The following is a 72,089-nucleotide window of genomic DNA, read 5'->3' on the forward strand; positions in this document are numbered from 1 at the left end:
GTACGGATAACCTTGTGATAATTAATGAACAGATTCATAAAAATGCCCAAACTACTACTGTCTTGCTAGCTTCACTTTGCAGGGATGAATATAATAAGGTGAGCGGCTTGGACAACGTCAAGCAAATCTGGGACACCATTAAGATATCTCATGAGGGAAACGACGCCACCATGATCACCAAAATGGAGCTAGTGGAAGGCGAGCTAGGGAGATTCGCGATGATCAGGGGAGAGGAGCCAACTCAGACTTACAACAGGCTCAAGACCCTGGTCAACAAGATCGGAAGCTATGGAAGCACAAGATGGACGGACCATGATGTCGTCCGACTCATGCTAAGGTCATTTACTGTAATTGACCCCCATCTTGTCAATCTTATTCGTGAGAATCCCAGGTACACCAAGATGACGCCCGAGGAGATTCTTGGAAAATTTGTGAGCGGGCGCATGATGGTGAAGGAGGCTCGATACGTGGACGATGCTCTAAACGGTCCGCTACCCGTCTACAAGCCTCAACTTGTTGCTCTTAAGGCAACCAATAGCAGGGAGGCGCTTCCAAGCAAGGTGGCACAAGTGGAGGCTGATGGCCTCAACGAGGACGAGATGGCGCTTATCATCAAGCGCTTCAAGACCGCGCTTAAAGGACACAAGGAGTACCCCAACAAGAACAAAACAAGCGGAAAGCGCTCCTGCTTTAAATACGGTAAGATGGTCACTTTATTGCAAATTGTCCCGATAATGATAGTGACCAGGGACAAGAAAAGAGCGGAAAGAAGGAGAAAAAGAAGAACTACAGGAAGGCAAAGGGCGAGGCGCACCTTGGAAAGGAATGGGACTCAGACTGCTCCTCTTCCGACTCTGACGATGAAGGACTTGCTGCCTCAGCCTTCAACAAATCCTCACTCTTCCCCAATGAACCGCATACATGTCTTATGGCCAAGGAGAAAAAGGTACGTGTACGGGACACACCCAAGTACACTTCATCTAGTGAAGAAGAATCCTCCGATGATGAAGTAGATTACTCTAGTTTATTTAAAGGTTTAGATAGAGCCAAAGTAGAGAAAATTAATGAATTAATTGTGCTCTAAATGAAAAGGATAGATTGCTAGATAAGCAAGAAGATATTTTGTATGAAGAGCATGACAAATTTATTAGTGTGCAAAAATCCCTTGCTTTAGAAACTAAGAGAAATGAAATGCTTTCTTTTGAGTTATCTGCTTGCCATGAATCTATCTCTAGTTTAAAGAGTTTAAATGATGAATTAAATGCTAAGCTAGAGAAAGCGAATGAAACTAGTTCATGTGTAGAGCATGTTGTTATTTGTAATAGATGCAAGGATTTTGATGTTGATGTCTGTGATGAACATCTTATTGCTATTACTAAATTGAATGATGAGGTGGCAAGTCTTAATGCCCAACTTAAGACTTGCAAAAGTAATTTTGATAAATTAAAGTTTGCTAGGGATGCCTACACTATTGGTAGACATCCCTCAATTAAGGATGGACTTGGTTTTCGAAAGGAAACCAAGAACTTAACAAGCCAAAAGGCTCCCGTTCTCAACAAGGAGAAAGGGAAGGCCCCTATGGCTAGTAGTCCTCAAACGAATCATGCTTTTATTTATGATAGGAAAATTGCTAATCATAATAAGAGTTATGTTCATACTGCCTACAATGATGCACATGCTATGTTTGCCTCTAGCTCTACTTTTGTGCATGGTAGAAGTAGGCCTAGGAAAAATCATGTTGTGCATCATGTGCCTAGGAAAATGTGTAATATACCTACTACTGTTTTCCATGCTTGCAACACTTCGTTTGTACTTTCATGTAAGAATGAAAAAGTGGTTGCTAGGAAGTTGGGATTCAAATGCAAGGGAGACAAGACTTGTATTTGGGTTCCAAAAATTATTGTGACTAACCTTGTAGGACCCAACAAGAGTTGGGTACCTAAAACCCAAGCTTAAATTCCTTGCAGGTTTATGCATTCGGGGGCTCAAGCTGGATTATCGACAGCGGATGCACAAACCACATGACGGGGGAGAAGAAGATGTTCACCTCCTACGTCAAGAACAAGGATTCCCAGGATACGATCATCTTTGGAGATGGGAACCAAGGCAAGGTCAAAGGCTTGGGCAAGATAGCCATCACCAACGAGCACTCCATATCGAATGTATTTCTAGTAGAGTCGCTTGGTTACAACCTTCTGTCTGTAAGTCAATTGTGTCACATGGGTTACAATTGTCTTTTTACAAACGTTGATGTATCTGTCTTTAGAAGGAGTGATGGTTCATTAGCTTTTAAGGGTGTATTAGACGACAAACTCTACTTAGTTGATTTTTCGAAAGAAGAGGCCAATCTAGATGCATGCTTAATAGCTAAGACTAGTATGGGCTGGTTGTGGCATCACCGTCTAGCACATGTTGGGATGAAGAACCTTCACAAACTTCTAAAGGGAGAACATGTGTTAGGACTAACCAATGTATGTTTCGAGAAAGATAGGCCTTGTGCAGCATGTCTGGCAGGGAAACAGGTGGGAAGCACTCATCATAGCAAGAATGTGATGACAACATCAAGACCACTGGAGCTTCTTCACATGGACCTCTTCGGACCCGTTGCCTACCTTAGCATCGGGGGAAGTAAGTATGGTCTTGTAATTGTTGATGATGTTCCCCGCTTCACTTGGGTGTTCTTTTTGCAGGATAAATCAGAAACCCAAGGAACCCTAAAGCGCTTTCTAAGGAGGGCTCAAAATGAATTTGAGCTAAAGGTGAAAAAGATAAGGAGCGACAACGAGCCCGAGTTCAAGAAATCTGCAAGTTGAGGAGTATCTTGAGGAGGAAGGCGTCAAGCACGAGTTCTCCGCTCCTTACACACCATAACAAAACGGTGTGGTAGAGAGGAAGAATAGGATGCTTATCGACATGGCGAGAACGATGCTTGGAGAGTTCAAGACGCCCGAGCGGTTTTGGTCGGAAGCAGTGAACACAGCTTGCCACGCCATAAACCGACTCTATCTGCATCGCCTTTCTCAAGAAGACCTCCTACGAACTCCTTACCGATAACAAACCCAACGTCTCCTACTTTCGTGTATTTGGGAGCAAATGTTACATTCTGGTGAAGAAAAGGTAGACACTCTAAATTTGCTCCCAAGGCAGTAGAAGGGTTTTTACTAGGGTATGACTCAAATACAAAGGCGTATAGAGTCTTCAACAAATCATCGGGTTTGGTTGAAGTCTCTAGCGATGTTGTATTTGATGAGACTAATGGCTCTCCAAGAGAGCAAGTTGATCTTGATGACATAGATGAAGATGATGTTCCAACGGCCGCAATGCACACGATGGCGATTGGTGATGTGCGACCACAGGAACAATAGGAGCAAGATCAGCCATCTTCCTCCACAATGGTGCATCCTTCAACTCAAGACGGTGAACAGGTACCTCAAGAAGAGGGACAGGATCAAGGGGGAGCACATGAAGAACAAGTGATGGAGGAAGAAGCACCACGTGCCTCTTCAACTCAAGTCCGAGCAACGATCCAACGACATCACCCCGTTGACCAGATTCTGGGTGACATAAGCAAGGGAGTAACTACTCGCTCAAGATTAGCTAACTTCTGTGAGCATTACTCGTTTGTCTCTTCTATTGAGCCTTTCAGGGTAGAAGAGGCCTTGCAGGATCCAGATTGGGTGTTGGCCATGCAGGAAGAGCTCAACACTTCAAGAGAAATGAAGTTTGGAGCCTGGTGCCACATCCAAAGCAAAATGTTGTGGGAACCAAGTGGGTGTTCCGCAACAAGCAAGACGAACACGGGGTGCTGACAAGAAACAAGGCTCGACTTGTGGCAAAAGGTTATGCCCAAGTCGCAGGTTTGGATTTCGAGGAGACTTTTGCTCCTGTGGCTAGGCTAGAGTCTATTCAAATTTTATTAGCCTATGCCGCTCACCACTCTTTCAGGTTATTTCAAATGGATGTGAAGAGCGCTTTCCTCAATGGGCCAATAAAGGAGGAGGTATACGTGGAACAACCTTCTGGCTTTGAGGATGACAGGTACCCCGACCATGTGTTCAAGCTCTCTAAGGCGCTCTATGGACTTAAGCAAGCCCCAAGAGCATGGTATGAATGCCTTAGAGATTTCTTAATTGCTAATGCCTTCAAGGTTGAGAAAGCCGATCCCACTCTTTTTACAAAGACTTGTGATGGTGATCTTTTTGTGTGCCAAATTTATGTCGATGACATAATATTTGGTTCTACTAATCAAAAGTCTTGTGAGGAGTTTAGCAGGGTGATGACACAAAAGTTCGAGATGTCAATGATGGGCGAGTTGACCTACTTCCTTGGGTTCCAAGTGAAGCAACTCAAGGACGACACCTTCCTCTCCCAAACGAAGTACACACAAGATCTTCTCAAGAGGTTTGGGATGAAGGACGCCAAGCCCGCGAAGACACCGATGGGAACCGATGGGCATGTCGACCTCAACAAAGGAGGTAAGTCCATTGATCAAAAGGCATACCAGTCTATGATAGGTTCCTTCCTTTATTTATGTGCTAGTAGACCGGACATTATGCTAAGTGTATGCATGTGTGCTAGATATCAATCCGACCCAAGGAATGTCACCTTGTGGCCGTTAAGCGAATTCTTAGATATTTAGTTTCTATGCCTTGCTTCGGAATCTAGTATCCAAAGGGGTCTACCTTTGACTTGATTGGATACTCAAACTCCGATTATGCTGGGTGCAAAGTTGATAGGAAGAGCACATCAGGGACATGCCAATTTCTAGGAAGGTCCCTGGTGTCATAGAGTTCAAAGAAACAAACATCCGTTGCCCTATCCACCGCTGAGGTCGAGTATGTTGCCGCAGGACAGTGTTGCACGCCACTACTTTGGATGAGGCAAACCCTCCGGGACTTTGGCTACAATCTGAGCAAAGTCCCACTCCTATGTGACAATGAGAGTGCTATCTGCATGGCGGATAATCCTATTGAACACAGCCGCTGTTGGGGACTTGTCCTTAAATGCTATGAGTTAAGAACAAGGCAACACAAAAATCGTTAAACCTTAAAGTCCTTCGTCCTTCGAAGCATTATTTCCCTTAGGATATAATGAGTTTCGGACGAAGGTTATGAAGGACATACCTTCATCAATATAACAAATAATGAAAAAGGGATCCACATAAAGCATAAGAAATAACATAAATACTTAAATATTATTATTAGCTCATTTCTATTTTTATTATTATAAAAATGATAACAAATTACAAATGTACCTTCGGCTTGAAGGAAAGCAAAAGTACAAGCGTGACGCAAAAGCGAATGCCAAGTCAGCGTGAACAGTACGGGAGTACTGTTCACCTATTTATAGGCACGGGTCGCAGCCCATGTAAAATTACATCTAGACCCTTTACATTTGATAATAACTCTATAGTAATTTGTCGGGGTCTAGATAGTCTTTTCCTCTTTAAGTCAGTTTCCTCTTTTCTGCCAACATGTCGAAGCTTCCTCGCACACAGCTTCGGCTCTGTTTCATCCTTTGTTCTCCTTGAGTTTCTTCATACAGTGATTTTGACATGTCCGAAGGGTCCATGTCCGAAGGTACCTGTTCATATATTACACTCCAGAAACATTGTCAAATCACGTTTTTGAGGACCTTCGGAAGCCGAAGGCCCCCAACAGTAGCCCCTCGCAATATTAATTTGTTAGGATAATAAATTCAGATTGCGATATGGATGAAGGCCCTAAGCCGAAGGTCCGAAAAAACACCTTCCCTTTGCTAGAATAGCAACAGTCAATGACAAGCGGGACCCTCCCATTTGTATCGCCCTGGGCGTATAAATATGATCCGACCGTGAACTCATTTGGTACGCTTTCTTGCCATCTGCTTTGCCTGCTCAAATAGCTCTTTGCCTACAAACACTTGTCCAGCTTCCTAGATTTTTTAGCTTCGGCCGCGCGAGCACATTTTCGGCATTTTCGAAGAGATGTCTCAGGAAAAGAAAGCTGTTGCCGAAATGAAGCTGAGCCTCTCTGAGGAGAAGAATCTTAGCTTTATTGAATCAATATCAAAGACAAATACAGAGAAGATTACAAGGGAGATTTTGGAAGGTTTATCTGAAGATACCGGTGATAGTGATAGTTATGATGTGGAAAGCGGAGGTGAAGACTCCGAAGACCGATCATGGCGACCAAGCCACTCAGTCTTCGGAAAATCAGCTATTAAACAGAGTCATCTCGATAATATGAGGGGAAGAAATTTTCGGGACATGTCTATTGTAAGGGCTGATGACGGAGAGAGGACTGTGCCTACTCCCGAAGAGAATGAAGTTGTGATCTTCCAAAGCTTTTTTAAAGCTGGGCTTCGGTTTCCTTTAAGCAAATTTGTGGTTGAGGTTTTAAAGATTTATCAAGTGTACCTTCATCAAATTACGCCCGAAGCGATCATAAGAATGGGAATCTTCGTATGGGCCGTGAAGAGCCAGGGTTTGGAACCGAATGCAAAAAGTTTCTGCAATATACACGAGCTAGTGTATGAGACAAAACCGTGGGGGTAAAGAGCAATATCACAACAATTTTGGCTGTTATAGCTTCGGTGCTCGCTCTGGTTCAAGCTGTCCCGTGCCGACTTTTCGGAAGAGATGGCCCGAAGACTGGATGAAGGAATGGTTCTATGTGAAAAACGACTTGAAGGCGCGAGAAGATATTAAAGATATCATTATGCGCCCTATCTGGCAGCGCTTCGGCCTTCGAAAACCGAAGGTGGAAGTTGACGAAGCAGTCGAAGAATGCCAGAGGGCCTTCGGCGTAGTTTGCTCTTTCATTGGGACAAGGGATTTAGTCTAGGAGCACATAGCCTTCAGAGTATGGCCGCTAGTAGAAAAGTGGGAAATGCCAAAAGAGACTATCGCCAAGCCTGACGAAGGTGGGCTAGTTAGGATGAAGTTCACCTTCAGATACGAGGGTAAATTTGTCGAGCCAGATGATGATTGGCTGAAATGTATTGAAGCTACAAGCGATGAATTGCCCGGGCCATACTCAAAGGCAGAAGATACTGCACTATCAGTGGCCTTCGGAGGCTGGAAAAAGAAGAGGCTGAACAGAGTTTTCGATGCTATCGGATTCGTCTATCCTGACTACCGTTACCCGTTGAGGGGTCAGAAAAGAAAAGGTACAGTTTCTGTGAAGGAAGTTGCTTCGGCCGCTCCTAGTGAACCAGCGCCGAAGAGAAAAAAGGTGAAGGTTCTTACCCACCGGCCATGCTACATTGAGCCGACATAGTGCCCGAGTTTGTCGGCAAAGCTTCTTCGGCTACCGAAGCCAAAAAACCTATACTTGCGCAGAAAGCTAAAGAGCTGACTGCAACATCGAAGGCTGCAATTATTGAAGAGCCGAAAGCTGAAGGGACAAAAATATCAGAAATTTTAAGCCCTTCGGTAGAAGTTGGATTGCCACAAGCTCAGAAAGGTCCAGCGGTGACCCCCAAAAGAAAAAGAATGGTCAACGTTTTGGATGTACTAGAGACAATAAAGTCTTCAAGCTCTACTCCAAAAAAAGTTGCCGAAGCTCAAAAAGCACAAATTGAAACAACAGCCTCTAGAACTGAAACTACGAAGCACCAGGCCAAAATTGAAACTGGGCCTTCAGAGTCTGCCAAGGAGAAATCTTTGGAAACCGAAGGAGAGAATACAAAGGAAATTTTAAAGCAAATTCTGACTGAAAAAACTCTTTCTTCAACTCCCGAAGCATCTTCAAAATTGCCCGATTATATTGTACGACATGCTTCGGGTAAAATGCTATCTGAAGAGGAAAAGAGAGAAGCTCATCGTTATGCCCAGAAATTAAAATATCCAAAAGGGGCGTTGATATTCAATGGCAGCGGAGAAGAAGACTTCTTGTATTGTCTCCCAGACAGCAAGGAGATCTCTGTCTGCCGGGAGATGGCAAGAAGCTTCGGATTCCCAACTCTAGAAGATGGGCTCTCGGTCTTGTCAAAAGATGAATTGGCCGACAGCTTAGCGTACAATAGCTTAAAGGTTAGAAAATAAACTTTTTGCGTGGTTAAAAATTCGTGTGTTTATTTCTTAATACCACATTCCTATTGCAGGGCCTTATTCTTAGCAATGCCCTCAGAGCGCAGAAAAGCGCTGAAGACGAAGGATGTACCATGGCATTGAATAACCTTCGTTCCGAAGTGATTGAGCTAAGGAACGAAGGTCTTGATAAAGATAAAATATTAAATTCATTGCTTAACAAAATAAAAGAAGACGAAGCTACTTCCAAGGCCCAAGCTGAAGCCCAGAAGTGCGAAATTGAAAATCTTCAGAAACAGCTGGCTGAAGCGAAATTGAAGTGTGCAACTGCCGTAGCTGACCGAGACGCTAGCGATTACTGGAAGAATCATTGGGAGAAAACAACTGCAGAACTTCGGACTTCAAAATAAAGATGTTATGAAAAATCCATGAAATGTGTGGAAACAATTAAGACTAGTTTCGCCAGTGTCGACGCATATTCGAAGAAAGCAACTTCGTACTTGGAGATCTCGAAGGTCCAATTGACTGGATCAATGGCGAGGCCAAAGCTTTTGAAGAAATTTTAAGTGGTCGTGGGGACATATGTGCCTTCTCGGGTGCTAGGGGGATAGCCGCTATCTTGGAAAGGGGAGGCTGCGAACATGTGAAATCCTTGGCACAAACTGAAGCTGTCTTATGTATTGAAGATATAAAAGACCCCTCAGCCGAAGCAAGCTTGGTTGGTGGAAAATTTTTCACCGACATCTGGGAGAATGACGGTCGGGAGATGGCTCGAGAAAATATAAGGAAAAGTGAAAAAGGTATTCACGATGCTAGAGAAGTAGCAAAGGCCGCTGAGAAAAGTGCGGATCTTGAGAGGCGAATAGGTATTAATTAATAGCTTTTGACTTTATGTTCTAATTTTATAACTTCGAACTTATTTACGGTTTGCATCACAGCTGCACTATCTCCTCCCCCAGAGCCCACCGAGCCATTGGCGGACCCCAGAGCAAAGGAAGATGATGAAATTAGAAAAATGACCGAAGCTATTATGGATAAAGTTGTTGATCAACTACTAAACGAAGCTGCAGAAGTAGTTTTGAGAGAAGACTAGCTGTTATTGTAAAGACATTTGGAATGTAATATTTGCTGGATGATATGTGTAATATTTTGTAATTTTGAATGTAATATATAAGCTGTTTATGATTCAACTCTTTACGATGCATGAAACTTTACGTACATACCGTTTTTGAGCCTTCGGCGAAAAAACACCTTCCCTTCTTTTCATGCTTCGTGAAGAATATCCATATTCCGTAAAAATATTACAGTTTCCGAAAAACAACATTTATGCTTTGTGAACAATGGATCTCCTTTTCATATCAAAGTGACGAAGCTGTATTTCTCGAAAACCTATTTTGTGCCTTGGCACTTCTTCGAAACGATCTCTGAAGCTCAATATTGTAGGTCAACATTGTCTATCTTTCCGAAGGTCCATATTGCATCCCCTTCTTGTGCCATTGATGCAATATGATGTATGATGCTATGCTGTGCACATGATGTAATGATGTAATGATATGCAAAATGATATTTGCGCCGAAGGCCCTCACACATTCCCCAGTGGAGCACACAATCTTTTTGCCATTTTTCAGTATATCAGCGTTGACTTTTCACTGTAAGCCTCCCTTAGGAGCTTCTTCGCCTTCTATTTCGGCGGTATCTACGTTTATTTTTCGTTGTAAGCTCTGCATTCCCTTTGGAACGACTTTTGAGCAGAAAACTTACGCTGCGTTCCCTTAAGAACGACTTTTGTTGCTTCGACAATATCTTGCAATGCATTCCTTCTTCAAGACCTTTAGAACTTCATCGATGTTGGAAATTGAGTATATTCATTATGATAATGATGAAGCTATTACAAGAAATTGAAAACAACAAAAGAACTAGGTTTTCAATGATTGCTCTTTATTGAAAAGGCAAATGATAACAAATGTAAAAGCTGTTTCAAAGGTAGGATATATCTTAGTAGATGTGCTTTGATTCTGGCACAATATTGTTGACTGTGCGAGCTTCGGACTGCTCCCTAAAGTCTCTCTGCTGGTGATTGTGCTGACTCCCTTCTTGCTGCTGGCCTTGGGGATAAGCGGGTTACATTGGTGGTGGAGGTGGGGGCTGTTGCCAAGATGCCTGAGGTTGACTTGTCGAAGCAACAGAAATTGCAGGATGGTTACCCACATACTCTGGAATGTATGGTGATGGTACGAAGCAGTATGCATAACCTGCTTCGGCTGGCTCTGTTGGGCTGCAGCTTCTGCTATCTCTTTCTGTTTTTGAATGATGACATGGCACATCCTGGTAGTATGGCCCTTGTCCTCACCGCAAAATAGGCAGTAAATTTTCCTGGGCTGATCCCCAAACCTTCCTCCGAAGCCCCTGGCGCCTCTGCCCCTTGGAGCTGGGGGCCGAGGATAGTTCTGTTGCTGCCCCGAAGCTTGAGAGGAATACTGTGGCCTTTGTTGCTGACTTCCCCTATCGTCAGTTTGAGCAGAATGGATAGATCTGACGTGCCTAGGGTGGATTCTCCTTCCGAAGCCCCTGGTCATTTCGGAGAACCTGTAAGCTTCTTCCCTCCTCTGCTGAAAGTCATTATCTGCTCGGATATATTCATCCATCTTCTGAAGCAGTTTTTCCAGGGTCTGAGGGGGTTTCCTAGCGAAGTATTGGGCTGTAGGTCCTGGCCGAAGCCCCTTAATCATGGCTTCAATAATAATTTCATTAGGCACTGTTGGCGCCTGCGCCCTCAGTCGTAAGAACCTTCGGACATACGCTTGAAGGTATTCTTCATGATCCTGAGTGCACTGGAACAAAGCTTGAGCAGTGACCGGCTTCGTTTGAAACCCTTGAAAGCTGGTGATGAGCATGTCCTTCAGCTTTTGCCATGATGTGATTGTTCCTGGCCGAAGAGAAGAGTACCAGGTCTGTGCAACATTTTTGACTGCCATGACGAAGGACTTCGCCATGACTGCTGTGACACCCCAGTGTCACCTAGGGTTTCTCGCAAAGTGCCAAACCAAGAACCATCATTTTATGTGAACCAAAGTAAGCATGAGCATCAAATTGACTTAAGAATGAAGAATCCACCAAGACTATACTTAAAAGTATCATGATCAAAACAAATGGGTCTTTCAAAAAGGTAATAATGTTGCAACCCTAATAAAAACCCTAAGTGAGCCCTATGAGCAAAATTCAAGAAAATGGGGAATTGGGTATGAAAAAATTAAAATCATGGCTTGAGCCAATTATAAACATTGAAGTATATTCATTAAGCAACAAGAAAGGTTGAGAAAGCTTGGCCAAAATAACTCAAATAAAACCCCAAATCAAGCTTCTCATGTGGGGACTCAATGGGGAATTCTGAATTTTAGAATTCTGAATTTCAGACCTTGAGCCAAAGATCAAGCGTGTTCACCTTGATCCCTAACTCAAATCCTAATGGCCCCATTAACAAAAATGTGCCTAACTAACCCCTCTGTCGTGTGCCAGAAGATGGCATTGGGACGCGAGCCCTAGACACGACAAAACCCTGGATTTGCCTCGGGTTTGAGCAGGGAGACAGACCGGATTTCCGGGCTCCATATCTCTGCAACCAGTAGGCAAAATCCTATGACCCCCACACAAGATCGGTAGCTTGTAGGGAGGAGAAGAGGTTTTGTGCACTGACTAAGGCGAGAGCAGGCTCGGATGGGCGACCACACGCGCCAGAACTTGGGCAGAACGCACGGGCACACGTGTTCGACCCTGGTCGGCTCGCCGGCGCTCGCCCAACCCGCGCGCGCTCGTTTCGGCGTTCGGTCAAGTCCGCGGCGCGCCCTTGCCCTCGGTCGTGCCTGCCCGCGCCTATAAAGCCTCCCCGGGCGTGCCTCACTTCACCCCGCGCTCACCATCACCGGCCAGCCACCCCTCCTTAGCTCCGGCGAGCTCTTTTCCGCCCGCCACTACCGCCAGAGCTTCGGCCACCGTGGCCAGCCCGCTCCAGCCACCCCTAAGTCGAGCCAGTGCTTCGGCTAGCTCCGCCAGTGGCCCGTGAAGCTTTCCAAGCTCTCGGACCCGGCAGGACTTCACCGGAAGCCCGGGATCGACTTCACCGGACTTCGGTCGCCCGCCTGCGCGCGTGGACCAAGCTCTCCGGTGAGCCATTCTTGAATTCCTCGCACACACACCTTTCTTGTTCCCTGGTGAAGCTCTCTGACCCGTTCAATTGAACAATCGCGCCGTGAGCAGGCCGGACTCCTCGCCACCGACGAGCATCCCCGCCTGCGCACGTGGACCGGCCAACTCCGACCATCCCCGACGGCGACCCGCACATCGCTGTGATCCCCGAGACCTCCCCTACGTCCTCGACCACCTCACCGGAGCAATCTCGCCGCCGGTAAGCCCCTCCGCCCTTTCTTCCGCCGCGGTTACTGTTTAAGTTAGGAGAAGGACCTCGGGTTAGGAGTAGAAGAACCCGAAGGGTTTTCTGCAATGTCAGTGACTCATTTGAATAGTAGCCCAGGGACTGATCCGTGAGGAAAAACCTAAAACACCCGCCACGGACCCCAGTGCAAAGTAGTTTTCCATTTAATCAATTATGTTAATCTTTTTAAATAACCAGAGAACTTAGAAAATCTATAACTTGATGATTTCTTAATCAAAATTTGTCAAACTAATTTTGCTAGATCCTAAATATTATGAACTATCATTTAAAAATAATAAACCCTATGCTTTCTGTTCTAAATTTTAGAGTTTAAAATTAAAAACAGAAACTGACCAAACCTTGTTTAATTAAGGAGAATTAGTTTTGCTTCTGTGCTGAACCTAAGAAAATTTGTATATGTTCAAACCTCACTTAAGCACTGTTTAAAAATAGTAGGAAAAACCAGTATTGAAGAATATAGTGTAGATATTCATTTAAAGCTATTTTGCCCAAAACTTAGGAAAAATCAGAAAGGCATTAGAAATTAATGAACAGTGAGTGGAATTATTTTTCCTAGTTTGCTTAAGTAACAAAGAACCTAGGAAAAATAAAGAGACCTTTAGTCCAGATCAGTTTTAAAATAAAATGTTTTATTTAGCATTATTTGAACTGGAAATCAATTATTAGAATTACAAAACTAGACCCAAAATTGATAATAAAAATTCAGTGGACTTATAACCACCAGAACCCCACTGCAAAAATAATGAACACCTCAGCCCAACATTTTTAGTAAGGAAAATAAATATAAGATGATAATGAGGCATTTTCCAAATAAATCATGAATAACCCATAATGATGCAATAATGGGCAGCCAAAAATTTGCTAAGTCCATAATGATATAAGCCACCAGAGAAAAATGCAAACCCATTAAAAAGATGTAAAATAATACCTATTGTCCAAACTTTATAAGAAAAGTCATTTAATCCACTTGATGCATACCACCCTTTCCCTTAAGCAAAAAGATGCTAAACTTCAGAATGATTGCTCTTGCGCAAAATAAAAGCTAAAAAAAATCAGAACTCTGTTGTTTGATATTTTTCAAATATAGTGGTAGTAGAAAGCACCTCTTTGGCTAGAAACTTGGGAAACCCTAGTAAAATAACTAATAGGTATTAATAGCTAAAATTTTGTGCCAAGTCTTGTTATAGCACCTAAAGGCCAGCAAAAATAAGTTTTAGAGAATTACCTACTGTTAAATAATAGTAGTAGTTCAAAACACCCCTTCTGCCCTAAAATTTGGTAATTTTGTCCAGAGAAACGTATTCACCTTCTGACCCCCAAATTTTGAGGCAAAGAATGATACACCAGTACTAAGCCACTGTAATTTTTGCAGAATTTTTGGAATTTTATTGAAGCAACTTGTAGTTCAAACCCACTCCAAAACATTAAAGAGAATAAAAGAAAAAGAAAGAGGAAATAAACCTCACCCCAATAAGTCCAACTTGAGTACTTATCAATTCTCACTCAGACTTAAAAAGAATTCAGTGGAATCCCAAAAAAATAAACTTACCACTTACCTTAGCTAAAGTTTGACCCAATTTACCAAGTATACCACCCAAGGGTCTTACATAAGTGAAGTTAACCTTATCTAACTCAAGAAGATCATACACCGTCAAAAGCTGTAATTTCTAAAAGCACCTATTATATCATGCATATATCTTATGCATTGCATTCATTAGATTGTAATCTTGCCGACGGAGAGTACGTGCTCATCCCCGAGCAAGGATCTGTCCAAGAAGAGGACCAGGAGCAAGCTTCCGAGGCTACTGTTGAGGATCTCCCCGCAACCCCAGCAATTGAAGGCAAGCCCCGATTTATATGCATAATCGTATTATTATATGCTACTTTACTACACTTAATGCTTGTAGGATTGTAATATGCACTTAAGTGTAGGAGTTGCTTGAAACCTCTAGTTGCATGAACTTAGGATTCCTTTTTGAGATGAATACTAGTATGCTAGGTCGAGTAGCTACTTGCTAATCAGGATCTCGGTAGAAGTCGAGTGATTTTTCTAGCACTCGCGCGAGGTCAGGAATTGATTGTAATCATCTTGATAACGGGATCTATGTTGGTCTATGGACTTGGATCCAGGGAGGATGCCTTGACCATAAGATGGGAAAAGGAATTAAGGATTAATGTGTGGATACCTGAGTCAAGCTTTTGAATGTACTAAGCACATGCCGGGAAAAATGGTAACCGGTAAACCTAGTACCTGAGTGAAGCCGGGCACGGACTTTATCCCTCATGCGACCTGAGACTGGGTCTCCCATGCTAACTATGGTGGGTACAAGTGCGGTCACTGCACGACGGCAGCCAGGGTCAGTGGAGCATTGTATGCCAAGGCGGTGAGGCCTGGACGCGAACGGGGAATCGATGGGGACGGTTGTCATGTGTGGGGTCGGAGTACCCTGACATGCCGTGTGTTTAGGTTTACCTTGCAAGGTTAAAACTCGATTCGATTCGTTTGCTTCTCGCAGCTAATGAGACTGCTTGACCCCTTGTACTGCATCGAGTAAGAAGTGAAATGAGGTTACCTGAGATAATTTGTTGGTTGAACTAAATGCTTGTTACCATGTATGCTTAGAAGGAGCAAATCTAGCTAAGTTAATGAGGATAGAATTTGAAAAGCTAAAAATTGATTTTAGAAACAGCTAGTGCTTTTGGCAAACCAAACCCCTCAGCCAAACAGCTGCATAGTCTAGAGGTAGAGGAGTAGACTCCTCACACCGGTTAAGTCTAGCTGAGTATTAGTATACTCAGCCTTGCTTGTGGCACAATTTTTGCAGGTACCATTCAGGAAATGGTTGATGGTGTGACTTGGCCTACCACCCTGCCACCGGGTTGGACGGTCGAGTGGGATGTTGCTCTGGCAGGAGAAGAGCACGAGGAGTAGTGGGCTAGGCCTTGCCCATTTCCTCGATACCGACGACATCGATTATCCGCTGCATTTTATTTTGTGAACTCTTATTCGCTACTTAAAAACTCCGATTTACGTAATAACTCATCACTTAATTTGAGGTTTCATGTTTTATTGTATTTCTTCTGTGACTAACCTTCGAGTGAGATTGTGGAATTTGATCCTGGTTAAGTGGCTCCATCAGACTAGATCTGAGGGACTGACGGGTTATTCCGATTTAAGTGTGTTACGGCCCCTGAGGCGTGACTTAGGCACTTAAGCTGGAATAATTCGGGTGGTTCCGCCACAGCTGGTATCAGAGCAAATTCCACCACAGAGAAGGACAATAAACTCTGAATACCACTTTTCAAAAATCTAAAACTTGCCTAGAAACCGCTACGGATCGTCAGGACTAGACCGCTAGACCTAAGACGAAAGGCCTTAGGCATAGAGGGGAATATAGGTGGCTAATTAATTAGGCCCCGTGGGCCAGTACTTATATTTCTAAGGATGCCCTAAAAAGCACCCTATTCTTGGAGAGGCAACGTTACTTCCAGCATGCATGCATCATAAACACAAAGAGGAATTAAAAACTTGAGCTAACCCACCTTCTTTAAAACCATTCGGGCTCTCTTTTTATTTTTCCTCCCACCATAATCTTTACCTTTGGTTCCCTTCCGCAGATGAATTCACCCACCCCCGCCAGTGGAGGAGACACTCGTTTCAGTTCTGACTTCCTTTCTCGCGATGGCTTTCCTTCCATCTTGTGGGAAGTGCTTAACTCCGCCGGTTACCCTACGCCCCCTTTGTACACGGTGCAATTGTATGAGGAGCATCGGGTACCTCGTTGTCGGGTCTGGCTGACTTTGGAGGCTCATCCCCTTCAGTCGGGTTGGCGTTCTCTTGATTCTGAGACAATTGGACTCAGGACGGACGACACCGTTAAGCGGCAGCCATGAAGACTCTAACGACTTTCTGTGGCTACCATCCCCTGGAGATGATGATGCACCCCTTGGGACTCTTCCCTGCTGAGAAGAAGGATGATCCTATGTGGTGTAACCGCATGAGCCATGTGAAGGATGTGTGGGCAATGTACCCTGACTTGGTTGGGAGGGTCACCGTTCAGTGCATGAGTGCGCTGTACCGCCTTCAGGCCCTTCAAAGCGGTGCTATGGCACTCCTTGCTAACACCGCTCAAACTGCCAAGCTCACTCTCGACAGTCGAGAAGATTTTGTGGTCGATCTATCCACCGAGTTGGTAGAGAAGGATCTGCAGGTGGAAAGGCTGAGCCAGCGCATCACCACCTTGGAGCAGCAGGTGGAGATCCGAGACAACACTATTGATGTCTTGGAGAACCAGCTTCACGATGTGTAGAGGGAACTCGAAGAAGCAAATGACCACTTGGACATGCACCACCTAGAGATGGAGGCCAATGAAGCCGGAAGCGAGGGAGAAGAGGCTCCCGAGGAGCTAGGACCAGCCCCTGGTGCCAATGGGACTACCTCCGTGATGCCTCCTTCACCCGTATCCAGCGTCGCTTCCACCGCTCAGGGTTAGGCAGTCACTTCAGCACTTTTAGGCGGATAGAAACCTATGCGAGCTTAGTTAATATCAGATTTTGGACTAGGCTTATGGGTACTTTCCCCTGATTGATGTAACCCTGTGAACCTTTGAAATCTGTGGGATGTTTGTCACCATGTTATCTTCATTTCGAACCTAATATTATGATTATGACATTTTTCCTTCCATATGAGATGATATCTTGTCGTTCGAAACTGTGAGTTAGGATAACAATGGCGACAATCTCTGTTTTCAGATGGCAGCTAGGCAGCGTCGCGGGCATAACGAGCAGGTTCCCCCGCCACCTCCTCCAGCTCCCACAGTGCAGGAGCTGATGGCTCAGCAGAATGAGATTCTGCGACAGCTCTTGCAGCGCCAGCCCCACTCCCAGCATCATGGTGGAGGCCAGCATCAGCGACCTCCGGCAATGGCAACTTACCAGGAGTTTCTGAGCACGCAACCACCCTTGTTCACCAAGGCAGAGGATCCGTTGGACGCCGACGTGTGGCTTCGCGTCGTCGAGTCCAAGTTTCCCCTCCTCACGGGAGACTGCCCTGATGGGGCCAAGGCTCGCTTCGTTGTACAGCAGCTTCGCGGCCCTGCTCGGACTTGGTGGGACCACTTCCGTGCTATGCTCCCCGCTGATCGTGAAGTATCTTGGGAGGAATTCAAGACTGCCTTCAGAGGACACCACATCCCAGCTGGCATTCTTGATCGGAAGCTGAATGAATTTCTGGCCCTTAATCAAGGAACCCGCACGGTACTGCAGTATGCGCAAGCCTTCAACGACTTATGCCAGTATGCAGGGTACCATGCTGATTCTGATGAAAAGAAGAGAGACCGCTTCCGCAGGGGTCTCAACACCAAGCTGCGGGAACGACTCAACACTGTCCGGGCTGATAGCTTCAATGAGTTGGTCAACATGGCCATCTCCTAGGAGGATTGCATTGTAGCTCACCGGGCAGAGAAGAAGAGGAAGGCACCAATGGCAGCACCATCCGCTCAGGCTCAGAGGTTCTGGATTGTTTCTCACAATCAGAGCAGGGGTTTTCAGCAGCAGGCAGGCAGATGGGTGATCAGGCCACCTCAGCAGCAGCAGCTGACACCCAACCGCTTTCCAGCTCCTGCTCCAAGGAACAATCAGCCTCCGCAGCAGCAGCAGTTCCACCAGGGCAATGGGAACAAGTGTTTCACTTGTGGCAATGTGGGCCACTATGCCAAGAGTTGTCCCAGGAACCAGCAGAGGCAGATGCCAGCACCAAATCAAGACAAGGGAAGAAAGCAGAAGGTACAAGTCAGGCAAGGGAAGCTCAACTTCACTACTCTGGAGGAAGTACCTGAGGGAGCTTCTATCATGACCGGTATCTTTTCAGTTTATAATCAACCTGCTTTAATTCTGTTTGATTCTGGTGCATCTCATAGTTTCATTAGCCAAAAGTTCAGTGCTAAATGTGAACTGCCATTCTCTCACTCTAAAGGGTCATTTATGATAGTCACACCTGGGGGTAAAATTTCAACTAATCAATTAAACCAAAGTGTGCCTATTCAGCTGGGAAGCCACATTGTCAAAACCACTCTTCTTATGTTGGGTTTGGAAAATGTGGACATTATTCTGGGAGCTAATTGGATGACCTTGCACCAAGTTGTGCTTGATGTAGCCAGCCGTACCGTGGAAGTCAATTCTCCGTTCTGCGGGAACTTCACCTTAATTCTTCCTAGTCAAGGTTCTACTCAGTCATGTGCTTTCTCTATGACGGAGTTACCTCTGAAGAAGATCCCAGTGGTCTGCGAATATGCAGATGTCTTTCCTGATGAATTGCTAGGAATGCCACCAGACCGGGATATTGAATTCGCCATCGAGTTGCAACCGGGAACGACACCAATTTCCAAGAGGCCCTACCGAATGCCACCCGCTGAGTTGGTAGAATTGAAGAAGCAATTGCAAGAGTTGCTGGATAAGGGATTTATTCGCCCAAGTACTTCGCCTTGGGGATGTCCAGCACTGTTTGTGAAGGAGAAGGATGAAAGCTTGAGGCTATGTATAGATTACCGCCCTCTTAATGCGGTAACTATCAAGAACAAGTATCCTTTGCCTCGTATTGATGTTCTTTTTGACCAGTTGGTCGGAGCCAAGGTGTTTTCCAAGATAGACCTTCGCTCTGGCTACCATCAGATCAAGATACGAGCAAGTGATATTCCGAAGACGGCATTCTCAACCAGATATGGGCTATATGAATTTTTGGTGATGTCATTCGAGCTGACAAATGCACCAGCATATTTCATGTATCTGATGAATTCTGTTTTCATGCCTGAATTGGACAAATTCGTAGTGGTTTTCATCGATGATATTTTGGTGTACTCAAGGAACGAAGAAGAACATGCCGGGCATTTGCATGTAGTGCTTCAACGTCTGCGAGAGCACCACCTTTATGCCAAGTTATCCAAGTGTGATTTTTGGCTAAAGGAAATCAAATTCTTGGGTCACACTATCTCTCAGGCTGGAATAGCTGTTGATCATGATAAAGTGCAAGAGGTGATGAACTGGAAGCCACCAACGACTGTCCGTCAGATTCAGAGTTTTCTGGGATTAGCTGGTTATTACCGAAGATTTATTCCGGATTTCTCTCGGATTGCGAAGCCTATAACTGAGTTGCTGAAGAAAGAAGCCAAGTTTGTTTGGAATCAGAAGTGCGAAGATGCCTTCCATGCATTAAGGCAACATCTGACCACAGCACCAGTATTGGCGCAACCCGACAACAACAAGCCTTTTGATGTATATTGCGACGCCTCTGGCACCGGGCTAGGTTGTGTCTTAATGCAAGACAACCAAGTCATCGCTTATGCCTCAAGAGCACTCAGGCCTCATGAGCAAAACTATCCCACTCATGACCTCGACTTGGCAGCAGTGGTTCATGCATTAAAAATGTGGAGGCACTATCTAATGGGAACCCACTGCAACATCTTCACTGATCATAAGAGACTTAAGTACATCTTTACTCAGGCTGATCTCAACATGAGGCAGAGAAGATGGCTAGAGCTGATCAAGGATTATGACCTGGAGGTACATTATCACCCAGGAAAAGCTAATGTGGTAGTAGATGCCTTGAGTCGGAAGTTGCAATGCAATTGCATTCTGATGGATTCTCGCATTAACACCTTGTGTGATGAGTTGAGCAAGATGCAAATTGAAGTGATTCCTTCTGGTTCTTTGTCTCACATTTCTGTTGAGCCAGCTTTGCAAGACCAGATTATCATGGCCCAGCTCAGTGACAAGGGAGTGCAAATTATCAAGAAGAATCTCCATCAGAAGGTTGAGAAGTATAATTGTTTCCGCCAAGATGAAAAGGGTGTGTTATGGTTCAAAAGCAGATTGGTGATTCCTAGAGACCAGGACCTCAAGAGGAAAATCTTGGATGAGGCTCATCTCTCCAAATTCTCTATGCATCCGGGAAGCACCAAAATGTACCATGATCTGAAGCCTTTGTATTGGTGGACCAGAATGAAGAGGGAGATAGCCCAGTATGTATCAGAATGTGACACCTGTCAGAGGATAAAGGCAAGCCACTTGAAATCAGCTGGAGCCTTGCAACCCCTGTCTATACCTTTGTGGAAGTGGGATGACATCAGCATGGATTTCATTGTGGGTCTGCCCAACACCTCTCGTCATCATGATTCGATTTGGGTTATTGTGGACCGACTGACGAAAGTGGCACATTTTCTTCCTGTGCACACCACTGATAAGGCTCAAAAGTATGCAGAATTGTATATTGACCGGATCGTGTGTTTGCACAGATTACCCCGGACCATTGTTTCTGACCGAGGAGCCCAATTTGTTGCCAGATTTTGGGAACAATTGCAAGAGTCTTTGGGAACCAAGCTAATCAGGAGTTCAGCTTACCACCCACAGACTGATGGTCAGACGGAAAGGGTAAACCAAATTCTGGAGGATATGCTGAGAGCTTGTGCAATCGATTGTGGCAAGAACTGGGATAAGCACCTCTCCTTGGCAGAGTTTGCTTATAACAACAGTTATCAATCTAGCTTAAGGATGGCACCTTTTGAAGCTCTCTATGGAAGAAGGTGCAGGACACCACTCAATTGGTCTCAACCTGGAGAAAGAGGAGTTTTTGGACCTGACTTAGTGACTGAAGCCGAAAGAAAGGTCAAACTAATCAGGAAGAATCTAGAAGCTGCTCAGGCCAGGCAGAAGAGTTACCATGATAGAAGAAGGAAACCTCTCCAGTTCGAGGTGGGAGATTTTGTATACCTCAAGGTATCACCCACCAAGGGAGTGCAGAGGTTTGGGATCGAAGGCAAGCTAGCCCTCGTTACATTGGACCTTATGAGATCATAGAAGCATGTGGACCCGTGGCATATAAGCTGAAGTTACCTTCAAAGATGTCTGCCATTCACAGTGTATTCCATGTATCTCAGCTGAAGAAGTGTGTTCGATTGCCGACCGAGATCATAGCAGAGCCAGAATTGGAGATAGAGCCAGATCTATCGCACCAAGAGTACCCCTCCAAGATTCTGGATTGCAGAGAAAGATCAACTTGGGCTAAATCGATCAAGATGTATAAGGTCCAGTGGAGTAATCACTTAGAGGAAGAAGCTACTTGGGAAACTGAGGAATTCTTGAGATCCAACTTCCCCGATTGCCTACCTAAGGAAGCTGGTACGTAATCACACCCAACCCCTCCTCCTGCCCTTCGAATCTAACTTTCCAAAGTATGATCTTAATTCAGAATGAAGTAATCATGAAATAAAACTTAAAAAGGGCTTCCTTCTGAAGTTGCAAAGAGAATGACATTCGAAGAGCAACTTTACCCTAAAAATAACAACAATCACCCATTTCCTATAAGTCTCACCCTTCGCTTCACCCTAGGAGGACTCTGGCCCGAATCTCGGGACGAGATTCCTTTAAGGGGGGAAGGCTGTGACACCCCAGTGTCACCTAGGGTTTCTCTCAAAGTGCCAAACCAAGAACCATTATTTTATGTGAACCAAAGTAAGCATGAGCATCAAATTGACTTAAGAATGAAGAATCCACCAAGCCTATACTTAAAAGTATCATGATCAAAACAAATGGGTCTTTCAAAAAGGTAATAATGTTGCAACCCTAATAAAAACCCTAAGTGAGCCCTATGAGCAAAATTCAAGAAAATGGGGAATTGGGTATGAAAAATTTAAAATCATGGCTTGAGCCAATTATAAACATTGAAGTATATTCATTAAGCAACAAGAAAGGTTGAGAAAGCTTGGCCAAAATAACTCAAATAAAACCCCAAATCAAGCTTCTCATGTGGGGACTCAATGGGGAATTCTGAATTTCAGACCTTGAGCCAAAGATCAAGCGTGTTCACCTTGATCCCTAACTCAAATCCTAATGGCCCCATTAACAAAAATGTGCCTAACTAACCCCTCTGTTGTGTTTCAGAAGATGGCATTGGGACGCGAGCCCTAGACACGACAAAACCCTGGATTTGCCTCGGGTTTGAGCAGGGAGACAGACCGGATTTCTGGGCTCCATGTCTCTGCAACCAGTAGGCAAAATCCTATGACCCCCACACAAGATCGGTAGCTTGTAGGGAGGAGAAGAGGTTTTGTGCACTGACCAAGGCGAGAGCAGGATCGGATGGGCGACCACACGCGCCAGAACTTGGGCAGAACGCACGGGCACACGTGTTCGACCCTGGTCGGCTCGCCGGCGCTCGCCCAATCTGCGCGCGCGCTCGCCCCAGCGTTCGGTCAAGTTCGCCGCGCGCCCTTGCCCTCGGTCGTGCCCGCCCGCGCCTATAAAGCCTCCCCGGGCGCGCCTCACTTCACCCCGCGCTCACCATCACCGGCCAGCCACCCCTCCTTAGCTTCGGCGAGCTCTTATCCGCCCGCCACTGCCGCCAGAGCTTCGGCCACCGTGGCCAGCCTGCTCTAGCCACCCCCAAGTCGAGCCAGTGCTTCGGCTAGCTCCGCCAGTGGTCCGTGAAGCTTTCCAAGCCCTCAGACATGGCAGGACTTCACTGGAAGCCCGAGATCGACTTCACCGGACTTCAGTCGCCCGCCTGCGCGCGTGGACCAAGCTCTCCGGTGAGCCATTCTTCAATTCCTCGCACACACACCTTCCTTGTTCCCTGGTGAAGCTCTCTGACCTGTTCAATTGAACAATCGCGCCGTGAGCAGGCTGGACTCCTCGCCGCCGACGAGCATCCCCGCCTGCGCACGTGGACCGGCCAACTCCGACCATCCCCGACGGCGACCCGCACATCGTTGTGATCCCCGAGACCTCCCCTACGTCCTCGACCACCTCACCGGAGCAATCTCGCCGCCGGTAAGCCCCTCCGCCCTTTTTTCCGCCGCGGTTACTGTTTAAGTTAGGAGAAGGACCTCGGGTTAGGAGTAGAAGAACCCGAGGGGTTTTCTGCAATGTCAGTGACTCATTTGAATAGTATCCCAGGGACTGATCCGTGAGGAAAAACCTAAAACACCCGCCACGGATCCCAGTGCAAAGTAGTTTTCCGTTTAATCAATTATGTTAATCTTTTTAAATAACCAGAGAACTTAGGAAATCTATAACTTGATGATTTCTTAATCAAAATTTGTCAAACTAATTTTGCTAGATCCTAAATATTATGAACTATCATTTAAAAATAATAAATCCTATGCTTTCTGTTCTAAATTTTAGAGTTTAAAATTAAAAATAGAAACTGACCAAACCTTGTTTAATTAAGGAGAATTAGTTTTGCTTCTGTGCTGAACCTAAGAAAATTTGTAGATGTTCAAACCTCACTTAAGCACTGTTTAAAAATAGTAGGAACCCCAGTATTGAAGAATATAGTGTAGATATTCATTTAAAGCTATTTTGCCCAAAACTTAGGAAAAATCAGAAAGGCATTAGAAATTAATGAACAGTGAGTGGAATTATTTTTCCTAGTTTGCTTAAGTAACAAAGAACCTAGGAAAAATAAAGAGACCTTTAGTCCAGATCAGTTTTAAAATAAAATGTTTTATTTAGCATTATTTGAACTGGAAATCAATTATTAGAATTATAAAACTAGACCCAAAATTGATAATAAAAATTCAGTGGACTTATAACCACCAGAACCCCACTGCAAAAATAATGAACACCTCAGCCCAACATTTTTAGTAAGGAAAATAAATATAAGATGATAATGAGGCATTTTCCAAATAAATCATGAATAAACCATAATGATGCAATAATGGGCAGCCAAAAATTTGCTAAGTCCATAATGAGATAAGCCACCAGAGAAAAATGCAAACCCATTAAAAAGATGTAAAATAATACCTATTGTCCAAACTTTATAAGAAAAGCCATTTAATCCACTTGATGCATACCACCCCTTCCCTTAAGCAAAAAGATGCCAAACTTCAGAATGATTGCTCTTGCGCAAAATAAAAGCTAAGAAAAATCAGAACTCTGTTGTTTGATATTTTTCAAATATAGTGGTAGTAGAAAGCACCTCTTTGGCTAGAAACTTAGGAAAACCCTAGTAAAATAACTAACAGGTATTAATAGCTAAAATTTTGTGCCAAGTCTTGTTATAGCACCTAAAGGCCAGCAAAAATAAGTTTTAGAGAATTACCTACTGTTAAATAATAGTTGTAGTTCAAAGCACCCCTTCTGCCCTAAAACTTGGTAATTTTGTCCAGAGAAAACTTTTCACCTTCTGACCCCCAAATTTTGTGGCAAAGAATTATACACCAGTACCAAGCCACTGTAATTTTTGCAGAAATTTTGGAATTTTATTAAAGCAACTTGTAGTTCAAACCCACTCCAAAACATTAAAGAGAATAAAAGAAAAAGAAAGAAGAAATAAACCTCACCCCAATAAGTCCAACTTGAGTACTTATCAATTCTCACTCAGACTTAAAAAGAATTCAGTGGAACCCCAAAAAAAATAAACCTACCACTTACCTTAGCTAAAGTTTGACCCAATTTACCAAGTATACCACCCAAGGGTCTTACATAAGTGAAGTTAACCTTGTCTAACTCAAGAAGATCATACACCGTCAAAAGCTGTAATTTCTAAAAGCACCTATTATATCATGCATATATCTTACGCATTGCATTCATTAGATTGTAATCTTGCTGACGGAGAGCACGTGCTCATCCCCGAGCAAGGATCTGTCCAAGAAGATGACCAGGAGCAAGCTTCCGAGGCTACTGTTGAGGATCTCCACACAACCCCAGCAATTGAAGGCAAGCCCCAGTTTATATGCATAACCGTATTATTATATGCTACTTTACTACACTTAATGCTTGTAGGATTGTAATGTGCACTTAAGTGTAGGAGTTGCTTGAAACCTCTAGTTGCATGAACTTAGGATTCCTTTTTGAGATGAATACTAGTATGCTAGGTCGAGTAGCTGCTTGCTAATCAGGATCTCGGTAGAAGTCGAGTGATTTTTCTAGCACTCGCGCGAGGTCAGGAATTGATTGTAATCATCTTGATAACGGGATCTATGTTGGTCTATGGACTTGGATCCAGGGAGGATGCCTTGACCATGAGACGGGAAAAGGAATTAAGGATTAATGTGTGGATACCTGAGTCAAGCTTTTGAATGTACTAAGCACATGCCGGGAAAAATGGTAACCGGTAAACCTAGTACCTGAGTGAAGCCGGGCGCGGACTTTATCCCTCATGCGACCTGAGACTGGGTCTCCCATGCTAGCTATGGTGGGTACAAGTGCGGTCACTGCACGGCGGCAGCCGGGGTCAGTGGAGCATTGTATGCCAAGGCGGTGAGGCCTGGACGCGAACGGGGAATCGATGGGGACGGTTGTCATGTGTGGGGTCGGAGTACCCTGACATGCCGTGTGTTTAGGTTTACCTTGCAAGGTTAAAACTCGATTCGAATCGTCTGCTTCTCGCAGCTAATGAGACTGCTTGACCCCTTGTACTGCATCGAGTAAGAAGTGAAATGAGGTTACCTGAGATAATTTGTTGGTTGAACTAAATGCTTGTTACCATGTATGCTTAGAAGGAGCAAATCTAGCTAAGTTAATGAGGATAGAATTTGAAAAGCTAAAAATTGATTTTAGAAACAGCTAGTGCTTTTGGCAAACCAAACCCCTCAGCCAAACAGCTGCATAGTCTAGAGGTAGAGGAGTAGACTCCTCACACCGGTTAAGTCTAGCTGAGTATTAGTATACTCAGCCTTGCTTGTGGCACAATTTTTGCAGGTACCATTCAGGAAATGGTTGATGGTGTGACTTGGCCTACCACCCTGCCACCGGGTTGGACGGTCGAGTGGGATGTTGCTCCGGCAGGAGAAGAGCACGAGGAGTAGTGGGCTAGGCCTTGCCCATTTCCTCGATACCGACGACATCGATTATCCGCTGCATTTTATTTTGTGAACTCTTATTCGCTACTCAAAAACTCCGATTTATGTAATAACTCAGCACTTAATTTGAGGTTTCATGTTTTATTGTATTTCTTCTGTGACTCACCTTTGAGTGAGATTGTGGAATTTGATCCTGGTTAAGTGGCTCCATCAGACTAGATCTGAGGGACTGACGGGTTGTTCCGATTTAAGTGTGTTACGACCCCTGAGGCGTGACTTAGGCACTTAAGCTGGAATAATTCGGGTGGTTCCGCCACAACTGCAGTATTGCCACCATATGAAGAAATGGTTGCTTCTTAGCTCATTAGAAATTGCTTCGAATCTGAGTGTCCGTCATACATTGGGAGCTGAGGTGGTTTGTAAGATGGGGGCCAAGGTGTAGCCTGCAGTTCTGCTGACAAAAGAGAAGCATCATCAAAAGCAAAATTTCCATGATGGAAATCCTCATACCAGTCATCTTCATTGGCGAAGCCCTCTTGGTGAAGCTCTCTGTACTGGGGCCTCCGGTTCTGCTCATCTTGCGTAAGATGACAAACTTCTTCAGAGGCTTCGTCTATCTGCCTTTGTAGGTCAGCTAGCCGGGCCATCTTTTCTTTCTTCCTTTGCACTTGTTGATGCAGCATCTCCATGTTCCTGATTTCTTGGTCCAGATCGTCCTCCTGAGGCGTTGGACTGGTGGCCTTCCTCTTCTGGCTTCGGGCTTCCCGAAGAGAAAGGGTCTCCTAGTTCGGAGAGAAAGGGTCTCCTGGTTCGCAGAGTAGTAGCCCCTGTTGCTGAAGCTTTCTTTGGCGGCATGACGAAGGTCGATGCTTGCCGAAGGTGGTCAAAAAGGGTTCACCGGAGGTGGGCGCCAATGTTGGGGACTTGTCCTTAAATGCTATGAGTTAAGAACAGGGCAACACAAAAATCGTTAAACGTTAAAGTCCTTCGTCCTTCGAAGCATTATTTCCCTTAGGATATAATGAGTTTCGGACGAAGGTTATGAAGGACATACCTTCATCAGTATAACAAATAATGAAAAAGGGATCCACATAAAGCATAAGAAATAACATAAATACTTAAATATTATTATTAGCTCATTTCTATTTTTATTATTATAAAAATGATAACAATTACAAATGTACCTTCGGCTTGAAGGAAAGCAAAAGTACAAGCGTGACGCAAAAGCGAATGCCAAGTCAGCGTGAACAGTACGGGAGTACTGTTCACCTATTTATAGGCACGGGTCGCAGCCCATGTAAAATTACATCCAGACCCTTTACATTTGATAATAACTCTATAGTAATTTGTCGGGGTCTAGATAGTCTTTTCCTCTTTAAGTCGGTTTCCTCTTTTCTGCCAACATGTCGAAGCTTCCTCGCACACAACTTCGGCTCTGTTTCATCCTTCGTTCTCCTTGAGTTTCTTCATACATCGATTTTGACATGTCCGAAGGGTCCATGTCCGAAGGTACCTGTTCATGTATTACACTCCATAAACATTGTCAAATCACGTTTTTGAGGACCTTCGGAAGCCGAAGGCCCCCAACAGCCACACTAAGCACATAGACATCCGGCATCACTTCCTAAGAGACCACCAGAAAAAGGAAGATATCGAGGTGTACCATATTAGCACCAAGAACCAGCTAGCCGATATCTTTACCAAGCCGTTGGATGAGAAAACTTTTTGCAGGTTGCGTAGTGAGCTAAATGTCTTAGATTCGCGTAACTTGGATTGATCTATAGCATACATGTGTCCTATGCCCTTGATCATGTTACTTTATGCATTTAAATCCATTATTGTTTATTTGTGGTGCTCAAGTTGTACACGTGATCCTCGGACCTCACAAGTCCATATGCAAGTGCTGCACATATTAAGTGGGAAATGTGTTACAACTTGACCCTTTGAGACTAACCTTTGTGTTTGAGTATACTTGATGTAGTCTCAAAAGTGCATTGAAAGGGAAAGGTGAACTCGGACAATGCAAAGACTTCCACTACACTCCGGTATTGGTATATTTAATTCCAAGTTCATTCTTATGCTCTCTTTGCCTTTTTGCTCTTAGTTGACATTTTTGGTGAGGCAATGGGGTTAAAGGGCCAAAAATGATCCCGTTTTGGTGCTTCATGTCAAAGGGGGAGAAATTGAGGCCAAAGCAAATGGATCAGCTACCACTTGTGAATTTCAAAAGTAATAGAGTTAGAATTTTTTATTTGTCCAAAATGCTCTTATTGCAAAATTTAGTCTCTTGTGGGGGAGATTTTTTATTATGAGAAAAAGGGGGAGTTTTTGACACTTGATCAATTTCACTCTTGGATTATCTCTCTTTGTGCCCAAACAAGCGTGTTTGACTTAGAGATAGGAAAATGAATTTGGTTTGCAAAAACAAACCAAGTGGTGGCAAAGAATGAACCAAATATGTCAAATCTTGTGCAAAAATGATTTGGTCCTCATTTGCATTGATGTTGAACTTATTTTGGTTGCGTTTTGAGGTGTTGGCATAAATCACCAAAAAGGGGGAGATTGAAAGGGAAATGTGCCCTTGGGCAATTTCTATAATGTTTTGGTGATTAAGTGCCCAACACGTTTAATTAAGTTCTTATGTGCCAAATAAAGTGAGAAGTGCAAATCAAGACAAAAGGTATGTTTCTAGACTTGGTAAATTGTTTTATGTACTAACATGGTTATCCAAGTGCTAGAAACAGTGACTAAAGAAGAAGAGAGGAAAAGAGAAGGACTTGGCTCTGTGCAGCCAAGCTTCAGCTCGGTCTGGCACACCGGTCTGTCCGGTGGTGCACCGGACAGTGTCCGGAGCACCAGGCTGGTTCGCGGTGAACTCGCCGCTCTCGGGATTCGACGGCGGCGTACGGCTATAATTCACCGGACTGTCCAGTGGTGCACCGGACTATCCGGTGAGCCAACGGTTGCCAGCGCCACGGTCAGCCGCGAAATCTGCGGGCGACGCGTGGCAGCTCCAACGGTCGGTTGGGGGCACCGGACAGTGTCCGGTGCGCCAACGGGCCCGGAGCTGCAACAGTTGTATGTGCCCGATTTGGAAGGAAATCGCGCACCGGACAGGCTACAATAGCTGTCCGGTGGCGCACCAGACTGTCCGGTGCGCCACTCGACAGAAGGCAAGGATGGCCTTCCAAGTTTGTCTTCAACGGCTCCTAGCTGCCTTGGGGCTATAAAAGGGACCCCTAGGCGCATGGAGGAGACATCGAAGCATTCACTAAGCATTCTAAGACTCACACACTCCGTCTCCGCGCATTTGATCGATTGTGTTAGTGATTTGAGCTCCGTTCTAGTTGTGAACTCTTTGTGCTACGTTTCGAGCTCAAGTCTTGGCTTGTGTGTGTGTGTGTGCTGCGGATTTGTGTGTGCTGCTCTCCAACCTTACTCTTGTGCATTCTTTGTGATCAATATTGTAAGGGCGAGAGACTCCAACTTGTGGATATTCCTCGCAAACGGGAAGAAAACTATAAGGAAGAAAGTCATGGTATTCAAGTTGATCATTGGATCACTTGAAAGGGGTTGAGTGCAACCCTCGTCCATTGGGACGCCACAACGTGGAAGTAGGCAAGTGGTACTTGGCCAAACTACGGGATAAAAATCGTGTGTCTCTTGTGTTACTTTCTCTGTGATTGTTTTGTTCACAAGAACTCGCCTCAAATCTACTTAGTCGCACTATCTCTTTCAAAACTAAGTTTTGTGTCTATTTAGTGTTTGATTTTACAAGATCACCTATTCACCCCCCCTCTAGGTGCTCTCACAGGTCCCCATCAAAAGAGGGAAAAGGGAGTTTGGGAAGAAAACCCATGTCACTGGCATCACCAAACCCTGGATGATCCTAACTACCCAAACCCTGAAGTTGGACAACAGGAGAATAATTGGTCTGGTATAGGGAGGAGGATAACATGCACCCTTGGCCGGGTAATGATTTAAAGTTGTAACAACTCCAAAACCATCATCCTGTGGAGTATGTTGAATGTGCTGCCCTTTGGTCGGGCGGCCATAACGCCAACAGCAGATGGGCGCACGGCGGCGTTGTTGACGATGGAGATGGAGCGAGCACCCCTGACATGACTGTAGGTTGATCGATGGCGGAGCGCTTGCATAGCTTGGACAACTTGGTGACGTGGAGGCGAATGTCGTCCTCGACGCCTTCCATGTCTGGGCGCCAAGCGTCGAAGGATGTTGCGGCCTATTTCAGGCGCGACACTCGTGTCTCTCTGGCCTCGGACATCGTTGAGATGCGTGTATCCCACTTGGCGTCGAGATCGGAGAGGCGGCGCTTGAGGTCCGCGTCCCGTGCCAACAGTTGTAGATCCAACTTGGTGTCGTGGTCCATGAGGCCCTTCGATAGCGTCACGTCGTAGCTGTCCAACCTTCTGGACATTTCATCGAACAGACGCTAGAAGTCAGGGTTCATGGTGGCAAGGTGTCGATGAAATCGAGAATTGTGGTGGTGGGAAATCTGGGAGGGATCCAGAGTGGAGGGAAGGGGAAAAGGATCGACTAAGTCTGATACTAACTCCGCTATCGGAAGAGGGGAAGAGGGAGCAATTACGAGAGCAGCAGGAAACAACAACTTAGGGCTAGTTTGGGGGTCCAAAAGGAGGGGATTTTAGCCCCTCCAATCCCCTCCGGTTTTTGGACTCCAAAACTAGCCCTTAGAGAAGAACAATGGTAGGAAGTGTGTTTGCTACTTTCTTGTTACCCTCTCACTTGCTGCCAATCGTATAAGTATTCCTCCTCTCCACTCTTACAAGGCCGACAACTCGGCCCAACATCACAACACCCAGTCAATATTAAGAATCTGGCAACTCAGATATCTGGTACGAGTGCTTCGATGCGGCTTAGGGGGTGTTTGAATGTACTAGAGCTAATAATTAGTGGCTAAAATTAGCTGAAGACATCCAAACAACTATTAACTATTTTTAGTAAATTAGTTAATAGTTAGCTAGCTATTTGTTAGTTATCTAATTCCACTAGGAATTTTCTAGCCACTAACTATTACCTCTAGTGCATTCTGTCACACCCGGATTTCAGGGCACCAAGACCCGGGCACGAACATAATCACCAGGTGTGCTGGGACCAAGTCTCACACATATGATGAATCATGGCACAGGATCGAATGTCACATCTTTACTATATAATAGGAGTTTTGTACAAAATAAATAAATAATATTATAAGGAGACAACGGTCCAGCAAACCAAAGTTGACTGGGAGACGACGACCTAGACCTCTCACGAACACATCGCAGCATCCTCCACGCGCCTCATCCTGTGGTACCTGTTCTTGACCTGTGGGGGGTGTGAGACAGCAAGAGTGAGCTCACATACGTTCATCGCTCAACAAGTTGTGGGGAATAATGTGCATGAACTCACCAAAGGTGGGAGCTCACGTGAAGTGTAAGGCTTACCAAAGAGGATGGTTAGAGCTGAGCATTGCTTTTAAAGTTGGTCAAAATTTTATTAGCAGTTACTAAGTATAAGTAAATACCAACCCAATTAAGAAAAGTAATAACATCACCTGCGATGCAATGCATATGACAAATTAAATTTAGTTCCATAAATTAATCATGTGAGGGTCCGAGCTGCTCATGACCGTGAGCACGGCTAGTATACCAGTTTTACACTCTGCAGAGGTTGCACATCTTTACCCACAAGTCATGTTACCCATCTGCCAAGGGATCGCGACTTCCCATACACCTCTACCGAGGAGGCGAGGCAGGGTAACACTACGAGGCCTTTACAAAGTTCCACTAGCTTCAGAAAACCCGCTACAGTTTATAGGAAGCTCCAATGCAGGGTTCTTGCCTGACCGCCATCGCAGCAAAATCAACCAAGGACCTCCCTACACTGACCACTCCCCTACTGCCCTTGCCCCTTTCGGGTAAGGTAGTCCTCCACTAGCTTTCCTAATTAATCAGCCAAGGGCGTCCATAAACCCTTGTGGTAGCACTGTTTTCCCGGGTGGTCGCTCCATGTTCCAATTAACATAATGATCTTATCATGAACAGTGATAATAAACAGATAATAAAAGTATAATCGTGAACAATGTATCTTCATACCCAAAACCACATATAGCACTAGCAAGTACTACCCAAAAAGTCCAGTGGTAAACAAGGTATAAAGATAGACAAACTAGGGTAACCTATTGGGTCCCATCAAAATTAACCTATGCAGATCATTATGATTAATCAGAACATGGCTGGGTAAAAAGAAGTGATCAAGGGCACAACTTGCCTGGGACTTGAGACTCCAGGTACCAGGATAATCTTCAGATGACTCGTGATCTCACCCTAGAAGTAGCCATACAAACAAACATGGTATAGGCAAAATTAACATTACACCAAACATAAGAATAAACTATGTGATAATAATCTACGCGCCATAACGAGATCGTAGAAACAAGAACCACTAAATTCGGAGCTACGATTATTAAGTTATGAATTTTTGAAATTATTTAGCACCTAGAATAGATTAATTCAATTGAGCAAATTTTAATTCAAGTTTCATGGTTAAACAAAGGTACGAGGTGATAAACAACATTAATACAAAATTATTGCAACTAAAATGACTCAATTTGGAGTTAAAATGAATTAACTATGAATTATGCAAGTTTATGGAATTATTTTCATACTAAAAACCTATTTCTTTATTAATTCCTGAATATCCTAAGTCTTCTGGACTGGGAACCAAATAATACAAAACTCAGGGTCCAATCTGTAACAATTCCCTAGACTCAATGATCATCGCCCACGGACGACGGGTTGATTTGTGAGAAGGACAGGGGCTCTTTTACAAAGAGGCTGCGGCGAAAGGGTATCGGATAGTACTGGACGTGCGATCTGGTTTTAACATCTCAGATTAGACAGGCATCATAACCGAACCGGTACATAACCCGGACTGTCCGATCCCGATCGGACGGTCGTGATTTTAAAACAGCGCCAAAGCATAACCCACGCAGGATTAGAATCGGACGACCGTGATCAATCCCACCGAAGCGGTATCCCAAGGGGTAATCCGAGCCGTTATACTAAAATCCGACGACGCAGCGCTCGTCCTCCACCCCCGTGATCCCCAACGCCGAACAGGAACGACGCCATCAACCCCGCGGTGGCAAGGAGCCCACCGGTGGTCACCGACCTCCACACCCCAAGCCCCAACCACCGACTCGATCATCGATTCGCGCGGAGAAGAACAATGCGAACACCTGAGGGGGTACCTTTTTGGAAGAAACGGCAGGAACACTGTTGGCCACGGCAGGGAGCGGATGACGGTGAGGGAAGGGGCCCTGATGAGCGATTCAGTGAGCCGGTGTGCAAATTTGTCCAGGTGTTGCCAAGACGAGCTTCAGTACGCCCCGACAACAAACCAGGACCACACAACGGTCTGTAAACAACGATGAAGACCCCGGACGGCGGTGGCGGCCCGAGCACCTACACCGTCAATTTACGGTGAACCCGTAGAGCGACCAAGGCAAGTCCCGGGCGGAATTTATAGGGGCCCAAAGTCCGCGGAGAGATGAATTGCTGATTCCGCACGGCTGGCACGGAGGTTGAGCCCCAGGATTTGCGGACGGCGTTGAGAGGATCTCGCGTGATTTGGTTGATACGAAGTCTGGTTGGGGAGAGCACCCGAGCGGAACTAGTCCCCACGTGCGGAATGAGGTTCCAGGTCGGAGCAGGCCCCACTAGCGATATCCTCCATGAGTGCCCCGAAGAGGAGGGGTCGTTTGCGCCAGTTGGAGCCGCGAACCTTGGAGCGGCTGTTACAGCGGCGCCCGACTCGCGCGGAGATGGAGGAAGCGGATGAATCCGACATCCAGGGCCCACATGGACGCGAGGGGAGTGAGCACGCAGTGAGAAGAGACGCAGCCCACGCGTCAGGGAGAAATACTCCATCCCACGCGTGATGGAAGGCTGGCCACGCGCGAATTTTGGAACTGGGCCGAAAAGGATCTGTTCGGCCCAACATTGTTCTGTCCCTTTTTCTTTTCTTTCTTTCTCTCTATTTCTATTTCTTTTTATTTTGAAATTTTCAAATTCAAATTTGACTCCGATTTAATATTCAACGTACATAGCACAATCGAAAACCAACATGTGATGCAGTATTCATTTTACTTTATTTATTTGTTTATTATCCTACATAAGTAATTACTTTTGGACATGTTGCTCCACATAATTGCTTTGAAAAAAATATTTTTTTTATTGTGTAATCTCGATTAAACAATGCTATAATATTTATCCTTATATAATACTTATCCACTTAAACAAAGGATGATTTATATAAGAATCCTTTTTATTGAATTTTTATTATAAAACAATTATTTTAGGAGATGTGACTTCTAAAGTTTTGAAGGAGAAAAAAATATTCTAACTCAGGATCTTTGGGAAATTTTACATAATTCACCAAATGATATTTTGAGGTGCTACAAATCCTACCCCCTTAAAAATAATCTCGTCCTCGAGATTAGTAGAAAAGGGATGCAACCAGTTTGGTTTAGGAATCAAAAGTTTTGTTTCATGTTTTTTTATACTAGCTAGTAGATGATTTGGAAAATATAGACATATATGTCTACCCATCTATTAGGTCAGATGAGGTACGATTATGGCAAGTATAGGTTGTGGCAAGGAAGAGTATAATAAGGAAAGACTTCATCCTGAACTGTGGATCTTGATTCCGCTGACGATTCAACTTGATCTTTGAAGACTTGAGTTGGTGCTTATCCTTTCTTGATGACATTGATCCTCTTCGGTCTTCGTTCTTGAAGTTGTTATCCGAATTAGGGATATGTGGTTAAGGCAGTTTCGTAGGTAAACAAAATAGGTTAGTAGGTGGTTATGAGTTAAATAAGTTTAAGCAGAATCTGTCTTGTTGTTTTGCTTCTAGGTCGGGTTAGGTAGGTTATGCAACCCAACATGTAGGTCAGGTTGGTTGTACGACCAAGTTAGTACAAGGCACCAATTTTAGGTTAAAACATGACTATAGAAGTACAGTCTAATCTATTTCACCAAGATTAACTAACATGTTAGATAACTCACTTTAGATTGGATCATATTAGATTAGATGGGATCTAGATTAGATTGGTATAATTAGATTAGACTAGATAATATCTAATTACATTGGATTAGATCATGGTTGTTACACTAGTGCGGGATAAATATGCTTATTAGGACAAGATGAATTCATAGGGATAAGGTAGAATCTTTTGAGGTCAGTTAGATCTATTAGAATAAAATAAAATCTTTTCAAGATAAGATAAATCTATTAAAGTAATAGAGTATCTTTTAAGATAAGATGGATCTATTTGATATATTCTAGTGGGGGTACTCTTAGTTGGTCTAATATATCTAATTTAATAGATCCATTTTAATAGGGATTATTCTGTGTGGTCTATTTTATAAATATTTTCCCTTATGTCTAGGTGTATATGCAGATGTCATTGTGGACATTACTCCACAACTCATCACACTCAATCAAAGATCCAAATCAAACAAGTATCATAAGAACAAGCATTCAAGCATATAGATACAAAAAAATAGTTTTGTGTTTATTTTCAAAGAGTAGATCTCCTATTCCTAAAGGTCACTTTAAGAACAGGATTTCAAAGTGTGAAATCCAAGTTTGTCTTTAGAAGAAAAAATGTAAGAATAATCAGAGTAAAGCGGAAATAGATGAGAAAAGATTAAGAGAAGTTTAGAAAGAATCAGAGTAGCAAAGGTAAGTAGACAATGGTTGTCCAGTTCTATCTAGGTTTCGTCCTACAGTCAACATTCCTCTGATACCACTTCTGTCACACCCGGATTTCGGGGCACCAAGACCCGGGCGCGAACATAATCACCAGGTGTGCTGGGACCAAGTCTCACACATATGATGAATCATGGCACAAGATCGAATGTCACATCTTTACTATATAATAGGAGTTTTGTACAAAATAAATAAATAATATTATAAGGAGACAACGGTCCAGCAAACCAAAGTTGACTGGGAGACGACGACCTAGACCTCTCACGAACACATCGCAGCATCCTCCACGCGCCTCATCCTGTGGTACCTGTTCTTGACCTGTGGGGGGTGTGAGACAGCAAGAGTGAGCTCACATACGTTCATCGCTCAACAAGTTGTGGGGAATAATGTGCATGAACTCGCCAAAGGTGGGAGCTCACATGAAGTGTAAGGCTTACCAAAGAGGATGGTTAGAGCTGAGCATTGCTTTTAAAGTTGGTCAAAATTTTATTAGCAGTTACTAAGTATAAGTAAATACCAACCCAATTAAGAAAAGTAATAACATCACCTGCGATGCAATGCATATGACAAATTAAATTTAGTTCCATAAATTAATCATGTGAGGGTCCGAGCTGCTCATGACCGTGAGCACGGCTAGTATACCAGTTTTACACTCTGCAGAGGTTGCACATCTTTACCCACAAGTCATGTTACCCATCTGCCAAGGGATCGCGACTTCCCATACACCTCTACCGAGGAGGCGAGGCAGGGTAACACTACGAGGCCTTTACAAAGTTCCACTAGCTTCAGAAAACCCGCTACAGTTTATAGGAAGCTCCAATGCAGGGTTCTTGCCTGACCGCCATCGCAGCAAAATCAACCAAGGACCTCCCTACACTGACCACTCCCCTACTGCCCTTGCCCCTTTCGGGTAAGGTAGTCCTCCACTAGCTTTCCTAATTAATCAGCCAAGGGCGTCCATAAACCCTTGTGGTAGCACTGTTTTCCCGGGTGGTCGCTCCATGTTCCAATTAACATAATGATCTTATCATGAACAGTGATAATAAACAGATAATAAAAGTATAATCGTGAACAATGTATCTTCATACCCAAAACCACATATAGCACTAGCAAGTACTACCCAAAAAGTCCAGTGGTAAACAAGGTATAAAGATAACAAACTAGGGTAACCTATTGGGTCCCATCAAAATTAACCTATGCAGATCATTATGATTAATCAGAACATGGCTGGGTAAAAAGAAGTGATCAAGGGCACAACTTGCCTAGGACTTGAGACTCCAGGTACCAGGATGATCTTCAGATGACTCGTGATCTCACGCTATTCATAGCAATACAAACAAACATGGTATAGGCAAAATTAACATTACACCAAACATAAGAATAAACTATGTGATAATAATCTACGCGCCATAACGAGGTCGTAGAAACAAGAACCACTAAATTCGGAGCTACGATTATTAAGTTATGAATTTTTGAAATTATTTAGCACCTAGAATAGATTAATTCAATTGAGCAAATTTTAATTCAAGTTTCATGGTTAAACAAAGGTACGAGGTGATAAACAACATTAATACAAAATTATTGCAACTGAAATGACTCAATTTGGAGTTAAAATGAATTAACTATGAATTATGCAAGTTTATGGAATTATTTTCATACTAAAAACCTATTTCTTTATTAATTCCTGAATATCCTAAGTGTTCTGGACTGGGAACCAAATAATACAAAACTCAGGGTCCAATCTGTAACAATTCCCTAGACTCAATGATCATCGCCCACGGACGGCGGGTTGATTTGTGAGAAGGACAGGGGCTCTTTTACAAAGAGGCTGCGGCGAAAGGGTATCGGATAGTACTGGTCGTGCGATCTGGTTTTAACGTCTCAAATTAGACAGGCATCATAACCGAACCGGTACATAACCCGGACTGTCCGATCCCGATCGGACGGTCGTGATTTTAAAACAGCGCCAAAGCATAACCCACGCAGGATTAGAATCGGACGACCGTGATCAATCCCACCGAAGCGGTATCCCAAGGGGTAATCCGAGCCGTTATACTAAAATCCGACGACACAGCGCTCGTCCTCCACCCCCGCGATCCCCAACGCCGAACAGGAACGATGCCATCAACCCCGCGGTGGCAAGGAGCCCACCGGTGGTCACCGACCTCCACACCCCAAGCCCCAACCACCGACTCGATCATCGATTCACGCGGAGAAGAACAATGCGAACACCTGAGGGGGTACCTTTTTGGAAGAAACGGCAGGAACACTGTTGGCCACGGCAGGGAGCGGATAACGGTGAGGGAAGGGGCCCTGATGAGCGATTCGGTGAGCCGGTGTGCAAATTTGTCCAGGTGTTGCCAAGACGAGCTTCAGTACGCCCCGACAACAAACCAGGACCACACAACGGTCTGTAAACAACGATGAAGACCCCGGACGGTGGTGGCGGCCCGAGCACCTACACCGTCAATTTACGGTGAACCCGTAGAGCGACCAAGGCAAGTCCCGGGCGGAATTTATAGGGGCCCAGAGTCCGCGGAGAGATGAATTGCTGATTCCGCACGGCTGGCACGGAGGTTGAGCCCCAGGATTTGCGGACGGCGTTGAGAGGATCTCGCGTGATTTGGTTGATACGAAGTCTGGTTGGGGAGAGCACCCGAGCGGAACTAGTCCCCGCGTGCGGAATGAGGTCCCAGGTCGGAGCAGGCCCCACTAGCGATATCCTCCACGAGTGCCCCGAAGAGGAGGGGCCGTTTGCGCCAGCTGGAGCGGCTGTTACAGCGGCGCCCGACTCGCGCGGAGATGGAGGAAGCAGATGAATCCGACATCCAGGGCCAACATGGACGCGAGGGGAGTGAGCACGCAGTGAGAAGAGACGCGGCCCACGCGTCAGGGAGAAATACTCCATCCCACGCGTGATGGGAGGTTGGCCACGCGCGAATTTTGGAACTGGGCCGAAAAGGATCTGTTCGGCCCAACATTGTTCTGTCCCTTTTTCTTTTCTTTCTTTCTCTCTATTTCTATTTCTTTTTATTTTGAAATTTTCAAATTCAAATTTGACTCCGATTTAATATTCAACGTACATAGCACAATCGAAAACCAACATGTGATGCAGTATTCATTTTACTTTATTTATTTGTTTATTATCCTACATAAGTAATTACTTTTGGACATGTTGCTCCACATAATTGCTTTGAAAAAAATATTTTTTTATTGTATAATCTCGATTAAACAATGCTATAATATTTATCCTTATATAATACTTATCCACTTAAACAAAGGATGATTTATATAAGAATCCTTTTTATTGAATTTTTATTATAAAACAATTATTTTAGGAGATGTGACTTCTAAAGTTTTGAAGGAGAAAAAAAATATTCTAACTCAGGATCTTTGGGAAATTTTACATAATTCACCAAATGATATTTTGAGGTGCTACACATTCAAACACCCCTTTAGGGTCTGTTCGTTTCGCATGGAATGAAGGGGTGGAATAAATCTGTCTTGGATTTCTTCAATAATTACTATAAATTTTGGAGATTTGGAATTAATCCTGGTCTGTTCCAGCAGAAATGAACGGGCCCTTAGTCTTGTGCTATGGAGTTTCCTCTTCTGGGCCTGGGCCGTGTCCAGGATAGTGACAGATGAATAAAGTGATGCTCATCAATTGCGCTCAAATTCTCGCGTAATTTTCCGGCTCGACCGAGCCCAGAAGGCCACGGCCCGCGCGGGCGATAATCCGCAGGCCGCAGCCCATACGTCGGGCCACCATGCCCAAATCAATGGCGGCCGCGGGCAGGGCACCCGGGCGACGCCGCGTGAGCCGAGAATGCGGACCGCAGTGCAGGGTGGGTGCCTCTGGGATCTGGCCACTCGTTGCCTCGTTGGTCGGTTATCCTCTGCCAGACTGCCACGGACCGTCTGTGGCGACTGGCGGTCAGCATCGCGGCCAGGCTAGGCGGTTTCCTGTCGGGCAGGTGAGCGTGAGGCTCGTGTCACTCTGCTTCACTCAGTGATGAAGATTAACACATTTTGCCTAACTTTTCTGCCTAAGGTTAGTTCTTTAATTCGAACGACTAACCTTAGATAAAGTGTGGCACATTTAGACACGAACCAAACAGCCCCTAAATGCTTGATGGATCAGCAGATATGAGTGCCCAATACATCTTGCACATGCATGCCAGTAGGAACGATAAAAGCAAATTCCTCACACTTCACAATCACGTTTTTGCACCCCCTTTTTTTGGGGTCAGGAACACTTAACAATGCATCAACGTTACAGAATATACATATATAAGCCAAATGTAAAAGCTCATCATAACAACTTAAACTACAAGGAAAGGAGCTAAGTACTGTAAGATATACACAAAGCCTGAAACCCCAACGAGGTAACTCTTCTTTCACGATCAATGATGATATGTTAATCATCAGGCACCCATATCTGCTGATCCATGAAGCATTTGATCTCCATCACTGAGTGCTTGCCAACGCGGAACAGACTCCACAACCACAAGGACTGACATAGACGCCCAACTAGGCCACCAACTGTTTTCTATCCAACCACACCTCGCAAACGTGATGCACTCCAACTCCGGAGCATCTTCTTTATTTACCATTCCGCGAACCATGTTATTTACTCCCGTTCTGTTCTGTTTCTGCTCTATAAATCCATAATTGCCACTGAACTTTGCCACATAATAGATAGACTTCTTGCTCGTACTGTACATGACCCAGAAACTCCATCAGACATTATCGACCATCTTAGGAGCAAATTTCTTCACAGCGTCGCCGACCGTGAGGAATATCTTGTCTTCACCAATCATGTCCGTGAATTTCGCTGAGCGGAGCTTCTGGATCACCGCCGGCCCGGGATTGGTAAGAACCAGCTGTAAGTAAAAGGAACAGATTTTGATCTTAGTGAGGTGTTCTTCTTCTTCAGTGACAATTTCTATGTTGACGAGCACCACTACCAGACTCCTAGTAGTTGTAATTGCTTGTTATGAGATCTGGCGTCTTACCTGAATTTTGCGTTTTTCAAGAGCTTTCGCCAACTCCTCCAAAGCATGGATTCCACTTGTGTCGATATCAATTACAGCTGTTGAGAACCAGAACAATGTTTTCGATCACTATATTGGAACATACATAAAAAGATAGCATATACTCAGATATGTTCTTGTGACTTACGAGACAGGTCAACAATTAGAAACTCAGTTTTTGTTAACTTCTGGTCCTGTTGTTGCTCCTCCTCATCTCTTAGCCACCTCAGGATTCTGAAATTTAGATTCTATTTAAGCACTGCTTTCCCTCTTTAGCTGATTCTTCTAATCACTAGCGTCTTATGCTTTCATTTTAATGGTTTTACATTCTTCTCGAACTCTTAAAGTACAGCATGGTCCACCTCTTTTTTTTTGTCAAAAAAAACCACTGTATCCATGGTAATAACAAAAAAGAAAGCAAAATATGCCACTATAAAAACCCTATAGTAGTAATAATTCCTGTGACAGAAGCTCATATTGAATGCAAGCATTTTACCTCTCTTTAACATAGTTAGAGTTTGTGAAGTATATAGCTGAGTCCACTCTAACAATCAGCACCCCTGGAACCTTGGTAGCATCAGGATACTGTTCTACATTCCTGTATATAGTTGTTCGTGGAAGGTTTCCAAGTAAAACTGTTCTTGGCCGTGTTACTTGGAGAAGAATTTTAGCAAGAGATATTGCAACCTATTCACAAAAGGTTTTACAGACATCAGCTCATTGTCTACTACTCTCTCTGTTCCAAATTATAATGCATTTCAATTTTCTTGGAGAGTCAAAAGATCTTAAGTTTGACTAAAACTATAGAGCAAATTACAAATATTTATGACATCAAATAGGTATGCTATGAAAATATAATTAATGAAGAATATAATGATACTTATTCTGTAGCATATATGTTATTGTTTTATTACATAAATTCGGTCAAACTTGAGATCCTTTGACTCTCCAAGAAAGTTTGAACAACCTATAATTTGGGACTGAGAATATATATAGGAACTCAATTGTTGGTAGCATAAACGAAATAGTTGCGATTCATACCGCAATGAGCAAGCCATACTCCACCGATGAAAATATGACTCCAAAAAATGCTCCCATGCATGCTAGAAAGTCCAGTTTGTCAACTTTCCAGATAAGGTAAGCCGATTCATAGTCAATTAAACCAAGCACTGCTGATATGATGATCGAGGAAAGGATGGCATTTGGAGTGTACTTGAACAATGGGGTGATCAGTAGCAAAGTAAGCATTACGACAATTGACATAACAACGTTTGACACTGCTGTTTTGCAGCCAGCCATGTAATTAACTGCTGACCGCGAGAAAGAACCTGCAATGAACGACTTCTGTCAAAAGGATGATGCATCTGTATGGTGCAATGAATTGTTAGTTTTTTTCTGAATTAATTGGTACCTGTGGCTACGTAGCAAGAAGTCAGTGAACCAACAATGTTCATGGTCCCTAGAGCCATCATTTCTTTGTTCCCATCTATCTGGTAATCCTTGAGGGCTGCAAATGTTCTTCCAATTGCAATCGCTTCCTGATAAAGTTTGCATCAGTTGAATAATTAGCACATTTTTTGTCATAGAAAACTTTTCCACGTTATCACAATTCTGAACATCAAAGTTTAAGAAGTCTGTTTCCCTAGCAAAGGGTCTGTCTCACCGTTAGGCCTATCATTCCAGCTACTATCCCAATTTTGAATCCTGTCGCCAAGTATGGGCCGGTGAAGTATATTAGACTAGCTGAAGGTGGGTTGATGCCTTTCCTTATGTTCTTGACCTGTATAGTTATGCAGTGATGATGCTTGTTGTTAGCTTCAACTGGTAAGACGCACTTGCATACTTTTTACGATGGGTAACATCAAGAACAGTCAAGTATATATGACTTACAATTGCAACGCCATGCTTATCTGCACGAGTGATGTACACAAAAAATGTGGATATGATCACCGAAGTGAGAGGTGCGATTGCGGACACCCAGAAGAGCTTTTTATTCCTTTTCCCCTGAATTATTAAAAGAAACAGTGTGGTCACAAAAAGTCAAATGGAAGACAAGGTGAGATCTTGGCATCTTGGAGCATGTGATGTGTTGTCTTACAATGTACTTGGCAACCAGAAGGAATGCCAGGAAGGTCGCTCCTATCAGTATTGTCTGCCAATTCCACTGCAAATAGCACACATATATTGCGTCAAACGCTCAGTCTCAAATACCGTGGTTTTCATCAGGCAGGTAAAAATGAAAGGTCAGTGTCTAGTGTCTACTCTTACCCCATGGTGAACATTTCCCCAAACTGATTTCATAACAGATACAATATCGGATTTCTTGGTGAAGTTTGCAATTCCAAGGAATCCTTTCAGCTGCTGAAGCGCAATGGTGATGGCAGCGCCGGCCATGAATCCGACAATGGCAGCATGAGACAAGAACTCTATGATAAACCCTAGCCTGCGGCAGAGTTGAGTTGAGGTTCAGACTAGACGAGATGCTCATGCCAAAGGAGCTACGAAGTGACAGGTTAACGATCACTAGGCGCTTGCTCACCTGAAGAATCCGAGCGCTGCCTGAGTGACCCCTGCGAAAAAGGTTGCTGTGAAGGCTAGGCGCCTGTACTCGAGCGGGTGTGTCTTGGGGTCGATCTCATTCTGAAGGAGAGTACCGAGCAGCAGCGACACCACGGCCACTGGGCCGATGGCTATGTCCCTGGAGCTGCCCATCACTGCGTATATCAGAGGCGGCACGAAGCTACTGTCTGTAAAAAAAAAGACGTCTCTGATCAGCATACTTGGAAGGGGTCCCAATTAGAACAGCAAAGGGATGATGCATATGTGAATGGGTGCACTTACATAGTCCCACCTCTGCTGGCAAGTTAGCAAGCTTAGAATACCCGATGTCCTGTCGTTAGGCCATAGATAGCGTTAGTGCACGAACTGTGCTGCTGCTGGGGCACCTAGCTCAACTGACCTGGGGTATGCAGAGGCTGGCAATGGTGAGCCCAGCGATGAAGTCACCCTTGAACTTGCCGAGGGAGTAATGCCTGCTCCAGTCGAGCACCGGGAAGATGTGCTGCAGGCCGAGCCAGATCTTCTTGGACCTGGGCTGGTCCTTGTACTGCCGCAGCGGGTCGTCGGCGAAGAACGTCTCCTTCACCGCGTCAGAGATCTCGGCGAGGAGGTTCTTCTCCGGTGGGACGCCGACTTTGTACCCATGCCCGTGCTCCGTGCGGCGGTGCGACGACGTTCGGCTAGCAACGTCGGTGCCGTTGTCGTCTCCCCCATCGGACACCGTTCGCGGCGGCATCGTCGCCGGTGCTCCCGGTGGGATGGACGTACGACGGCTGGTTTCAGAAATACCTATGAGGAGTAGTAGGAAATCACAAGATAGCTAGGAAACACGTTGGTAGCATGGTAATACAAGTTTCGGATGAAAAGATTCAATATTTTCTCGAAACAACACACATAACACATAGTTGTCAGCTGCATGCATGGCACACCTAACGAAAGAAAGATCCGAAAATTTGTTCGTTTCAAGAACCATCAGAGATGAAGGAACACATGCACGGATGCACGACACTAAAACAAGCACTCTCTGATATCAGCAAATAACAACTGGTGAGGTGTTTCTTAGAAAGCTAACTTCTGATTATTACTCCATCATGGTGTATAAACTAGAAACATCAAGCTAAGGATTGTTGGAACAAAACCTATACAGAGATGCGACGATGCCTGTTAGCAGAAGCGCTTGTGAAGAAGGAGGCCTGCTTCGCTGCGTCGTGATGAAGCTGGCCAGGGACTGCCCATTTATGCATATGCAAGAAGGCTCTCCAGCCAGAGATGAAGGTCAAACCTCTATTTTCAATAGGGGCCAACTGCCATGCCAAGATGGGGAGCAAGCTATATGAATCTTTATGGGAAAACGTACCACATTCAACGTAGAGGATAGGAATTACAGCGGCGGTTGAAAGAACATGAGGTGCGATTTAGGGATAGGAATTAAAATTGACAACTGACGAGTCTGCATTTGGTGTAAGAAGCATGCAGAGTCAACCCTGACAACTTGGGACTATATAATCTTTTTCAAGTTTCAGCAAGGCAGTTACGCTATCCAAAATACAGCAGTTTCCTCAGGTGCCAGTGATACATACTCGGTGAATATTCATGGGAAAGGAACTAGACTTTTCAAAGTTGTAATGTTTAGGCCATCAATATTGTGCTAGTGACTTCTGTTGGCAATTAAGTTGGAGAGTTCTCTAGTGTCTTAATTCTTGGGTTGTGTTGGGACGCCCTTGGCCGGAGCAGTTCATGTGTGTGACACCCCCCTAGGCTTTTTTCTCCCCCTTGAGGGCCGCCCTTTGGTGTTTTCATGTTCTAGCTCCCTTCTTAATTGATAGGCAGAACTTCTACCACTTTCGTTAAAAAAACAATATCCTCAAGAGAGTATAGGCACTCTCGGCGGCTCTAATTAAATTGTGGGTGTACTTATCAAGTTTTCATGCATCAATGACAGGTACATTTTCACTATAAAAATGCTCAATAGAACGAAGGACATTCACGTTGTCAAATCAAATTCCTTTCAAGCTAAAACCACATCCATCTCACAAAGAAGCCATAAAATTCAACTCTGTTTTTAATGGAAGTCAATTTACGCAGATGTTCAAACCATAGTTTCACACAGCTGAAAACCTATCAATCATCTAAAGACCGACATCACAGTACATGCACCTAAGCAATGCTCAATAATGCAGCCGTCAGATAGATCTAGTCGCAAAACATCATCTGTAGATGTATCATAATTTCAAGTCCAAGCTCGACAAACAGTCACAACAGAAAAGAAAAACGATATATTTTGTAAACTATACATTGGCTTCGAAATTCCTAGCCACGAATGAATGATGGGCTGTCAATTGCCGCATCAACATGGTCCAAGAACTCAAGTCGTGCGCAAAAAAAAAAAAAAAAAAAAAAAAGTAGGCCGAGGTCTCTAGTTCTTCAGCCAGATCCACACATGCATATGTGATGAGGCAACAAGGTGGAACATTCTAAAGCGCAGGCGCACCACATTCGTGCCTAACCAAATTCCAGGCACTCTCGATGGCTCTCATCACTCGCTTAGGAAAGCACACTAGCGAAGCTCAAGCTGGCCAATGAGGCCGTGCCCTCAAACTAGGGGTGGTAACGGGCCATTTAATTTAGCCTAGCAAATTTAAGAATCAAGTCAAGTTAGGGCCGAATCATAAAACAATACAATTTTGAACTAACAAAATTAAGGGCCTTGTTGTTTTGTGAATCAAGTATTAGGGTCATAATCCATTACCACCCCTACCTGCAACTCGTGGTGTACTGTACAGATCAGGGCATCAGGATTCAGGAGAACCTGGAACGTGTGGCTATCTTTTATGTCGCACACTCAATGGACGCGTCACTTGGCTATTCTTTCCTCCAAAAACGACAGAAATCATTATCTTGTTAGTGCAATATCGACCTCTAGTCATGGCAGGTTGGGTTGTCGGGGGATATGTGCAACTGAAAATGGCAGCCTCTAAAATATTCAGTGAGCTAAATAAATCTTTTGTGAGAAGTTCAGTCTGTTGAACCCTTAGACTGAATGAAAGAACAAGGCATAAGCCATTCTTATCGGTACTTTCTCTGAGCAAGCGTCCAACAAACCTGGTCGATCTGATCGAGCCAAATGACAGGTTGAATGATCACCAAGGATTAATACTTCTGATTAGAATTCAGAAACCCTTAGACTGAATGAAAGAGCAGTAGTCGAGCGATCCTATCTCAAGCAGTAGTCGAGCAATCCTATCTCATAAACCTAGGATTAATACTTCTGATTAGAATTCAGAAACCAGCTTCTCTTAACGCGAAGGCATAAATCATCCAAACTAACCAATAAAGGGGAACACACAAGATAGGAACTCAGAGTTTATGACTGCGTTTCTCCTCCCGGTAAAACAGCAGGCCAAAGCAGAACAAAAGCTAACGTATGTAGTAAAAAGAACAGAGATTTATCTTTCTTACTGCGAAACTCCGGCACTTGGTCGCCTGGTCGACCTCGAGACCTTTTCCTCCCTGCCTTTTTCCCCTTTGGAGTTCCCGGGCCCCACAAACGGGATACTCCTGCTTTTATCTTTCAGATTGGATGGCAGAGGATTGTTTGGAATGTGGACGCAGTTGTGGGTCAGGGGTGCAGCTCGGGCTCAGTGATGAAACTTCCGCTGTTTTTTTTGGAGTATTAAATAGAGGTCAAATCTGTCCAGGTTCAATGAATCCACGTACAGGGAGGGAGCCAGGGAGCCAGGGAGCGGCAACGGGCTAAACGGAAGTATCTGTTGGCCATGTTTGACTTTGCTGGAATTTAAACGGGAGCTTATACCAATATTAGGGCATGTAGGGTAGATACTAAAACGGTTCTCCAAGTATAAGAGATAATTAAGAGACTCTATTATACAATAGAGTGTCTATAAATATAGTCTATTAATAAATAAAGAATTAAATGTATTTGTACAACATCAGATCCATAGAACAGACGATAAATTCGCACAGTAGGAAGTGAGACGTCTGTTACTACTTAGGTTACGAGCCAAAGATGTCTCTTCACGGAGAGACAGCTCCAAATTTTTTTACAAATGCAACCCTTAAACATCTCAAGAGCATCTATATTAAACACCACTATACATGCTCTTAGAACGATTTAGAGGGCCTTATGTTACTGTTAATCACGGTATTTCAGAGACAGTTTTATTACGAGCAGATTGAAAATGGTCAAGGTGTACATGAGATTCATTCTTGGATGACAGCATATGCAACCAGTATCGTGGCTTTAATGCCGTCCACATGTTGATTGTTTTACTCCTAAATTATGAACATATCCGCTTGGTTTAAATCCTAAACTTTGTGTGCTCGACGATGGAATGGAACATAGTTGGTGCCACCTATGAGGCAAGATGAATTCGTTAAAAAGAAATATAATTGTTGTTGACAAGAAGTGGCCCAATTCTCGTTGACGGAACCACTTTTTTTTTCTAACACAGTATAGCGAAAGCCCTTGGCCTCTACGTAGAGCCAAAGACTTACAGATCGACTATAATACTAAAGGTGTTTTCATTTGAACGAAACTACTCCCACCATTCAAATTATAAGTTGTCTCACTTGCTACAGTTTGTCACGTCTAATGTTAGGCATGTTTGACCGACTTCGGTTATGTTTGATTGGCTGCCTCAGTTACAAGTTTGCTACGCCTAAGTTTAGACAAGTTTAACCGAGTTAGTTAGACATGTGTTTGGTTTACAACCACAATTGTGACAAGATTTTTTTATGCTGTGTAGGTCCCACTCGTCAATGTCTTATAAAAGTGTGGCAGTTTTCCTTAAGCATGCCACACTTGTGGCGCAAAATTTGAGTGTCTAACCTTAGACAAGTGTGGCAGAAAGTATAACAATTTTTGGCACCTTAATTATACAACCAAAATGTCATTAGTGTGTTTGTTTTATAGCCATAGTTATGGCAAGATTTTTTTTCTCCTACTACATAGGTCCCACTCGTCAATCCACTCGTCAATGGCTTTAAAAGTATGACAAGATTCCTTTAGGGATATCAAGATGTGGCGAAAACATTGAGCGTCTAACATTTTTTAATCTAATCGGGGGAGCAGATCCCACCTTTCATTAAAATACCATCACGGCATCTGAGTCAGATGCCTGACGATGGACAAAAGAGGTAGACTTTACATGATCAAGCCATTGTAAGACAACACCAAATATTTAGATCATTAGCAATTCTAGACAAGATGGCATGAATTGCGGGGGGGGGGTCTTCCCCTCTAAAGATGAAATTATTTCTGTTCTCCTAGAGCCTCCAAAGGATGATGCCCGGAACTTCGTGTGGTAGCAAGTAGGGAGCAACACCCGTCGGAGAGAACTAGAGAATAGTGGGATCCTCCACCAGTGTGCGGATTGAAAGGCCGAGTAGACTCCACATGTTTTTATTTTTTATGCATCTGGCGAAGACATGGGGCTGGTCCTTCACTTCTACAACACAGCGGGAACACAACATCGGGGAGAACCTTTTTCCTATAGAGGTTGAGCCTGGTATTCAACCTATTCCTATAATATAACCAAAGGAACAACTTGACCTTGCGTGGAATCCTTAGCTCCCATACATGAGACGCCTGTGATATCCTGGCCCTAGTGGATGGTGATGTTCTGGTCCAAGGCTTAATAGAATTAATAGATTACTCATATCAACGAGGTGCATCTTCTTTTTCGGAAGCCTGTCTCGAAAGAACCTCTGGGTTAAGCGTGCTTGGCCCGGAGCAATCTTGGGATGGGTGATTGAAGGAAACAGGTGACGCCTAAGAGGGGGTGAATTAGGACTTCTAAAACTTTCTCAAAACTAGGCCACAAATAAATCCCTAGAGCAAAATCTATGCAAATAATCAAACTAGAATGTGCAAACTAGGTTTTGTCTAAATGTTGCTATCTCTATCGCAATGTCTAAGTTTCAATCCTAAATAATCTAAGTATAAAGACAAGATTGAAACTTAAATGCTTAATATAAATGCAGAAGCTAAAGAGCAAGGTAGAGATGCAAACTCTCGTGGATGACGTCGATATTTTTACCGAGGTATCCGAAACCACTCAAGGTTCTCACTAATCCTCGTTGGTGCCCCTACGCAAAGGAAGCCTACGCGAGGGCCAAGCACCACGGTCGAGTAACTCCGTATAGCGCCGCGGACCTTCTCCACGCGCAAGTGGTGCTTCGCTTTTGGCTCCTCTCGGACGCTCCCCGCCGTCTCCACTATCGAGCTTCCGGCCGAAAACGTCGCGGGCCTCGTTCCCTCTGTTACACAGTGGCGGTCGTGACACAAACTCGGTTGTCACGGTCTCGCAAGACTCTCGCCCCACTCGATACAATTACAATGGCTCGCGCAAGAGCCGAGGGGTTGTGTGGTTTTTCTAAACTCACTCAACTAACTAGGATTCACCTAGAGCAAACGCTAAAGCGGTCTAACTAATCTAAGCACTTCGCAAAGCACCTACGCTAATCACCGAGTGATTCTATTAAGCACTTGGGTGTATGAGCACTTGGAAATGTCTATACTATGCCTTGGTATGTTGCTTGGGCTCCAACACCTTGAAATGGTTGGTTGGGGTGGTATTTATAGGCCCCAACACAATTCTAGCCGTTGGAGAAAAATTGCCGCTCTCTACGGCACACCGAACACTTCGGTGCCCCTGTCTGGTGCGCCTAGCCGTTGGATCTGACACCGCAGGTAACCGTTGGTGCTGCAGGCTTTTACACCGGACAGTCCAGACGTCACACCGGACAGTCCGATGGATTCTCTCCACTAGTGCCACTGAAGCGTCCCGATCCTTTGGGACTCAAATGTGATACAATTACTAGTCCCAGGAGGCTAGTAACCACATTCATTACTTCAAATAGTTACAGAGTCTGAGTAAAGTTATTACAATACCGGGGGATACAAGCTCGAGAGTGAGCAAAAAATCATAAAGCGCAGTGGAAAATAAATTAGCCCAGGCCACAGGCAGAACTGGGTGAAGACACAACCCCTTCAATCAAGCATAGCATAAAAGAAGTCTTCAGCTGCTGAAAAACATAAATAAATCTGGGTGAATACACTAGGTATTCCGCAAGCCCACCCGGCTCCCGTAAAGAGAAAGTGACCTATATTGTACATGCTTCATATGGTGGAGTTGAAGTCACTCATACTTTTTCAGAGAAAGGCAGTACTCGTTGTTTAAGGTTTTCCCAAGACAATAGAAATGACACTTGCTTGCCCACCACTGAGCTTCCCGCTCCCGTGGTACTACTTTCTTTCCAGAAACACACACCCATTTCCCTGTCCCCGGTTGTAGTAGAAACACTAATTGTCATACCATACCAGACTCGTCCATACCAGTGGACACGGACTATTCGAATAGGTTTAGACTCTGCGCAGAGGGGTACACTTTACCCACTAGTCCGGCTCTACGATCTCATGGCCAATGAGATCCGAATCCGAAACTCTTTCCTTCCTTGCACGTCCTAACCTTAACGGTTATACCAGAAGGAGTCAGGCCACCGCCATGTCCAAACCGGACAAATCATTCCCCCTCCTTATCCTCCCGGTGCTCCCCAGCCTTCATAACCCTGGGGTTGGATCGTACGAGTTCAGATCGAGTGGCTGCCCACACAGCCTCGAGTGGTTGTACTTTTTATGAGTACAGGTAATAAAAGATGACAAACCGGTCCTTATACGAGAGGACAATCCTTCTGCTCACGCCTAAACCAGCTGAGCCATCACCTTAGGCCCTCCCCTAAACCAGGGAGTCCCTGATCATCCTATTCACCAGGTGATGAGGGTGAATACCCTTCATCGCACACTTTTTGGAAAACATGTTACTTGCACCCTTTTACTTATCCCATATCTTGTAATCAAGGTGATTGTTAATGCGGGCTCTCTCATGCTCACCATGCAATTTGATTCCCATCTCATATTCCAGGCTTAGGCAGTGGTAGAGAGAAATAGGTAAATAATGCATCAAGGGAAGGATGGACTTGCCTTTGTCGAAGCTTTCCTGGCACAAGAGGTTTATCTCGGAGGGGTCGAGTTCTTGCCCTTCTTCCGGAGCTATAAATTCCGGAGGATCGGATCCCTCTTCCGCTAATCAAACACAGATAATAACAATACATCAATCATGGTGACTTTAGTGGGGGTGTGCCATTTCTTATATCTCATTATTTTGGTGCCCTATAATTTATTTGGACTATTTTTGGTACATAAAATATTAGCATATAATTCTATATGAGAAAATGGGAAAAGAAAAGAGAAAAATAAAAAGAAAAGGAATTTCCTGCCTTGCTGGGCCGGGGGGGATTTTGGCCTACTTGGGCGCGAGCGCGCGCGCGCGGGCGCGCTTGCGGCCCGGCTGGCCCAGCAGCGAGGGGGAGATGGCGGGGGACGGCGCTGTGGCACGGGGCCCACACGCCAGCGAGGGGGGTTAACGGCGTGGACGGCCACGGAAGGAGAGGGGGGGTTCGACCGGAGTCCGGCCGACAGCGAAATCCCGCGACGGTTCTCCGCCGTTGGTCCGGTTCTACGGCGGGGAGGCGGTGGCGAGGCACGGGCGGGTGCAGGGGATCACGGGGGTGGGGTTAATTTGACCGGCGGGGGCCTATGGCGGCCGGTCCCCGGCACGGTGGCGGGTGTCCACGGCGGCGAGGTCGCCGGTGCCGCAGTTGGGTGCAATAGGGGGCGGGGAGGTGTGCCTCGTGACCGTGATCGTGTGGCGGAGCTCAAGCACTAGTTTAATTTGACCAAAACTCACTTGGGAGGGAAGAGCGGGGCTCACCGGAGCGACGGGGGAGTGCGGCGGCGCTAGCTCGATTGGCTCGGGGGAAAGCGGAGGAGATGGCCGGAGCTGGTGTGGAGGGAATGGGGCTCGGGCGGGTCCTTTTATACGCGCCCGGGAGAGGGAGAGGGATGGAGGGGACGGCGAGCACTGACGAGCTCGCCATGATGGCAGGAATGGCGCTAACATCGATTGAGACGGCTCGGGTAGGCGGGGGGGTGAGGGGACGGGTCGGGTACAGTGGCGGGGTGGTCGCTGAGGTCGGGTGTGCCTTAATGGCGAGGCGACGGGGCGAGAGGGGCTCGGCGGCGGACGCGCCGGTGAGGCATGGGCGAGAACGACGAAGCTGACAGGTGGGCTCGAGCTGCCAGGGAGAGGGAGCGGCGCGAGAGGGAGGGAGGCGAGTCACTGATGGGTGGGGCCAAGCTGTCAGTGGGGCGCGCAGCGCGCGGAGCTGGGCCGCCTAGGCCGGGGAGAGGGGAAGGGGAAAGCGCGGGCGCGACGCGGGTTGGGCCAAATACGGCCCAGCCGAGGAGGGGGGAGGTTTTTCCTTTTTCTTTTCTTTTTCTGATTTCTAATTCCTTTCTTTTCCTTTTTCTATTTTTGTTTCTTTTTGTTACTTTTTCCTTTGAATAAAAAATTCTCTAAATGATCTTGAGTGATAAATATAGTCTATGTGAGGTGCTCTTATTATTTCAAGTGTATGCACATGATGAGGTGTTCTAAGGGTAGAGTTAAGGGAGAAAATAAGATAAGGGGGGTTAGGAGGTTAGGGTTTCAAACCTTGGGTTGGGATTTTTGGGATGTTACAGCCACCGGGAACTAGTCGTTGGGCTACTGTTCCCTGGTGCACCGGACAGTCCGGCGTGTGGCACCGGACAGTCCAGTGTCCTCGACCAGACAGTCCACCCGTGGCAACACTATTCTTTGTTTCTTGTACTTGCTTGATACTTGTTGATCTTCACTTGTGATCTTCATAATGTATTCTTTTGAGGTGTTGCTTTCCTCATTGCCTTAGTCCAAGTAACCTTAGCATCCTGTGAATTACAAACATAAACACTAGTAAACACATTAGTCCACATGTTATGTTGATCATCAAACACCAAAACCTTTTGAGCCAAATGGCCTGGGGTCCATTTTGAGAGCACCTAGAGGGGGGGGGTGAATAGGTGATCCTGTAACACTTAAAACTTAGGCCACAAAAACTTGGTTAAGTGTTAGCACAATAACCGCCAAGTGGCTAGAGAGGAATCTTCAACAAAACACAATAACCAACAAGATCAATCACAGAGATGGCACGGTGGTTATCCCGTGGTTCGGCCAAGACCAACGCTTGCCTACTCCACGTTGTGGCGTCCCAACGGACGAGGGTTGCAATCAACCCCTCTCAAGCGGTCCAAAGACCCACTTGAATACCACGGTGTTTTGCTTGCTTTTCTCAATCCTGTTTGCGAGGAATCTCCACAACTTGGAGCCTCTCGCCCTTACACTTGAAATTCACAAAGAAGCACAGAGCAAGGGAGGGATTAGTAACGCACTCAAGACAAGAAATCACAGCAACACCACACACACAAGTCGCGACGAGAGCTCACAACACAACTCAATGAGTTCACCACTCAACTAGAGCTCTAATTGCTATCGCAAAGAATCAAAGGCGCGAAATCGATGTCTTGGTGCTTAGGAATGTTGTAGGAATGCTTGGTGTTCTCCTCCATGCGCCTAGGGGCCCCTTTTAGAGCCCCAAGGCAGCTAGGAGCCGTTGAGAGCATTCTAGGAAGGCTGATCTTGCCTTCTGTCGACTGGCGCACCGGACAGTCCGGTGCACACCGGACACTGTCCGGTGCCCGATTTCTTTCCAAAAATGGCACAGTCGACCGTTGGTAGCCTGAGAGCCGTTGGCGCATCGGACATGTCCGGTGCACACCGGACAGTCCGGTGCCCTCTTCTAGCCGTTGGCTCGGCCACGTGTCCCGCGCAGATTGCACGGCCGACCGTTGGCTCACCGGACAGTCCGGTGAATTATAGTCGTACGTCGCCGGTGAATTCTCGAGAGCGGCCACTTTGCTCGAGCCAGCCTGGCGCACCGGACACTGTCCGGTGCACCACCGGACAGTCCGGTGCTCCCAGACTCAGCAGAGTCTTGGCTGCTCGAGCCAAGATATTTTCAATTGGATTTTTCCTGTTTCCAGCACTTAGACATAATACATTAGTCCATAAAACAATGTACTAAGTCTGAGAAACATACCTTTATCCTTGATTTGTACTTTGTCCACCTTTTTACACTAGGGCACTTGTGTTGGACACTAAATCACCAAAATACTTAGAAATGGCCCAAGGGCACATTTCCCTTTCAATCTCCCCCTTTTTGGTGATTTATGCCAACACAACATAAAGCAAGTAGAACAAGTACAAAATCAATTCAAATAAGAACTCAAACTTGTTTTGATTCAATTTTGACATATATGGATCATCCTTTGCCACCACTTGGTTTGTTTTTGCAAATTAAACTCAAATTTCTATCTCTAAGTCAAACACACATGTTAAGACATAAAGAGAGTCATTCCAAGAGAAATTGATTCAAGATTTCAAAAACTCCCCTTTTTCCCATAATCAACACTTTTCCCCACAAGAAGCCAACTTTTGACAAGAGAGACAATAAAAGAGTTTTGACAAACCAAAAGCTCTTATTCTACTATTTTCAAAATCTCTCAAGTGGTAGCTGATCCATTTATTGCTTTGGCCTTTATTTTCTCCCCCTTTGGCATCAAGCACCAAAACGGGATCAATCTTGGCCCCTTAACCCCATTGCCTCACCAAAATCTTCAAATAAGAACACAAAGGCAATAAGAGTACATGAGATGAACTTGGAATAAGTTACCCTCTCATCGGAGTGCAGTGGAAGTCTTTCATGGTCCAAGTCCACCTTTTCCCTTTCAAACCTCCTTTGAGACTAAAACAAGCAAACTCAAGCATATGGTTAGTCTCAAAGGGTCAAGTTGTAGCATAGCTCCCCCTAAATATGTGCATCACTTGCAAAAAGGACTTGTGAGGTCCAGGGAGTGTTTGTACAACTTGAGCACCACAATAAGCAACAAAATGCAGAATGAACATGATCAAAGGCATAAACACATGTATGCTACAATTCAATCCAAGTTCCACGAATCTAAGACATTTAGCTCACTACGCAGCCTGCAAAAGGTCTTCTCATCTAGAGGCTTGGTAAAGATATCGGCTAGCTGGTTCTTGGTGCTAACATGAAACATTTCGATATCTCCCTTTTGCTGGTGGTCTCTCAAAAAGTGATGCCGGATGTCAATGTGCTTTGTGCGGCTGTGCTCAACAGGATTTTCCGCTATTCGGATAGCACTCTCATTATCACATAGGAGTGGGACTTTGCTCAGATTGTAGCCAAAGTCCCTGAGGGTTTGCCTCATCCAAAGTAGTTGCGCGCAACACTGTCCTGCGGCAACGTACTCGGCCTCAGCGGTGGATAGGGCAACGGAAGTTTGTTTCTTAGAGTTCCATGACACCAGGGACCTTCCTAAGAATTGGCACGTCCCCGATGTACTCTTCCTATTGACCTTACATCCAGCATAGTCGGAATCTGAGTACCCAATCAAGTCAAAGTTAGACCCCTTTGGATACCAGATCCCGAAGCAAGGCGTAGCGACTAAATATCGAAGAATTCGCTTCACAGCCACTAAGTGACACTCCTTAGGATCGGATTGAAATCTAGCACACATGCATACACTAAGCATAATATCCGGTCTACTAGCACATAAATAAAGCAAAGAACCTATCATGGACCGGTATGCTTTTTGATCAACGGACTTACCTCCTTTGTTGAGGTCGGTGTGTCCGTCAGTTCCCATCGGCGTCTTTGCGGGCTTGGCGTCCTTCATCCCAAACCGCTTTAGCAAGTCTTGCGTGTACTTTGTTTGGGAGATGAAAGTGCCGTCCTTGAGTTGCTTCACTTGGAACCCAAGGAAGTAGTTCAACTCGCCCATCATCGACATCTCGAATTTCTGCGTCATCACCCTGCTAAACTCTTCACAAGACTTTTGGTTAGTAGAACCAAATATTATGTCATCGACATAAATTTGGCACACAAAAAGATTGCCATCGCAAGTCTTAGTGAAAAGAGTTGGATCGGCTTTCCCAACCTTGAAAGCATTAGCAATTAAAAAGTCTCTAAGGCATTCATACCATGCTCTTGGGGCTTGCTTAAGTCCATAGAGCGCCTTAGAGAGCTTACACACATGGTCGGGGTACCGTTCATCCTCGAAGCCAGGGGGTTGCTCCACGTACACCTCCTCCTTGATCGGCCCGTTGAGGAAAGCGCTCTTCACATCCATTTGGTACAACCTGAAAGAATGGTGAGCGGCATATGCTAGCAAAATACGAATTGATTCTAGCCTAGCCACAGGAGCAAAAGTCTCCTCAAAGTCCAAAACTGCGACTTGGGCATAACCTTTTGCCACAAGTCGAGCCTTGTTCCTCGTCACCACCCCGTGCTCGTCCTGTTTGTTGCGGAACACCCACTTGGTTCCCACAACATTTTGCTTGGGACGAGGCACCAGTGTCCAAACTTCATTGCGCTTGAAGTTGTTGAGTTCCTCCTGCATGGCCAACACCCAGTCTGGATCTAGTAAGGCCTCTTCTACCCTGAAAGGCTCAATAGAAGAGACAAAAGAGTAATGCTCACAAAAATTAACTAATCTTGAACGAGTAGTTACTCCCTTGCTAATATCACCCAATATTTGGTCGACGGGATGATCCCTTTGGATCATCGCTCGAACTTGGGTTGGAGGTGCCTGAGGTGCTTCTTCCTCTTCAACTTGATCATCCTGTGCTCCCCCTTGATCATGCGCCTCCACTTGAGGTACCTGTTCGTCATCTTGGGTTGGGGGATGCACCATAGTTGAGGAAGACGGTTGATCTTGCTCCAATTGTTCCAGAGGCCGTACATCTCCAATCGCCATGGTGCGTATCGCGGCCGTTGGAACGTCTTCTTCATCCTGTTGATGGCGTGGCAAGCCGTGTTCACGGCTTCCGACCAAAAGCGCTCGGGGGTCTTGAACTCTCCAAGCATAGTCCTCGCCATATCAATGAGTGTCCTGTTCTTCCTCTCTACCACACCATTTTGCTGAGGTGTGTAAGGAGCGGAGAACTCGTGCTTGATCCCTTCCTCCTCAAGGAACTCCTCCACTTAAAAATTCTTGAATTCGGACCCGTTGTCGCTCCTTATCTTCTTCACCTTGAGCTCAAACTCATTTTGAGCTCTCCTGAGGAAGCGCTTGAGGGTCCCTTGGGTTTCAGACTTATCCTGCAAAAAGAACACCCAAGTGAAGCGGGAAAAGTCATCAACAATAACTAGACCATACTTACTTCCTCCTATGCTCAGATAGGCGACGGGTCCGAAGAGGTCCATATGCAGCAGCTCCAGAGGTCTTGAAGTGGTCATCACATTCTTGCTGTGATGTGCTCCTCCCACTTGTTTACCTGCTTGACAAGCTGCACAAGGTCTATCTTTTTCGAAATGTACATTGGTTAGACCTATCACGTGTTCTCCCTTTAGAAGCTTGTGGAGGTTCTTCATCCCCACATGTGCTAAGCGGCGATGCCACAACCAGCCCATGCAAGTCTTAGCCATTAAGCATGCATCTAGACCGGCCTCCTCTTTTGCAAAATCAACTAAATAAAGTTTGCCGTCTAGTACACCCTTAAAAACTAGTGAACCATCACATCTTCTAAAGACAGACACATCTACATTTGTAAATAGACAATTATATCCCATTTTGCATAATTGACTAACAGATAACAAATTATATCCAAGCGACTCGACTAAAAACACATTAGAAATAGAGTGCTCAGATGAAATAGCAATTTTACCTAACCCTTTTACCTTGCCTTGGTTCCCATCACCGAATATAATTGAATCATGGGAATCCTCATTTTTGACGTAGGAGGTGAACATCTTCTTCTCCCCCGTCATATGGTTTGTGCATCCGCTGTCGATAATCCAGCTTGAGCCCCCGGATGCATAAACCTGCAAGGCAAATTTAGGCTTGGGTCTTAGGTACCCAACTCTTGTTGGGTCCTACAAGGTTAGTCACAATTTCCTTAGGGACCCAAATGCATGTTTTATCACCCTTGCATTTTGCCCCTAATTTCCTAGCAACTATCTTCCTATCCTTTCTACAAATAGCAAAGGAAGCATTTAAAGCATGATAAATTGTAGAGGGACCATTCATAACTTTTCTAGGAACATGAACAATATTCTTTCTAGGCACATGATGAATATTTTTCTTAGGCATATCTCTACCATGCATATAGGAAGAACTGGAAGCATACATGGCATAAGAATCATAGGCATGTGAATCAAAAGCATTACAACTCCTATGAGAATGTCTTCTATCATTGTACATAAAAGCATGGTTCTTTTTAGTACTACTTGCCATAGGGGCCTTCCCTTTCTCCTTGGCGGAGATGGGAGCCTTATGGCTTGTTAAGTTCTTGGCTTCCCTCTTGAAGCCAAGCCCATCCTTAATTGAGGGGTGTCTACCAATCGTGTAGGCATCCCTAGCAAATTTTAGTTTATCAAAATCACTTTTGCTAGCCTTAAGTTGGGCATTAAGACTAGCCATTTCATCATTTAACTTTGCAATAGAAGCTATGTGTTCACTACAAGCATCAATATCAAAATCTTTACATCTATTGCAAATAACAACATTTTCTACACACATTGTTGATTTACTAGCTATTTCTAACTTAGCATTCAAATCATCATTAATGCTCCTTAAGCTAGAAATCGTCTCATGGCAAGAAGATAATTCACAAGAAAGCATTTCATTTCTCTTAACTTCTAAGGCATGAGATTTTTGTGCTTCTACAAATTTGTCATGTTCTTCATACAACAAGTCCTCTTGTTTTTCTAAAAGCCTATTCTTATCATTTAAGGCATCAATGAATTCATTAATTTTATCTACCTTGGTTCTATCTAGGCCCTTAAATAAACATGAATAATCTATTTCATCCTCATCACTAGATTCGTCCTCACTTGAAGAAGCACAAGTAGAGTTTCGAGTACATACCTTCTTCTCCCTTGCCATAAGGCATGTGTTACGCTCGTTGGGGAAGAGGGATGACTTGTTGAAGGCGGTGGCGGCGAGTCCTTCATTGTCGGAGTCGGACGAGGAGCAATCCGAATCCCACTCCTTGCCAAGATGTGCCTCGCCCTTTGCCTTCTTATAGTTCTTCTTCTTCTCCCTCTTGTTCCCTTGATCCTGATCACTATCATTGTCGGGACAGTTAGCAATAAAATGACCAAGTTTACCACATTTGAAGCATGAGCGCTTCCCCTTTGTCTTGGTCTTGCTTGGCTGCCCCTTGCGACCCTTTAGCGCCGTCTTGAATCTCTTGATGATGAGGGCCATCTCTTCATCATTAAGTCCGGCCGCCTCAATTTGTGCCACCTTGCTAGGTAGTGCCTCCTTGCTTCTTGCTGCCTTGAGAGCCAGAGGTTGAGGCTCATTGATTGGACCATTCAGAGCGTCGTCCACGTACCTCGCCTCCTTGATCATCATTCGCCCGCTTACAAATTTTCCAAGGACTTCTTCGGGCGACATTTTGGTGTACCTGGGATTCTCACGAATATTATTCACCAAATGAGGATCAAGAATGGTAAAGGACCTTAGCATCAGTCGGACGACGTCGTGGTCCGTCCATCGCGTGCTTCTGTAGCTCCTTATCTTGTTGATAAGGGTCTTGAGCCGGTTGTATGTTTGGGTCGGCTCCTCGCCCCTTATCATCGCGAATCGTCCAAGCTCGCCCTCCACCAACTCCATCTTGGTGAGCAAGGTGACGTCGTTCCCCTCATGAGAGATTTTGAGGGTATCCCATATTTACTTGGCGTTATCCAAGCCGCTCACTTTGTGGTATTCATCCCTGCACAATGAAGCTAGAAGAAAAGTAGTAGCTTGTGCATTCTTATGAATTTGCTCATTAATGAACATGGGACTATCCGTATTATCAAAGTGCATTCCACTCTCTACAATCTCCCATATACTAGGATGGAGAGAGAACAAGTGACTACGCATTTTGTGGCTCCAAAATCCGTAGTCCTCTCCATCAAAGTGAGGAGGTTTGCCAAGTGGAATGGAGAGCAAATGAGTATTTGTACTTTGCGGAATACGAGAGTAGTCAAAAGAAAAGTTCGAATTAACCGGTTTCCTTCTCTCGTAGTCGTTGTGGTCGTCGTCCTTTTGGGAAGAAGTAGACTCATCGCTGTCGTTGTAGTAGACGATCTCCTTGATGCGCCTCGTCTTCTTCTTCTTCCCATCTTTCCGTCTATGGCCCGAGCCCGAGTCGGTAGGCTTGTCATCCTTCAGCTCGTTGACGAAAGATTCCTTCTCTTTATCGTTGATCACGATACCCTTCCCCTTAGGATCCATCTCTTCGGGCGGTTAGTCCCTTTGTGAAGAGAACGGCTCCGATACCAATTGAGAGCACCTAGAGGGGGGTGAATAGGTGATCCTGTAACACTTAAAACTTAGGCCACAAAAACTTGGCTAAGTGTTAGCACAATAACCGCCAAGTGGCTAGAGAGGAATCTTCAACAAAACACAATAACCAACAAGATCAATCACAGAGATGACACGGTGGTTATCCCGTGGTTCGGCCAAGACCAACGCTTGCCTACTCCACGTTGTGGCGTCCCAACGGACGAGGGTTGCAATCAACCCCTCTCAAGCGGTCCAAAGACCCACTTGAATACCACGGTGTTTTGCTTGCTTTTCTCAATCCTGTTTGCGAGGAATCTCCACAACTTGGAGCCTCTCGCCCTTACACTTGAAATTCACAAAGAAGCACAGAGCAAGGGAGGAATTAGTAACGCACTCAAGACAAGAAATCACAGCAACACCACGCACACAAGTCACAACGAGAGCTCACAACACAAATCAATGAGTTCACCACTCAACTAGAGCTCTAATTGCTATCGCAAAGAATCAAAGGCGCGGAATCGATGTCTTGGTGCTTAGGAATGTTGTAGGAATGCTTGGTGTTCTCCTCCATGCGCCTAGGGGCCCCTTTTATAGCCCCAAGGCAGCTAGGAGCCGTTGAGAGCATTCTAGGAAGGCTGATCTTGCCTTCTGTCGACTGGCGCACCGGACAGTCCGGTGCACACCGGACACTGTCCGGTGCCCGATTTCTTTCCAAAAATGGCACAGTCGACCGTTGGCAGCCTGAGAGCCGTTGGTGCACCGGACATGTCCGGTGCACACCGGACAGTCCGGTGCCCTCTTCTAGCCGTTGGCTCGACCACGTGTCCCGCGCAGATTGCGCGGCCGACCGTTGGCTCACCGGACAGTCCGGTGCACACCGGACAGTCCGGTGAATTATAACCGTACGTCGCCGGTGAATTCCCGAGAGCGGCCACTTCGCTCGAGCCAGCCTGGCGCACCGGACACTGTCCGGTGCACCACCGGACAGTCCGGTGCTCCCAGACTCAGCAGAGTCTTGGCTGCTCGAGCCAAGACATTTTCAATTGGATTTTTCCTGTTTCCAGCACTTAGACATAATACATTAGTCCATAAAACAATGTACTAAGTCTGAGAAACATACCTTTATCCTTGATTTGTACTTTGTCCACCTTTTTACACTAGGGCACTTGTGTTGGACACTAAATCACCAAAATACTTAGAAATGGCCCAAAGGCACATTTCCCTTTCACATTTTCCTTACAATGACCGTCCTGTAAGTTTTTCCGGATGCGCATGAGTGAGGACAAAGTGTGTTGGTCTGTGGGGATGATATATGGTCCTAGAAGGCTATCAGGAGTAAGTACCACCGGTCCAGGAGTGGACGGGGTGTTACAATGGAATGGAGGGGGGATGTTTGCCAGCGGGAAAGAGTCATGCAAAGCGACATACGTCAAGCCAGAGGTGAATGCCTTGCCAACTTGTTAGATCCTCCTCTCATCCGGACGGTTAGCAAGATGCACCTAAGATAGCATGTCACGAAGCAATTCGAGCTCGGCCGAAGCCACGATAGTTAGGCGAGGGCGTAAGCGCAAATCAAGATTATGTCTGAATACTTTGCAGACCAAGAGATTAGGCTCCATAGAGTGGGAGAAAAGCGAGGGGAAAGAGGCGCAAAGCGAATCACTGAGGATCCACCTATCGAGCCAAAAGGAAAGTATTCTTGCCATTACCAATGACAACATAGGAACAAGTTCTAAAGAGGTCTATGATAGAGCTAACTTTTTTCCCAAAATACGTGGGGCAGAAGGCATGGGCACTATGTAAGGATCGATGCCCCTGAAGCACCAACGAATCCAGGGAACATCAACACCACTGAACGCTTTGTTGACAAGATTAAGGAGGAGGGAATGGTTATGGAGAACAAGGTTTTTGAGACCGAGACCACCATAGGTTTTGGGACGACAGACGTCATCCTAGGAGAAAAGGAACCTAAACCCATGGCAACCATCGGACCCAATCAACAAAAAAGCTCTCTGATGCTGGTCAATAGCTCTAAGAACTATCTTAGGGATAATCAGAGCTGACATATCGTGAAGAGGTAAGGCGCTAAGGACACTCTGAACAAGAGTAAGATGATCAGCGTGGTTAAGAAGTTTAACTTTTCAGCTCGCTAGGTACAGATCACATGACACGATTAAAGGGAAGTAGTCAGAAGGAGTAATTGTGTGAGGGGTGAGAGGGAGGCCAAGATAGGTTTGGGGGAAGGACAAAATGAGAGTGCCCAAAATCTTAGAGAGGGCATGAGTGGTGGAATCATCGACAAAGACAGGGAGGAAGGTAGGTTTGCTATAGTTTACGGTCAGGCTAGTGGCCAAAGCAAAATCATCAAGCACTTTCCTAAGCACTGGAGGTTTTCACAAAGATAAATGTGTCATCGGCATACTTAAGAACATGACACGGCTCCCCATCTACGATGGGATGACACAGATCGTGCTCAACACTCCTAAAGGCAATGAGCTGACGGAGAACATCGACCACGATGATGAAAAGAAAAGGAGAGGCCTTGAGTTTAGTAGCATGGCAGATTTGGAAGCATAGAAATGCGTGTGTGTTTGACAATGCTTCCCCAAACATCCACGTAATTTTGTTGTCCATCCATGATGATGCCTTATTATGGGGCTTTGTTGGGGCTGCTGCTCTTAGGAAGGTCTGGCAGTAGTTGGGTGTGTATTCTCGTTTTTCCTTTTCCTTTTTCCTTTCCTTAGGTGCTTTCTAGGCACCTTGTATTGGGTCTTTTCTAGACCTTTTTCTTGACTTCTTAATATAATGATACGTGGTTCTCCCACGTGTTCGATAAAAAGAAAAGAAAAGAAGAGATGGGATCCCCCTGGCGCAAACGTTTTTGCAGGAAATCTAAGGATTAGGGACAACGTTAAGCAGAACAGACGATTTGGCGGAGCTCAGTATATCAAGCATCCACTGACACCAAAGGGAGGAGAACCCACGACAATGAAGGATAGAAACTAGGTTGTCCCAATTCATCGAGTCAAAGGCTTTGTGGAAGTCAATCTTAAGCACAATGGATGGAATTTTATCTTTATAACAGCAATGCAGAAGGCCCATAGCATAAGAATAATTCTCCGCAATGGACCTCTGGTGGACAAAGCCAGTTTGGTCCCCGCCAACAAGGTCAGGAATATGAGGCTGAAGTGTACGGGAAAGGACTTTGGAAATGATTTTGATGGGACAATTTTGGAGGCAGATTGGGCGGAAGTCAGCTGAACGCCTAGTCATGTCCTTTTTGGGGAGGAGAATAATATAGGATCTGTTGATTCTTTCTAGGTTGGCCTATCGATTGCAAAAAGAAGTGAAGAGATCGCTAAGAGCAGGAGAGGTGATGTTCCAGGTGGCTAAGTAGAAGCTAGGACCAAATCCAACCGAGCCAAGACTGGAGGTCTTCTTCATTTGTCTTATAACCAATTCAGCCTCGGTCATGGTGATGTGATGATCAAGATTACCCAAGCCAAGGACAACCGAGGGGTGAAGGTCAGCAAAGTTGAAATTCTAGCAAGTGTTTTTAGACACCCTAAAAGGCTAGAATAAAAGTTGTGAAGAATTTGGGCTTTCTCATAATGTTGTAGAAGTCCTAGTTATTAAAATCGAGGATCTCCATTTTGTTAGCCCTACGACAGACTGAGGCACAAACATGAAAGAATCTACTATTCTTGTCGCCTTCAATAGTAGCTCTAATCTTTGAATGTTGATGCCAATAAGCAACCTTCTCATCGATCGCACGATGGAGAACATCTTGGTCTACCATCCGGAGAGCTAACTCGGGGGGGGGGGGGGGGGAGAGGACAAATTTCCTCCAATCAGTCGATTAACTAAAGAACCAGACAACAGTCAAATTCACATTGCTTAGCCAAACTGATATTTTTGCTCTAGACCCTAGCAGTTTTACAAAGGCATTTGGGGCGCACAGCTAGGGAGGCCGTTGAATTACTGGGAGGAGAGGACAAGGACCATGCGAAGGAGACCATGTCGGGAAACCACTACGCATGCACCAAGAATTTGCAAAATGAACAATTTAGGAAGGAGGGACATAAGTCGACACAACCACTTTCAGGGGGATATGATCAGAGGTAGGATGGGGAGAGAGGAAAGCGAGTATCGGGAAAGGCCTGATCCCAGGCCAAGTTTAAGAATGACCTATCAAGGCATTCCAAAGTGGGGGATGATCTCATGTTCGACCAAGTAATCTTCCTGTCGAGAAGGGGGAGCTCAAGAAGGCTAAGGTCCCTGATCAAGTAATTGAAAGCTTCTGTTGTGGACAAGCAAAAATTCCCACAGTTTTTCTCACCGACAAACGTGATCATGTTAAAATCACCACAGGTAAGCCATGGGATATCATCGAGGAAGTCGAGGGCGCACATGTGAGATAGGAAATCAGGACGTGGGGAGTTAGAGGGAGCATAAATGTTTGTAACAGAAAAGCGGCCCTCATCTGACAAGGAAACGAAGCTGGTGGTCAAGGAGTAGGTAGAGGAGGAGGAAGAAAGACATCAAAAGTGGGAGGAGGACCAAGCCAAAATGAGTCCTCCAGAAGCACCCATAGAGGGAACCACAACGTACTCGTCCATGCAATGTGGACGAAAGGAACATATTTTGCTAGGGGACAGCTCTCCCAGCTTAGTTTCTTGAGGAAGGACAATAGAAGGAGATATATTCAGCAAAAGGGAAAGGACATTGTGGCATTTGGAGTCATGAAAGGGAATTAGGCTTACACCTAGTTCCTATATAATTTTGGTGGTTGAATTGCCCAACACAAATAATTGGACTAACTAGTTTGTTCTAGTGTATAAGTTATACAGGTGCAAAAGGTTCACATCAAGCCAATTAAAAAGACCAAAGTTGGGTTCAAATAGAGAGCTAAAGGCAACCGAAAACACCTCTGGTCTGGGGGCACCGGACTGTCCGGTGTACACCGGACAGTGTCCGGTGCACCAGCGGACATGTCCGGTGCACCAGAGGACTTCAACACAAACTCGCCACCTTCGGGAATTTCCGGAGGCAACTCCGCTATAATTCACCGGACTGTCCGGTGTACACCGGACATGTCCGGTGCTCCAAGGAAGGGCGGCCTCCGGAACTCGCCAGCCTCGGGTTTTCACTTCAGCTGCTCCGCTAAAATTCACCGGACTGTCTGGTGTACACCGGACTGTCCGGTGCAACCTCGGGGCAACGGCTACTTCGCGCCAACGGTCACCTGCAGGCGCATTTAATGCGCGACAGAAGCGCGCAGTTGTCAGGCACGCGGGAGCAGGCGCACCGGACACTCTACAGTGCATGTCCGGTGCGCCACCGGACATCAAGGCGGGCCCAGAAGTCAGAAGCTCCAACGGTCGGAATCCAACGGAACTGGTGACGTGGCTGGGGCACCGGACTGTCCGGTGTGCACCGGACTGTCCGGTGCGCCATCGAACAGACGGCCTCCACCAACGGTCAAGTTGGTGGTTGGGGCTATAAATACCCCAACCACCCCACCATTCATTGCATCCAAGTTTTCCAGCTTCCAACCACTATACAAGAGCTAGCATTCATTGCAAAGCACACCAAAAGAGATCAAATCCTCTCCCAATCCCACACAAAGCATTAGTGATTAGAGAGAGTGATTTGTAGTGTTCATTTGAGCTCTTGCGCTTGGATCGCTTCTTTTCTTTTGCATTCTTTCTTGTGATCAAACACTCACTTGTAATTGAGGCAAGAGGCACCAATCGTGTGGTGGCCCTTGCGGGAAGTTTGATTCCCAAGTGATTTGAGAAAGGAAGCTCACTCGGTCCAAGGGACCGTTTGAGAGAGGGAAGGGTTGAAAGAGACCCGGCCTTTGTGGCCTCCTCAACGGGGAGTAGGTTTGAGAGAACCGAACCTCGGTAAAACAAATCTGCGTGTCTCACTTCATTATTCGCTTGCGATTTGTTTTCCGCCCTCTCTCGTGGACTCGATTATATTTCTAACGCTAACCCGGCTTGTAGTTGTGATTATTTTTGAGAATTTCAGTTTCGCCCTATTCACCCCCCCTCTAGGCGACTATCAATTGGTATCAAAGCTCGGTGCTTCATTAGAGCCTAACCGCTCGAAGTGATGTCGGGAGATCACACCAAGAGGGAGATGGAGACCGGCGACAAACCCACTACGAGCCAAGGGAGCACTTCATCGGAAGAGTCCCGCACCAAGAGGAAGGAGAAGAAGAAGGACTCCTCCAAACGGAAGGAGAAAAGATCTTCTTCCTCACACCACAAGGAGAAGAAGGAGAAATCTTCTTCCCACAAGTCGCATCGGAAAGGAGACAAGCACAAAAGGATGAGGAAGGTGGTCTACTATGAGACCGACACTTCATCAACATCTACCTCCGACTCCGATGCGCCGTCCGTAACTTCTAAGCGCCAAGAGCGCAAGAAGTTTAGTAAGATTCCCTTACACTATCCCCATACATCTAGACATACTCCATTGCTTTCCGTTCCATTAGGCAAACCGCCAACTTTTGATGGCGAAGATTATGCTAGGTGGAGTGATTTAATGAAATTTCATCTAACCTCACTCCACAAAAGTATATGGAATGTTGTTGAGTTTGGAGCACAGGTACCTTCTGTAGGGGATGAGGATTATGATACGGACGAAGTGGCCCAAATCGAGCACTTCAACTCTCAAGCCACAACCATACTCCTCGCCTCTTTAAGCAAGGAGGAATACAACAAAGTGCAAGGGTTGAAGAATGCAAAGGAGATTTGGGACCTACTCAAGACCGCGCACGAGGGTGATGAACTCACCAAAATCACCAAGCGGGAAACGATCGAGGGGGAGCTCGGTCGCTTCCGTCTTCGCCAAGGGGAGGAGCCACAAGATATGTACAACCGGCTCAAAACCTTGGTGAACCAAGTGCGCAACCTCGGGAGCAAAAAGTGGGACGACCATGAGGTGGTTAAGGTTATTCTTAGAGCTCTTATTTTTCTTAACCCCACTCAAGTTCAATTGATTCGAGGTAATCCTAGATACCCACTAATGACCCCCGAGGAAGTTATCGGGAATTTTGTGAGCTTTGAATGCATGATTAAAGGATCAAAGAAGATCAACGAGCTTGACGAACCCTCCACGTCCGAGGCACAGCCGGTGGCATTTAAGGCGACGGAGGAGAAGAAGGAGGAGTCTACACCAAGTAGACAACCAATCGACGCCTCCAAGCTCGACAATGAGGAGATGGCTTTAATCATCAAAAGCTTTTGCCAAATCCTCAAGCAATGGAGGGGGAAGGACTACAAACCCCGCTCCAAGAAAGTGTGCTACAAATGTGGTAAGCCCGGTCATTTTATTGCAAAATGTCCTATGTCTAGTGACAGTGACAGGGGCGACGACAAGAAGGGAAAGAGGAGAGAAAAGAAGAAGTACTACAAGAAGAAGGGCGGCGATGCCCATGTTTGCCGGGAGTGGAACTCCGACGACAGCTCCACCGACTCCTCCTCCGACGATGAGGACGCCGCCAACATCGCCGTCACCAAGGGACTCCTCTTCCCCAACGTCGGCCACAAGTGCCTCATGGCAAAGGACGGCAAAAGGAAGAAGGTAAAATCAAGATCCTCCACTAAATATGAAACCTCTAGTGATGAGGATGATGCTAGCAATGAGGAGGATAACTTGCGCGTTCTTTTTGCCAACCTTAACATGGAACAAAAGGAAAAACTAAATGAGCTAATTAGTGCCATCCATGAAAAGGATGACCTCTTGGACTCCCAAGAGGACTTCCTTATTAAGGAAAACAAAAAGCATGTTAAGGTTAAGAATGCTTATGCTCTAGAAGTAGAAAAATGTGAAAAATTGTCTAGTGAGCTAAGCACTTGCCATGAGACCATTGACAACCTTAGAAATGAAAATGCTAGATTAAATGCTAAGGTTGATTCTCATGTTTGTGATGTTTTAATTCCCAACCCTAGAGATAATAATGATGATTTGCTTGCTAGGATTGAAGAATTAAACATTTCTCTTGCTAGCCTTAAAGTAGAAAATGAAAATTTGATTGCTAAGGCTAAAAACTTTGATGTCACTATTTCCGATCTTAGAGATAATAATGATATCTTGCGTGCTAAGATCGTTGAACTTAATTCATGCAAACCCTCTACATCTAGTGTTGAGCATGTTTCCATTTGTACTAGATGTAGAGATGTTGATATTGATGCTATTCATGATCACATGACTTTGATTAAACAACAAAATGATCATATAGCAATATTAGATGCAAAAATTGCCGAGCATAACTTAGAAAATGAAAAGTTTAAATTTGCTAGAAGTATGCTCTATAATGGGAGACGCCCTGGCATCAAGGATGGCATTGGCTTCCAAAAAGGAGACAATGTCAAACTTAATGCCCCTCCAAAGAACTTATCCAACTTTGTTAAGGGCAAGGCTCCCATGCCTCAGGATAACGAGGGTTACATTTTGTACCCTGCCGGCTATCCTGAGAGCAAAATTAGGAGAACTCATTCTAGGAAGTCTCACTCTGGCCCTAACCATGCTTTTATGTATAAGGGTGAGACATCTAGCTCTAGGCAACCAACCCGTGCCAAGTTGCCTAGAAAGAAAACTCCTAATGCATCAAATGATCATGCTATTTCATTTAAAACTTTTGATGCTTCTTATGTGCTTACTAGCAAATCCGGCAAGGTAGTTGCCAAATTTGTTGGGGGCAAACACAAGGGGTCAAAGACTTGTGTTTGGGTACCCAAAGTTCTTGTGTCTAATGCCAAAGGACCCAAAACCGTTTGGGTACCTAAAGTCAAGAACTAAAATTGTTTTGTAGGTTTATGCATCCGGGGGCTCAAGTTGGATACTCGACAGCGGGTGCACAAACCACATGACAGGGGAGAAGAAGATGTTCTCCTCATATGAAAAAACCAAGATCCCCAAAGAGCGATCACATTCGGGGATGGAAATCAAGGTTTGGTCAAAGGTTTGGGTAAAATTGCTATTTCACCTGACCATTCCATTTCCAATGTTTTTCTTGTTGATTCATTAGATTACAATTTGCTTTCCATTTCTCAATTATGTCAAATGGGCTACAACTGTCTATTCACTGATGTAGGTGTCACTGTCTTTAGAAGAAGTGATGATTCAATAGCATTTAAGGGAGTGTTAGAGGGTCAGCTATACTTGGTAGATTTTGATAGAGCTGAACTCGACACCTGCTTAATTGCTAAGACTAACATGGGTTGGCTCTGGCACCGCCGACTAGCCCATGTTGGGATGAAGAATCTTCATAAGCTTCTAAAGGGAGAACACATTTTAGGATTAACAAATGTTCATTTTGAGAAAGACAAGATTTGTAGCGCATGCCAAGCTGGGAAGCAAGTTGGAACCCAACATCCACACAAGAACATCATGACGACCGACAGGCCGCTTGAGCTACTCCACATGGATCTATTCGGCCCGATTGCTTACATAAGCATCGGCGGGAGTAAGTATTGTCTTGTAATAGTGGATGATTATTCTCGCTTCACTTGGGTGTTCTTTTTGCAGGAAAAATCTCATACCCAAGAGACCTTAAAGGGATTCTTGAGACGGGCTCAAAATGAGTTCGACTTAAGGATCAAGAAAATTAGAAGCGACAACGGGACGGAGTTCAAGAACTCTCAAATTGAAGGCTTCCTTGAGGAGGAGGGCATCAAGCATGAGTTCTCTTCTCCCTACACTCCACAACAAAATGGAGTAGTGGAGAGGAAGAATCGAACTCTATTGGACATGGCAAGAACCATGCTTGATGAGTACAAGACTTCGGATCGGTTTTGGGCCGAGGCGGTCAACACCGCTTGCTACGCCATCAACCGGTTGTATCTACACCGAATCCTCAAGAAGACATCCTATGAACTCCTAACCGGTAAAAAGCCAAATATTTCATATTTTAGAGTTTTTGGTAGCAAATGCTTTATTCTTGTTAAGAGAGGTAGAAAATCTAAATTTGCTCCTAAAACTGTAGAAGGCTTTTTACTAGGATATGACTCAAACACAAGGGCATATAGAGTCTTTAACAAGTCCTCAGGACTTGTTGAAGTTTCTTGTGACGTTGTGTTTGACGAGACTAACGGCTCTCAAGTAGAGCAAGTTGATCTTGATGAGATAGGTGAAGAACAGGCTCCATGCATAGCGCTAAGGAACATGTCCATTGGGGATGTGTGTCCTAAGGAATCCGAAGAGTCTCCACATGCACAAGATCAACCATCCTCCTCCACGCTAGCATCTCCACCGACTCAAAATAAGGATGAAGCTCAAGTTGATGAAGTAGAAGATCAAGCAAATGAGCCACCTCAAGATGACGGCAATGATCAAGGGGGAGATGCAAATGATCAAGACAAGGAGGATGAAGAGCAAAGGCCGCCACACCCAAGAGTCCACCAAGCAATCCAACGAGATCACCCCGTCGACACCATCCTCGGCGACATTCATAAGGGGGTAACCACTAGATCTCGTATTGCACATTTTTGTGAACATTACTCGTTTGTTTCCTCTATTGAGCCACACAGGGTAGAGGAAGCACTACAAGATTCGGATTGGGTGGTGGCAATGCAAGAGGAGCTCAACAACTTCACTAGGAATGAGGTATGGCATTTGGTTCCACGTCCTAATCAAAATGTTGTAGGAACCAAATGGGTCTTCCGCAACAAGCAAGATGAGCATGGTGTGGTGACAAGGAACAAAGCACGACTTGTGGCCAAGGGATACTCCCAAGTCGAAGGTTTGGATTTCGGTGAAACCTATGCACCCGTAGCTAGGCTTGAATCAATTCGTATATTATTGGCCTATGCTACTTACCATGGCTTTAAGCTTTATCAAATGGACGTGAAAAGTGCCTTCCTCAATGGACCAATCAAGGAAGAGGTCTATGTTGAGCAACCTCCCGGCTTTGAAGACAGTAAGTATCCTAACCATGTCTATAAGCTCTCTAAGGCGCTTTATGGGCTCAAGCAGGCCCCAAGAGCATGGTATGAATGCCTTAGAGATTTCCTTATTGCTAATGGCTTCAAAGTCGGCAAGGCCGATCCTACACTCTTTACTAAAACTCTTGAAAATGACTTGTTTGTATGCCAAATTTATGTTGATGATATTATATTTGGGTCTACTA

General features: G+C 45.1%; 1 protein-coding gene across 7 annotated transcripts; it reads right to left on the reverse strand.

The window, feature by feature from the left end:
• Window positions 1–40,246: 40,246 nt before the first annotated feature.
• sfp1 (sulfate transporter1) lies at window positions 40,247–47,298 on the reverse strand. 7 transcript variants are annotated; one of them, XM_035960884.1, is made up of 15 exons: window positions 47,110–47,186; window positions 44,812–44,954; window positions 44,051–44,439; window positions 43,933–43,981; window positions 43,631–43,838; window positions 43,360–43,534; window positions 43,190–43,255; window positions 42,982–43,095; window positions 42,755–42,871; window positions 42,503–42,629; window positions 42,133–42,419; window positions 41,588–41,778; window positions 41,240–41,325; window positions 41,074–41,150; window positions 40,247–40,941 (listed from the first exon to the last, which is right to left on the reverse strand). In XM_035960884.1, exons 3-15 carry the CDS (start codon window positions 44,384–44,386, stop codon window positions 40,798–40,800), a joined length of 1,977 nt encoding a protein of 658 aa, XP_035816777.1. In that variant the 5' UTR covers window positions 44,387–44,439; window positions 44,812–44,954; window positions 47,110–47,186; the 3' UTR covers window positions 40,247–40,797. The 7 variants fall into 7 exon arrangements, with proteins under 7 accessions (XP_035816777.1, XP_008648264.1, XP_008648272.1 ...); XM_008650042.3 differs by lacking the exon at window positions 44,812–44,954 and having other exon boundaries at window positions 47,110–47,298; XM_008650050.4 differs by lacking the exon at window positions 44,812–44,954 and having other exon boundaries at window positions 44,051–44,423; window positions 47,110–47,255.
• Between the last annotated feature and the right edge of the window lie 24,791 nt (window positions 47,299–72,089).

The sequence above is a fragment of the Zea mays genome, chromosome 1 (genome assembly GCF_902167145.1).
Source record: "Zea mays cultivar B73 chromosome 1, Zm-B73-REFERENCE-NAM-5.0, whole genome shotgun sequence".
In the NCBI taxonomy this organism is placed as follows: domain Eukaryota; kingdom Viridiplantae; phylum Streptophyta; class Magnoliopsida; order Poales; family Poaceae; genus Zea; species Zea mays.

Coding starts and splice junctions, on each gene's coding strand:
- sfp1 (XM_008650042.3), bottom strand. CDS start 44,386: ATGCCGCCGCGAACGGTGTCCGATGGGGGAGACGACAACGGCACCGAC. Junction 43,535..43,630: donor GCAGCGCTCGGATTCTTCAG/GTGAGCAAGCGC, acceptor ACTCTGCCGCAG/GCTAGGGTTTATCATAGAGT. Junction 40,942..41,073: donor TTGAAAAACGCAAAATTCAG/GTAAGACGCCAG, acceptor TTTTACTTACAG/CTGGTTCTTACCAATCCCGG.